The sequence below is a fragment of the Panicum hallii genome, chromosome 5, assembly GCF_002211085.1.
Source record: "Panicum hallii strain FIL2 chromosome 5, PHallii_v3.1, whole genome shotgun sequence".
NCBI lineage: Eukaryota > Viridiplantae > Streptophyta > Magnoliopsida > Poales > Poaceae > Panicum > Panicum hallii.
The window spans coordinates 2,425,399-2,486,346 of NC_038046.1; the positions used below are offsets into that span (position 1 = coordinate 2,425,399).

Consider the following 60,948-nt stretch of genomic DNA (forward strand, 5'->3'; position numbering starts at 1 on the left):
ACCTTAAATATAATTAAGCTATGTAGCCCTCAGAGAAAGAGCAGCCTAGATATAATAGGACAATTAACTAGTGATAGTCGTCTTTGGCACGAGGGCCGGCCGTATACTAATCTCTGTTCTTTTTGTTAAGTTTCTTGATTAAGACCTAGGCCTATGCTTCGTGCACACCAATCAACTCGCGCCTGTGGCATGCAGCTGCACTTGATTGCTTGGGGCAGCGTTGATCACCATAATCAATTGCGTAATTGAATTGTTCGGTAACCTAGCTAAGCGAAGTGGCTTTTCAAGGCCACCCATTTGAGTACGTATCTATCTGGCCACTAATAAATTACAACACCATCTAAAGTTGCGCATAGGTTATTCCAGTTTCGTTCTTCTTCATCGGTGACTAAGTGTGTGTGTGTGTGTGTGTACTTTTCTAGTGAACTTTATAGTTACTTCGTCTGTCCCTAGTACAACAGGTGTATGTTTCACTGAAAATTGGGAAGTAGCTAGGTCGTTTTTATACCATGCTGCAGAGACAAGCAAATGAATTTGCAGCTGCATCCGTACTTGTTTGCCAACTTTTGTTGGTGTATTTATTCATGCAGGCATGTTGTAGCTAGAACCAGCCACCTTGTACTGTCGTACATGCATGTTAGTGTGCCGGCCGGTTAATTATATTTGTTGGTCGCTTACCTGTGTCTGTGTATGTGGTCCATTTGCTGGCTGCTGCTACTTGCCGATGAGTATTTGATTTCCTTTTTCTACGGTTATTATGTGGTCCGCACACGCGCACGACCTCGTACCTATACTAACATACACGCGAGATCAGTGAGCCCGCCCGGCCCCTTTGTCTCGATCGCACGGCTTATCTTGACAAAAAAAAACCTAGATGGTTAAGGGACCATTCACGGTGACACCGGCCTGATGAGGCATCATCTCGCACGCAGGTAGAACTGTATTTATAAAGGTGCACTGGTGTCTTCATGCTGTTAAGTGTTAACTAGATGAGCAGTACAGGTTTGGTCGTTCTTTAGATAGCCGCACAGTACAGGAAGGGCCGTGTTCCTTAATCATTAATGGCAATTTGAATGTTTTTAAGTATATATGTACGTTTCTGTTCTCTCTCGTACAAGTACTAGTACTGTACTAGTGTAAAGTTTAAAAGGTAATAATAGTACGACAGGTTTTCCACCTTAATTATAGGTGTGGTCTAAAATAACCTGACATAAGCTGTGGTCCCGGTCCCACTACTACAGAACTACAGAAACGATTTTTCGTCCTTCTCATTTGTCTCAGTCAGCTAGGAGCCCAGGACTAGTGAAAACTTTAGTTCCGGGTTCAACGGGTAGGGGACGGCTCCAACCGGAACTAAAAGTCATCCTTTAGTCCCGGGTGGTAACACCAATCGGGACAAAAGATGACCCTTTGGTCCCGGTTGGTGGCTCCAATCCGGACTAAAATGATCTTCAGTCCCGGTTGGTGGCTCCACCCGGGACTAAAGGGTCCTTTGCGGGTTACTTTAAAAAGAAAGCATCATATTCAAAGTCACATGCGATGTGTAGGTGGGTGGTAAAGAAGCTGTGCATGAGGTAAAAGGTTTTGAGTTTGAATCCTATGGACCGCATTGAGTTCGAATCATGTGGACCGCAGGGTTGGTTGTGCTTGCGGCAATTAATTTTTTGGACTGGCAGACCTTTTAGATCCGGTTGCTGGACTCGAGACCTTTAGTCCCGATCCGTAGTCTCGATTGAGCAACTGGGACTAAAGAGCTGTAAGAACCGGCACTATTGAGCATTTCTAGTGTTCATGGCAGCTTCTATGAGCTGGGGTGGCCTAGATTATATAAGCTGGGGTGTTTTTTTTTGAAACGAAAGTTGGGGTGTTTATTTGTGGACCACATGAGCTCATATAAGCTAGATTATAAAGTTAAAATAAGTTATATAAGCCGAGGGGGTAAACAAATAGGCCCTTAGTTTTCTCTCACTTTGATATATTTATGTTTTTTTATGTTTGGTTTACTGTGTGACCCTACTGCTCTTCGGAAAGATTACTAAGCGCTCCAACCTTTTACTTTGCTGCGATTTAGCTTGCTTGTAGCTGGTTTCTGTCGAAAATAAAGTATTGTAAGGAAAACATGGTTAATTACACTCATACCAGACAATTAAAAGTCTTAATCCTTAGTTATGTTAGGAGTTTCTATTTTCCTTTTAAAAAAAATGTAATATAGCAACATGCAAGCCCATGCAGATCCACAGGTTAATAGATTAGTGCAAAATAATCATCATGTTGTTGCAAAATCGTTCAGAAAGAAGCAGCATATACACTACATGTTAGAATCTTCCAGTCTCTTGTACTGTGGATTGATTTAACAATAGCAAATAAAAATTAAATAAGAGAATAGCATGAGAACGCGGAGACACTAATAATGGGCAAAAACGAGGAATCACCTAATGCTAGCATAGAATTTTGCCTGATTCATTTTCTTTGCTTAATACTATTTAGGAAAAGTTGTTTCTTTTTTCTTTTTTAGATGCGCAAGTTAAATAGGTTACTTGTTATACTTTATTGTGTGTAATCTGTGGCTGCCATTATATATGCATATCAGTATGTAGCTGATATATGAAATATGAAGTGGTATGGGCATCCTTTACATCAAAACTAATCCCAATGCAAGTTGGAATAGATATACTGTGATCATCCTATGAACGACATCAGTGCAAACACCGGACAGGCCAGCCCAGATACCAACATGTACAGGCAGCATGGGTGTGTGCGCGCATCCGACCAATCAACACTCGGAACACAGATTTCTCCCGCGGTTTGCTATTTGCATTGATCTGCAGGTGATGAATTAACCTGCTGTTTACCATGCATCGACAGACTCTGAACGATTTTTGCTCCGAAACTCTCGTTCAGAAAAAGGCACGTGTATACGCAGCAAGCTATCTGATATTCTGATCAGCTATCTGATATTCTGATCAAAAGGGCGTCGATATGATGTGCTTGGCGACTAATGCATGGATACAGTATCCTACTGCTTCTTGCTCTCATCGTTCGTTCATTGCTTGGTGATTATTGGTTTGCAGCTGACGCGTTCACAGAACCTTATTACTGTATATGCATGCGTCAGTAGCAGCTACAGCCAACAGTCGCTTACTACAGACGCGGACAGGATGTCACCATTTGTGATCTGTGTGGCGTCTTGCATGCGTCGTCATCTCGTGGGTCTCGAACATCTCGCCATTTCTGTTTGGTCCGGCGCGCGAGATCGAGAACCTGTACATCGTCAATGGTCAGTGCATTCGTCCTACTAGCTAGTGTAGGAGACTTCTAGGAGTACACCAACCTGCACCGTGATCTGGAACCTGAATTCAGCTAGCCGTAGCTACTTACAGTCGTTCTCAAATGAAAAGCTATTACCTGCGCATTCAGGCGGCCATGCATGGACGCATATATATGTCGATCGCCAACTTTTCTAGGCGCGTTATATATGTTGTTTATTATTCATGGATGCAGGCATGTTGTTGTTGAACCACCCGCTGCATGCAGCCGGTTAGCCCTCATTCAGTGTGGTCCGATCCGTTTCTTGCTAGTTGCCGACTGATTTGTTGCTACGGCTGTCACGGGTCCGCACACGCAGGCATGTCTGCAGCTCAGTCCTAGGTTGCTGTACAGGCACTGACCGGCATGCGATTAATGAGAATCGACTCATCAGACAAAAGCAGTGCAGATCAAGCTAAGGGACCATTACCGGTGGCCAGCCGCATACGTCATCGTCTAATATACTACTATACCTCTAGCAAACTTTAGTTAGGAATGTCATGTCATTGCATATGTTGGCCTGAGCATTTTTTTTTATATATAATCTTCTTTGGTTCTGCTTGTGATTCAAGGTTCTGCAAACACAATACATACACTAGCTTAAAATCAGGACCATATTAGAAGCACCACAAACAGACACTAGTGGTTGTAATGAAAAATGCTAGCTTGCCGTTGGCATTGTACCAAGTAAGTTTCAGTTGTTTGGGCACGCTTCTAGGGCGGTTATTAGGATCAGAACAACAAGAACACGAAAAAAGATGGCGTTACCGACGTACACCGAGCAACTAACAGGGCGGATCCGGAGGAACCAACACAGATTTGTCTTAGGTCTGATGAATTGATGTTCCCTACGCGCGTACCGGCGTACGCGTGCCACAGCTCGACGCTGCTGGAAGCAGGGCAGGCGTCGTCGTCGTCGGAACTGCGGAAACCTCCAGCCAAAAATATGCATGTGCGCACGCACACCGCGCTGGTCGATGAGCATCGACCGTACGTGCCTGCATCTGCAATTAGATCTGTATGGGTTGGAGGAAGCGCATCTGACACCAGTTTAGCGAGATCGAGGGCCTGTGGACGGAGATACCATGCCCAACAGGCCGGTCGGTCGGTGCAGTGCAGTGCATTGGTCAAGCATCAACCTGCATGCACTCTTGGAACCTGAACCTGTAGGGATTCTCAATGCAGAGCTATTGCCGACAGGGGCTACCTGCGGCTAGTCAGTCGATCGATTGGACGATCCTTCGTCAATGGTGAAGAGAAGTCATGCATGGAAACGGATAGAAAGCAACAGCCACCCCACGTGTTGCATCTAGCGGCTTTCAGATCCAGAGAGATAGAGACGCGTCAGTTTAATAGCACATCTGCACATGGTCTAATCTTTTAAGCCTCTCATCCGGGTACTGTTGTAGTATTATAAACGTGCACGTACACCCATCCTACACACACGCCCGCCTCACTCACACTTCGCATGTACAAACAAAGCTACAATACACACACGCACACCTCACTCACACTTCGCATGTACAAACAAACCTACAAGTATACACAAACCAGAACCGTAGATATGCAAATTGGTGACCGTGCACCTCCAATCCTCTTTGTTTTAAATATTTATGCTAGTTTTCTAAAATAGAATCTTATTTTGAAAAAGTATATAAATATTTGAACTTTAGTTTAAATATTTATGCTAGTTTTCTAAAATAGAATCTTATTTTGGAAAAGTATATAAATATTTGAATTAGAGAGAATTAGAGATGCATCTAAAAGAAACATGAGTGATCATAGGGATCGAACTCGCGTCTAGCCATTCACACACCAGCGACACGACCGACCGAGCTAGCGATCGTTCTCTGCACATGGTCTAATATAATGGCAATAAGACGATAAAGTAATGACTACACTACAGCGGCCCGTAATTTTATTTCTACCTATGCACCATGTGGAATCATCTTGTACATCTGATTCGGCAGCAGCGGCTCAAGTGAAGTGGAATTTTTATCTCCCATGACAGCACATGCAAACAACTTCAAAACTTTAAAATTTGTAGTTCCTGAATCGGCCATTAAATTTAAATTCTAATTGCACAACTGGATTTATCTCCAAAAGATCTTCAAAATAAGATGTCACTTGCATGTTTTGACAACATTTTTAAAGATATAAAAATAATTGCTTACATAGAATAGAAAAATTCCAATAAAAATGCTCAATTGACTTGCTAAAATTTCCTATCACTGATCACACAATAAACATCCATCAGCCCTAATATAATTGTTTACCATCATTCTCTAGTCACACCTCCAATCTATCTCCTCAATATCAACATCAATATACACTTAACTGGACTCAGCAAGTCAAGCAACATTTTGGAAAGTTATAAGCAACTTTTGAAAAAGTCATAAGCAAATTAGAATACACTAAAACGTATTTTCTCACACGAAAAAAGAGAAAATTCCTTATATGACACCGGAAAAATTACCGGTTCCTTTTTTGCCCTTAAAAAATTTTTATTCCCTATTTAACACCGAGTTCAACTTTGATTCCTTATATGACATCCGAGAACCGTTAAATACCCCGTGAAAAGATGATTTTGCCCTATGGGCCCCACCACCCTTCTCCCTCGTCTCCTCCCCTTCTCCCTCCTCTACTCCACACCGTCGCGCGACAATTTGGTCCCTATCGGCCCCACCACCCTTCTCCCTGATCTCCTCCCCTTCTCCCTCCTCTGTTCCACACCATCGCATGGTTGCCGTGCTCCTGAGGGAGGCCGGGCGCCGTCGAACGCCGTGCCTAACGAAATGTATGTACGAGGTGTATATGATCATACTAGACCATCTGTGATGGTATATATTTTAAGTATGTGATCATATATAGAGTATATGAACATAGTTATTTTTATATACTAGTAGTACTAATGTATAATCATGATATATTTATAAAATAAGGATGTTTTTGAAAAAAAATTTACATATCCCTTTAAAGTATCTTAGAATTAATATATAAACATACTTAAAATGATAAATAAGTATGTGTATATATGCACGGGGTATATTGGTAGTGAGAGTGGGTGAGAGAGAGAGAGAGAGAGAGAGAGAGAGAGAGAATGTGCAATCATGTAGATGTTGGATTGGCTAGCTTACTTACTGCTTAACAACGCATCAAGTGACTTGACCAATACTAGCTGCAACGACGTCAAAGTTGCTTAACCAATAAGATCTGCTAACCTGCAGCTACGCAATTTCGCCTGGTCTCGGGACGCATAAAAAAGTGGCTACCCGGCGGTCGCTGTCGCAAGAAAAGTTCACCACCAATCCACGCACGCGGCAGGGCCGGTCGCGGTCGGCGACGTCGCTGTGAGCCTGCGGACGTGCGCCGATCCGAGCGGCGGGATCCGATGGCGCGCCACCGTGCCTGCCCGCCTCGTTCCTGGGCGTGGTTTGGTTGCTGACTGGCAACTGCACACACACACACACATGCCTTTTCCTTCTTAGACCGGTGGTTGGAGCAGATCAAATCCAGCTTTTTCCTGCGCTGCATTATTCACCCATCTTTTCTCGTCACCCGTCACCGGGCTGCTTAGAATATCCCGACACGGTTCTTGCCGAATCCGGAGCCGATAATCTTCTTTAGGGATCTTAATTCACCCTAGGCGACTACTAGATGCAAACTAGTTCCTGCTGGTCTGAATCGGCTGGGTGGTCTCTGACAGTAAGGCGGCAGCTGAACTGAGTGGTGAGGCAGATTTTGGCGTCATTTTGGACGAATTTCGTTGAGTAAACTGATCCACGGCTAAATGAATTGCATATTTCTTTATGAATTGCAGAGAAGATTAGCTGAATCTTTCAAGCACGCAGTGACGACGCTTGTTGCCGGGCTACGTGCAGGTAAACCACTCAATATGATCCATGGTGTGGCAGCCTGGCAGGACGTCATTGGAAGGTAATGCGATAGCTCATGCTAGCTGGGTCATGATCAGGATTTGGGAAATTCCGCTAGCTCCTAGGCGCTACGGGCTACCGAAAATAGGAAAAACGCGACCCGACCTACTCTCCAACAATCACCCGGGAAGAAAAAAAAAAGAAATTGTCCGGTGTCTGCCTAGCTAGCTATACAGGCCTGGAAAAGGCTCTATAGCAGTAGCAGGTGGTGTTTAAACAGCAGGAAAGCGATGTTCTTCTGACGAACGCAAAATGGGATTTCACGAAAATATTGTCCCGGTTGTTTGGATGTGGGTGGTGACACGAGTGAACAACTTGCTGGCTCCTTCTGCTCCTGGTCTTTTGCAGTGCATAGAAGTTGTAGCTGGGCCTGCGGTTGGAAAAAAATGTAATTTATTATACAGAAAAAAGCCCAATAATAAGCTGAATTGAACGGGCGGGCATGGGCCAGAGCCTGAACGTAACTTTAACTGGGCCTAGACAGTGGAACGAAGAAGGGACTCTGCTTCGGACCCGAAATATGCGGCGAACATTAGGCCCAGAAAGCTAGCAGCATTACCCCCCCCCCCCCCCCAACGTTTTTGGTCACCAAAACCGAGTACGGGCCGGGCCATGAACAAAATTATCGGGGCTTCCGACCGGGGGGTACAAAATCCGGGCCCACGAAGGAAAAAAGCATCGACGCGACACGGAATTCCATGACGCGGTGGCAGAAGATACCTGACACGATGTCCTCCCCTTCCCCTCCAAAGAAAAGATACTCCGGCTGACACGAGCCTGCACGGAATCATCGTGCGCAGGCAGAGATAGAGACTAGAGAGAGGCTGACGCGAAAGCGGCCCAACTTGCTGCGGCGGCTGGCAGGCAGCAGCGCCTGCCCGGCGGCGCCGCGAACTGCGGCCGGAGACGTGCTAGCTTTGCTCCTTTCGGTGGCTGCGCCAAAGACTGCAGTGCAGATCGGATGGCAACCTCACAGGCTCGCTTTCGGGGTTCGCGGCCGCCTCGGGCAACGGAGCGCGTCGACGGGTCATCGGCGCCGCGTAGGGTGGAAGGAACGGAACTAAACCAGCCAAAGCGCCGTCGCCGTCGGCGTGCACGGGCCATGCCCTTCCGAAACCGACGGGTTCGTAAGATACGATGATGCCCGCACAGTCGCGGAATCTCAAGATTGCGTTCTGGTATGGTTGGGAGTCGGGGAGGGGAGAGCCAGCCAGTAGCCACACATCCGAGATCCGACTGGCTTTCCTCCCGTCGGCGACTGTTCACCACTCGAGAGGATCGAGCGTGGTGGATGTGAGCAGGCAGAGGCCCAATGCGTTTTTGTGGTCCGACATGCGCACGCATCGCATATAGTAGCAGCAGCAGCGTACAGCTTTTACAGCCAGCGGTAGTAGCCCTGTTACCTCGTGAAATCACAACACTGCGTGCAGATATGGAGGAAGCAGAGATCCAAGGGCAAAAGGGCGTGTACAGCCGGCACCCGGCACCCGGCAGCAGCAGTTAGTAGTTAGTGGTTACACTGCACGCCACCGGCCATTGCCGGCGAGAGCCGAGCTGAGGTGAGAGAGCTCGCTTGCTGTGGTTGGGCATCCGAGGCAAGCACCTTTCTAAGCCGTCCGCGGTAGCAGAACGCATGATTGGTCGGCGGTTGGTTAACAGGGCTGGGTCGGCGGCCAAGTTGCATGGGCGCCACCATGTGACCCGGCCGGCCGGCCGGCCGCTCCTCCTCCACCATCCTCTCCGCCTTTCCGGTGGCGCAAGCACCGGGCTACAGTCTCCCGAGTCCCGACCTCCCTCCCCGCACTCCACTTGTCTGCTCCGATCGGTCCATGGCGCAACGCTTCTTCCCTGTTGCTTCCCCGCGCCCTTCGGGCAGCGCAACCGCTAGATTCCGCTCGGGCCGAGCGCGCAGCCGCAAGCCCAGCAACTGCAACCACCGGCTGCGCTGCGTGGTCCCGGACATGAGCCCCGGCACGGCGGTGTGCGCGACGCACGTATGATTGGAGCCGGCCGGCGGCGGTGGCCGCGACGCTGACACGGCGGCGACGGGTCAGCAGCGGATTAATTCCGATTTGCAGGGCGCCAGCTAATTAACGGTAACCACCGGGGTTCGGTTACAGGCGCGGCTTGCCTGGCGCGTGTGTGTGCTGGCCACCCAGGAGGGCGCTGCCTGCCTGCGAGGTCGCCCTCGCCTCGCTCTCTAGGCCCGGCGGCGGCCGCTCGCTGTGGCGGACCCGTCACGGCACGAGCTGTGGCTGGCAGCGGTCGTACTGTGTGGTACTCCTAGCACTATTCCGCACCGAACGGCGATAACGACGCAGCCCCGTCGCCATCAGCCGCAGATCAACCCCCTGATAACGAACACACGCTGTGTGAATGCTACGATTTCGTTGGTGTTCGTATGAGCTCGTTTTTACTGATTGCCCCTTTGGCGGGGATTTTTGAGGGCTCCAAAACCAGCTTCTCAAATAGCCTTTCCAAAGCGTATTTTTTACTACAGCTCCAACCTTAAAGCCCCCTGGAATCCCGCTCACCCGAGCGGATTGGTGCGAGGCGGAGCGAGAAACCGTGGCTCATTCCGACTTCCGCGGCTCCTCCATGCCCTTTGCTAGCCCGGCCCTCGGGTGGGCCCGCAACGGCGCGGCCTACGGGGAGGAGGCGGCTGGCTAGCGGCGGACGCAGGGGCGTGGCCTGCGGGTCTGGGGAGGAGGTGGCTGGCGGCCACCGAGGGGAGAAGGGGTCGGGCAGCGTGGATGAGATTTGCAGCCGGCGGCACTGGAGCACGAAGTGCCACAGGTCGGCGGCGCGTGCTAGGGAGCGAGCCCGAGACGGCCAGCAGCATGGAAAGGGGCGGGCGGGGAGGCGCGGTGGAGAGGGACGGCGCGGGGTAGATGTAAGGAGGAGGTGACGGCCAGACGGGAAAGATCCGGGTAACCAAGAAAAAGGAAGGTGAAATAAGGAGAGGAGAAAAAATAGGAAGGATATAGAAAAATGAAAATGAAAAATAAAAAGATAAGAGTATTAGAGATCTTTCATCATTTTTATATACGTTACACAGTTATAAGAAACCTTTTTCTAAATATTTTTTAAAATATTTTTAGCTCCACCGGATAAGCTGGAGCTATTTTTTAAGAGCCACCGCCGTCCCGAACCGGCGACCTGTTCGGAGAAGCCGTGATGTGATTCGGCTCGGCTGGGTTCGCGTGCAGTACGGACATGTGGTGCCTAGCTTAGCGCCCGATGCGAGCAGAACAGTTACTTAACGGCACTGATGTCACTCATACTCGCCCCGACATTTCACCTCACCTTGCTTGCTTTGGAGAGAGAGAGAGAGAGCGCGCGGGGCAAGGAAACGTGGTGTGGTGGGGGGCGGTGGTCCCCAGAAACGGGCGAATAAAGAGCAAGAGGGGCGCGCGTCACCAGACAAAGATTTCAGAGCGCATATGCAATTCTGCGTCTCGCGACAGGCGAGGTGGAAATCGGCAGCTGCCACACCCACACCACCACCCATCGCTCACCTCCCGCGCCACCTCGATGCCATTGATAAATACGCGTCAGGTCGCTGCCCACGCCTCCCTTCCCTTCCCCTCTCTCTCCCCACCTCCCCTGCTGCCTGCTGCCCCTCGCTCGCTCGCTCGCTCGCTCGCTGCTCTGCACCTGCTCACTGTGCGATATGCCCCTGTGAGCCCAGGGCATCCTGCTGAAATCCATTCCCCATTAACGCTTGCAGCTACCGCCGCCACCGCCTCGAGTGGCTCCCAGATCCACGCCGCCGCTTCCACTTGCCGCCCAAGTTAAGCTGCTGTCGGCCTGTGGCGTTGCGCCGTTGTTGCTGAAGCGGCAATGGCGGACGCCGTGGAGGCGCTTCCTCCTCCTCCGGAGACCGGCGTCAGCGGCGGCCCCGAGTCCGGGAGGTCGTCGCCTTCGCCCACCGCGTCGCCGGAGTTCGAGTTCTGGATGGTGGGCAGGAACCCGTCCGCGTTCCCGGCCCCGGCCCTGCTCACCGCCGACGAGCTCTTCTCCGGCGGTGTCGTGCTCCCGCTCCACAACCTCCAGGCGGCTGCCCCCGACGGCGACGGTGCTGCCGCTGAAGAAGGCGGCGACGAGGGCGCCGGGGCCGACGCCAAGGACGCGGACTCCGCCGCGCTCCCGCTGCCAGAAGCGGAAGCCGAAGGCGAGGCCGCCGCGCAGCCGCTCGCGGAGTCCGGCATCGCGCCGACGCCGGACCTCCCCGCGGTCACGTTCAAGTGGAAGGACATCTTCAAGGCGGGCGGCGGCGAGGCCAAGGACCGCAAGAAGGTGGAGCGGCGCGTCAGCAGCGTCAGCGGGAACGCCGAGCTGATCAACATCAACATCTGGCCCTTCTCCAGGAGCCGCTCCGCCGGCCACTCCGCGGGCGGCGCTACAGCAGGCTCCTTGAGCAGGGCCAAGCCAACAAATCCGAATCCCAACGCCAACGCCGGTTCCAGCGCAAGCGCCAACACCAATGCCAGTGCGAATGCCAGCGCCGCGAGCGCGCCGCCGGCCCCGGCGCCAGCCCCGCGCAAGGTGAGCAGCGCCCCGTGCTCCCGCAGCAACTCCCGCGGAGAGTCCTCCGGACCTGCACCGGCCATTCCTTCCGCCACCGCGGTTGCAGCTGCTGCCGCCGCCGCCGCCGCAGCAGCAGCACCGGCACCAGAAGAAGATGCTACGGCCGCCCAGGCGGTGCCTTTGCCCACTCCTACCACTACCAGCAGCAGCGCCTCCTCAACATGGAGGAGGCTGGTGCCCGGGCAGGGCCGTAACAATAATAACAACGCCTCCGGCGGCACCGGCATCCGCGTCGGCCGCCCCAGCCCCGTGTGGCAGCTGCGGCGCAACAAGCTGCAGCAGACCGCCGCCGAGCAGAAGCATGCCAGCGCCAAGAAGAAGGCGACGCCCGCCGCCACCGAAGCAGGCGGCGACGACAAGGCGGCGCCGAGCGTGACCGCGCCAGCAGCCGGGTGCCGGAACAACGCGGGGTGCTCGGAGGGCGCCGCCGAGGAAGGGAACCCGCCGCAGGGGCTCTTCGGGCTCCGCACCTTCTTCTCCAAGAAGGTGTACTGATCCACCGGCAGAGCAGACGACGGCATTGTGCATACAAATTCGAGCTCTAGGCTCGTTCTTCCACATGCTTACCTTACCTCTCTACCCTTTTTCCTTTTTTCCCCTCCGCTCTAATTCAACTAGTAGATTCTTCAGCTCGCTCTCGTTACTGTACTGCAACCTCTGCTAAGCTCTTAGTGCTCACCTCAAGCAGCAAAGCTATGCATCTGGTCGGCCGTCAATCAAGCATCCCCATGAAAAACGGTAACACGCATAATCCGTGCCACTGGTGTGCAAGTGTGTAACAGTGTGAAATGGCGAAACATGGGATGATGGGCCGGTGGCGACTCTGGCCAGTGCCCGGGGACGACGGGACGTGACGAGATGCTAAATGATTTGGGGGCAAAAGGCTGGGAAAAAGCCGGTGGCAGGCCGCCGTTGGGCGTGGCCTCTGCAGCGTTTGTCCCGTCGAGCGAGCGATCGAGCACAGGGGACGGGGGGCGGGATCGGATCGACCGGCCGGGGACGGGACCAATTGGATCGAGCAGCAGCAGCGCATGCGGCCACGCGCTACGCAACAAGCCGCGTCCGCCGATCGCCAGGGCGGGCGACCCCGGCCGCGGCCATCCATTCCCACGGGCCGGTCGGCCGGTAACAACAACCCCACACCCTTGCTCAGGCAGTAATGGCCGCGCAGGTACGCCGGGTTGGAAAGGTACGGTGAAGGAGAGGCAGATGTATCATATGTACCGTGGTTTGGCGTTGAAGGATCGCTGTCTCTTCTTAACTGCGCGGCTAACACAGCGTCTCGTACGGCTCGCATCGAAGTCGATTCAAATTTAAGTTTAAGATTGACTCGAGAGCGACTGAGAGAGTACTAGAGGTTAGCAGCGTGCGCGGCATCTAGGCGAGTGCAGCATCCGAGCCCGGTGGCGAGTGATTAGGCGGCACGGGCCGTCGGATCGGGAGCAAGTGGGCCGGCAGCGGCTGACCCCGGAGCCTGGATGAGGAGTTGATTTATGCACCCTTCGAGGTTGCTCACGACGCGCATTCTGCTTTTTTTTTTCTTGGGACAAAAGGTACAGCCCGGGCCGGAGAGAGGAGGGTGGGAATCAGGAATCAGCAGCTTTGACGTATCATGGGCCTCGAGATTTGGGCGGAGGCGGCAGAGCCGCAGGCAGGCAGAGAGGAGGGAGACGAGAGCAGCTGAGCTGACGGCGATGCCGGTGGATTCGACCGGCGGCGAGCGCCCATCCCGAGCTGGGAGAATGGCCGAGCGGTGGCATCGCAGACGAGGCAATCGATCTTCTTTTGGATTTGGATTGACTGCTGGGCTCCGCCACTGGGCTGGTGGGCTGGTGGCAGGGACGGGCGAATCGGCTCGCCCGGATCCATGGATGGTGCCCTCGGAGCGATTGGACGGACGGACCAAGGGGATGCAGCTGCCGCCGATCCAGTAGAGGTAAACATCATGCGGTCGCAGTACCTGTCCGTCTGTCTGTCCGTCCGTCCGTCACCGTAGGTCTGCCCATGGTTTGAAGTTTGAACCTAGCTAGAATCGAGCACGGTCCCGATGGACGATCTAGGACAAGCTTCTCGGCGGTCGAGATGCTTGTTAAGGCGTGAGCACAACATGGTTCCTTTGTTCCTTGAACAAACCATGCACGCACGGTGGTCCTCATTCACTAACCTGAACCCCGTGGTATAATATACGCTATAGCAGTGATAAGATCCACAGCCTGCGGGTTCGATTTGTCGGTGAGCGTACGCGCAGTACTGCTACCGCATCGATCTTGAGCACATGGACGATGGATCCCTTTCACGGGATGACAGGTGGGCCCCGCGCGCGGCTGCTCCCGGTAACAGTCACTTCCTTTAATTTGCATCTACCACACCACCGTAATAATGCATTGCATGGGTCTCGTCTCTAGCTAGCCGAGTGCCGAGGCAAAGGCGCGGAGCATCTCGCGATGCGACGGCACGAGATCTCCAGCGGCGGCGGCGGCGGTAGCTACGCTATAAATGGAGAGCTCTACTTGAAGCTGTACAATCCAAACGTGGTGCGAGACCAGTGCACTCTCAGAGGCAGGCTTGGTAAGACCCACGATCAGTTGAGACGGATCGCCGGGTCGGTAGGGGCGGTACGAGTGCTGTAGCAGCATGCGCAGCAGACGATCTAACCAGGAAGACGATGTCAACCTGTCCTCGCACAGACGATCCTGCCATTGAAGCCAGCAAGATGCGGCGCGGTGCGTCAAACGAGATGTTACGGCACAGCCACCATCTGCCACGGTGTTCGCCGTACCATACGCCGACGGATGGAATCGGAGACCTCACTCAATTCCTAGCTGCATAAATAGGGAGAGTGCACGCGTGCCTGCCCACCACCGAGCCCGAGCGCCGCCGTGGACGGGATCCCCGGAGGCCAGGACGGAACGGAACGAACCACTCAAGTTTCGGAGTACTGAACTTTTTCCATATCACACTATTTATTCTTATCATTTTATAATTTAGAAGTATTAAATAAAATCTAATTATAAAACTAATAGCTGCACGAATCTAATAAGATATACTAATTCATAATTAGCGGATGATTACTATATCATCACTGTTGCAAATTACAGGTTAACTAGACTCGTTAAATTCATCTCGTGAATTTACATCCATCCGTGCAAAATATTTTGTAAACAGATTTTATTTAATAATTCTAAATAATAAAATTGAGGTTTAAATTTTAGCACTCCGGAACAAATAGGGTGGAAGTCATGTCATGATCGGCACGCTGAGCCCAACGCCACCAGCGTATGGAGGATTTGATGCGTCTCCCACGATGCTCACGGCAGCACGTTGGATCTGCATCTGCGAATGCGATGGTCATGGCATGGGGGCCGCGCGCCGGGGTGACGACTGGCACTGACGACCCTGCGCGCACGTACGTTCCCGGTGCCCGGCCGGCCGCGCGCTCTGCCCTGTCCCAGTCCCAGTCCCAGTCCCTGTCCCACTGCGCGCCCACGCTGGCTGCGCGGCGCGGCGCGGAGTAATGTGCCGGCCGATGCGGGAACAGCTGTCCATCCCGGTCCTGCGGCATGCAAGCTGCAAGGTCTCCGCTCTCCACAGATCCTGAGCGCCTCCCCCCGTGACCGCTCCGTCCTCCCTGCGCCCCCCGACTTGACTCCCCCTCCTCCTCTCTCCAATCGATCTCATCATCTGAGCTCCCTGGATCCCTGATGCGACTGCGAGCTTTGATGGTGACGCGAGCCACTGGAGATCGAGCAGCAGCGCGCGGTGCCGCAGCAGCACGTAGCCGCAGAATCAAATCAAATGTGGTGGCGGCGACACTGACTCATGCTGTGCTGTTTCGTTGATTTCTAGTAGACCTCAATTATTACAGCATGTTCGTTTACAAGACCCATCACATCAAAAAGAATCTTGCTATTTAGAAGTATTAAATAAATTCTATTTATAAAACTTTTTGCACAGATGTGTGCTAATTCGCGAGACAAATTTAATGAGCCTAATTAATCCATAATTTGCCACAGTGATGCTACAGTAATCATCAGCTAATCATGGACTAATATACCTCATTAGATTCGTCTCGCGAATTAGCCCTGGGGTTCTGCAATTAATTTTGTAATTAGAATTTATTTAATATTTTTAAATGATAAGATTCTCTTTGATTTGACACCTCTAAACTTTAGACTCTAAGAAACGAACACACGCTTCGTTTTTTTCTTTAACATCAACCGACGTAAAGGATGATGGACCCAATGGCACAACCACATTGGGCCTCCAAATGCTGCACCGCTTCAACAACGTAAAGAAACGGCCTAGCCCAACAGGCCGAGATCAGGGCCCAAAGGTAATCCGTAAAGAATGGGGCCCATGAAAATCAGCCCACGGAATGTCCCTAGAAACCTTCTCCGCCGTCGGACAAGACGACAGAAACGTTCGAAGTTTCCAACGCCGCGCCGCGGCCTCGCGATTTCCTCCCTTTCCCGGCGCGGCGATGGCTCCTCCGCCTCCCACTCCACTCCAACCAGCCAGCGAATCGCGCCGCCTCGCAAGCCTCGATCTCCCCGCCGATCCCCGGAGACTCCCATGGCGTGCTCGGCAGCGGCGGCGGCGGCGGCGGCGGGGTGGCTGCTGTCGCCGTTTCTCGACAGCCTGAGCGACCGGATCCGCTCCTGCGCCGACGACCTCTTCCGCTACCTACCCTCGGGGTCCGCCTCCGCCGACCTCGAGCGCCTGCAGGACTACATCGTCCGCCTCAGCGCGTTCGCCTCCGCCGTGGAGCGCGCCCGGCGCCGCCCGCCGCACCCCACCCTCCTCGCCTGGCTCAACCGCCTCAAGGACGCCGCGGACGACGCCGACAACATCTTCGACGAGATCCGCTACAGGAGCCTTGCGGATGCCCTCTCCGGACCCGGCCCCGATCTCCGCAGCGTCCTCGACACCCCCGGGTCGGTCTGCGGCCACCTGGTATCAGTATGCTCCGACCACCCCTTCAAACGGTTGCCCTCCGTCCTCGACAAGCTCGCCACCGCCTGCGCGGACTACGCCGGGATCGCCTCCCTCGTCGGGCTCGACAGGGCCGACTCTCCGCAGCGTGGGAACCGGCTCACCAGGAGCTCTAGCTCCATCATGCCGGCTGACGACGCATTCTTTGGCCGCCAACGCGAGCTCAACGTTCTGGTCGAAACGTTAGTTCGTTGCAATGATTCTGCTCAACTCGGGAACCAGAGTGTCCCGGATGTTGGCATTGTTGGAGATGGTGGGATCGGCAAGACAAAACTGGCTCAGATGGCGTTTCATCATCCAATAATTCTGGAGCACTTCGATCTCCGGATGTGGGTGTGTGCCTCGAGTCATGTGGATGATGTGAGTCTTACTAGGGGGATCCTGCAGGTCGCTGCAGATTGGAAGGTGGACTATGATGGGATAGTGAATTTTGACAGGTTGCAAAATTTGCTGGTTTCTGCTGTTGCAGGGAGGAGGTTCTTGCTTGTCCTAGATGATGTTTGGGATGACAAGGAGATGAGCATGTCACAGAACAGGGAGAGGTGGAGGAATCTACTAGCCCCTCTGCAGCATGGGAAGCAAGAGAGCAGGATTGTTGTGACTACACGAATGAAGGTGGTTGCTGACATGCTAGGTGTGAGGATGCCAATGATGTTGGGTGGGTTGGGACCGAAAGAGAATTGGTGTCTGCTCAAGAAGTGTGCACTGGGTAGTGAGGATAGTCCTGAGTACCCGGATTTGCAGGTGATTGGGAGGAAAATAGCGTCAAATCTTAAGGGATCCCCTCTTGCTGCCAGAATTATCGGTGGGATGCTAAGTAATACTCGAAATGAAAGAGAGTGGAACAGTATCTCGGGGACAGATATTCATGGTGACATTGTCTCGACACTTTTATCGAGTTATTATCATCTCCCTCAGCATTTGCAGTATTGCTTTGCGTATTGCAGCATATTTCCAAAGAACTGGAAGTTTGATCACAAGAAATTGGTCAGAATGTGGATAGCACAGGGTTTCCTTCAGACTGAAAGTGGGAGCTTAGAGGATTTAGGCATAAAATATTTCAAACAACTGTTGGCAAGATCATTCTTTCATACTCTTAGGCAGGGAAACAGAATGCACTATGTCATGCATGACCTGATTCATGATTTGGCACAAATGGTTTCCCACTCTGATTGTGCAAGGGTTGAAGGCAACATGTCCAAAAGTATACCGTCAACTGTTAGACACATATCTGTTTCAAGCAGCTTCCTACCACACCTCAAGAAGCAATGTGACTTGAGAAGATTACGGACATTAATTGTATACAAAGATTCGTCGATGACCTCAAGTACTATCCCAGTTGATTTTCTCTCTGAGGTAAAGAATGTACGCACTTTAGATCTCACTGGATGTCTTATATCAGAGCTACCTGAAGCAATTGGCTATCTAATTCATCTGCGCTACATCGCCCTTCCTGGTACTATCAAGGTGCTACCTGAATCTGTGAGCGTATTACTGCATCTCCAGACTCTTGATATTCCAAAGAAGTGTCAACTAGATGGATTTCCTGAGGGTATGCACAGACTGGTCAGCTTGCGGCATCTTGGCGTAGATTTAAAGTACATTTCAATGATAAGAGGTATTGGTAGTCTTGTTAAACTTCAAGGGTCTATCGAGTTCCATGTTAAAACAGAAAGCGGGCATACCTTAGAGGAGTTGAAGGATATGAATGACCTTCATGGTCTACTTCACATCAAGAATCTGGAAAATGTTCGATGCGAAGACGAAGCTTGCAATGCACAACTGTCCAATAAGCAATATCTTAAAATTCTGAAACTTGAATGGACCTCCGCAGGTTCAGCATTTGGTCCCCCCATGGATGCTAAAGTACTAGCATGCTTACGACCTAATAAAAAACTTGAAGAGCTTCATATCAAAAGGTACAAGGGGGAATCATCACCAAGCTGGCTGGAGCTGAAAATTTTGGAGGTGGAAAATCTATCCCAGCTAAAATCCTTGTATCTGACAAACTGCAGAAGGTGGAAGCTACTTCCTCCACTTGGACATCTTCCATCTCTGAAGGTGTTGCACCTTAAGGAGATGTCCTCTGTTACTGAAATTGGAATTGAATTCTATGGTGGTGACACTAAGACATTTCCATCACTGAAGGATCTTGAATTTGATGACATGCAAAACTTAATTAGTTGGACCGGAGGAAATGGCAACTTAAATTTTCCTCGCCTGCGTAAATTGAAGATTTTAAACTGTCCAAAATTGGTCAAAGTGCCCTTGCTTCCTCCTACAACAAAAAGTGTGACAATAGAAGGAATTCAACAGATTTCTAATCTCAAATTGACCCCTTACTGTTCATCTAAATCAGGTAAATTTGTTTTGGAAATTTCTTCTGCAAGCATGTTGGGAGAAGGGTTCTTACACCAGAAACACCTTGAGGCTATTGAGGTTATAAACATTAGAGGTTGTTGGGGTTTGGTGCATGCTGAAGGATTGTGGTTACTACCATCACTAAGAAAACTGCGACTATCCCAGTGCAACATGGATGGTGAACAGCTGAGTCTGTGCTTGGAGCACTTAACTGGTCTCGCCTCATTAGACATAGTTGACTGCCAGAATATCACATCTTTTCTCTTGCCAGAAGGTTCAAGGCATTTTGAAACACTCCGGCATTTGTGCTTTCAGGATTGCCAGATGCTTTCCTCCTTGGCTAACCTGGAAAGCTTTGTTTTCCTAAAAAGTTTGATCATTGAGAGGTGCACAAGAGTTACGACAGAGTCCTTGCCAACTGAGCTCACAGGAATGACATCTCTTAACAAACTGAGCATCTCGCACTGCCCTGGGTTTCAATCACTACCGAAAAACATGCCATTGTCCCTGGAATTTCTTCATTTGATTGGGTGCCATCCATTGTTGACCCATTGGCTTCATGAGAGGAAAGGTCCAGAGTGGGAGAGATTGCCATTATCTCAGATCACAGTATACTAAAGCGATACTGTCTGTTCTTGCGCGGTATGCTCTTACACTATATCGTTGGATTGCCTTTTATTGTCCTAGTGCATGATGATTTTAGTATTATAGTACAACTCTTAACATGAGTTCATCTTATTTTAGCTCAAGGGCATGGTGCGACAGCTGTACAGTAGTTCTAGCCTGGTTTGCTGCATGATTGGAATAATAGGTCAATTAGCTTGTTCAATCGTGTGGCATACTGGCATGGTCCTATTACAATAAAGGCTCCTAACCTTTTTCACCTCAAACCTAATCTTAATGAATGCTGCTTTTATGCTTACCATTTGTTATTGTTTATATTTAATAGGTTTTGAAATTGAGCTTGATTTTTGTAGTCTAATTGTGATTAGAGTCCACTAGATTGAGGGATGGATATTTCTCTTTGAGTATTTCTGGCATCATTTTTTTTTTGAAAGTTAGCAGGAGCACTGCTTGTCATTTAAGAAGGAAGCAAAGAAGTTTTACAGGAGGTTGCGTCATTTTCTTTTCCAAGGAGCGACTAAACCATTCGTATCACTTTTTTAGTAACAATGGACAATAGATAGTACTCCCTTCATTTTTTAGAAGGTTTATATCGTTTTGTTAGGACAATACCTTGACCGATGACTACTCCATTAATATTTCCATTTACGTGAAACAATTTTAATCAAAAGAAAGTATTTTCGAATACCGATCTCATAACATCAATTTTGTGTCACAAATATAGAGTAATTGTCCTAACAAAAGGAAATAAGCCTTGTAAAAAAAGCGTAGGGAGTATATCAGTACATTAGTGCACACTATCAATTCCAGAGAAAAAAACCCATCGTAGAATAGACATCTATTATGCTGTTTGGGGAAGAATATTGCCTCATGAAATGACGTTACTAATGAACTCAATTAACTGCAAGATTCCATTATCTTCTGGGCATTGCCCTCTGGAATACCGCTTAGCTAAATGCTAGGTAGTGCTACGAAGACTGCTCTCCAAGCTTGCCAGTTCCTTAGTGTCCTTGGTATCTGATGTCTGCATTGGTGGCTTGGAGGCCATGGTTCATTATACAAAAGGCAGTTGCTTCTGTAGAAAGACCTCTTGGTTCCATCTTTCATTTCGAAATAGCAATTCCCTGCAGTTCCATGGAAAAATGGTAGCAGAATTTTTGACTCTGGTTGTGAAGTGGCTGCACTGAGGGAGCCATTTAGCATAATTCTTCTCTCCCTTTTTGGTAATGTGACGTCTAGCAATGTTACCACAGTGCTTCAAACCTCAAGTTATGGTTTTATTCCCATCATTAACTAGTATTGTTAAGATCTAGTTTCTGAACCTCGACATTTCTCATAATTGAGCTTCAGTGTACCTCTTTTAGGTAGTTGTCTTGCTGAATGGAAGTAAGATGGTGGGATGGAGATTTGGATTTTGGACATGAAGCTGGTGCTTAAGGTCATGTATACATTTGCAATAGGATTTCAGCAAACATAATTGCAGTGGCTTAAATTCGACATCGGTGACTTCTCTTCAAAGCTTCATAAGGAAACAATCATGAAGATACTTGGTGTTACAATTGCATCCCAGGTTTTAGATCATGGCCAGCTGGCAGTTCCCTGGATATTTTCACCCCCCATTCGCTTCAATGCATCATCCGCCAGCTCTACGAGGATGTGATATCCACTGCACTACTGCAGCATTCAAGTGAGGGAACGAGGGAAACCGAAATATTAAATATCTATGTCTTCATCTGTTCATATGTTACTTCACTTCACTTAAGGTTGATTTGCTTCACCGTTACAGTTAATCCAGAACATGCTGGAGTTTAGGGCTTCAGGCAGCTGAAGTAAATTCTAATTGATGTGTTTGAAGAGTGAGATCATTGTCCTCGAGGGAGATGAGGACTATTTACTGTATATCTTGCCAAATCAACAATGTTATGCACTTTATCCCAGAATAAACCTGAACCCCATGTACGTAAATGTTTAAAATTAAATATTCTCATTTATATGGATCACTGCCACCATCGGAAGGTGTGCAATTCAATCATTAGAGAATGAATACACGAGCTATTAGTTTACATGTAGAATAGAGTATAGGCCAACCCTTAGGTTAGATGAGACACAACTGGCCAAATCATGCTATATGCATATACTGCACGCACAATTCTACTCCTTAAACAATTAAACTCAATGTGTATCCGGAAGATCTGAAATATGGAGATTGAGAAAATGAAAATAGTGTTGCCTGGACTGTAAGGGTTTATTAAGAAGCCTGGAACCTGAAGCCTAGAGCCTCAGATGAGACATACTGAGAGGGCATCAAAACTTGTTAAGGTTAGCATGTGCCAGCTCATGCTTCATGGATCCTCTGCACTCTGCATAGAGGTATTATCACACATAAGCAGTTACATGCATGACACAAGCTGCCAAGTTCAGCTTTGTTAAAAGCACTACATAGGTAGTGGTAGCAAGAGTCTGTCGCTATCTCATTGCTAGAGCATAACACTGCAGTTTGTTACTTTGTTTATTACACAAGAGCTTCATGGGCAACTGAGATTAGAGGGGAAAATTTACATGCAGGAGCCTTTTTTGCCCCCTCCAGTTATGCATCTTGCGTCCTTCTGTAGAAATCACTGCCACTTTGAGTTCTTATTTTTCTATTTTGTGCATTCTTGGCTAAGTACCTTCCTTTTGAGGGCCTCAAAATTTTAGTTACTGTTTGATATTTAGTCCACTGTGATAAAAGTGATATTGTACCAATTTACTACATGATTCTCCAAGCAGTAAACTTTGGCTTTGCTTGTGAACCCCTTGGAGGTAACTTTGGCTTTGCTGTGAACTCCTTGGATGTTGGTTGAGTTTTTGTCTCATTGAATTTTGGCACTATCCTTTTGTTTCCCAGCAACCTGACAGAAACTTCCTCCGTACTCCATCCTTGCAGAATCATTCCTTTTCTCAAGAATCTGCCACTGAGAAAGGCATTGGGGAACACGAACAAGAGATTGCAGACTATTTATGCAGAGGAAGCACGTGAGGAGCTAACTAGTGCAAGGATGTTGCACATTAATCCATCAAAGGAAACAAAGGCCATCTGATCTGATGCATGAGGCAACTGTTTCCCAACCTGCCATGGAGAAGGTGTACCTGGCAGTGGGGAATGACGAGAAGCAGTGCAGGTTTTTCCTGCTATGGGCTAAAGACTTCATCCCACAACAGAAACCATTAGTCGTTCTCCACATCTACAGGCCAGCCACAACGATCCCGCATGGTAAGAACTGCACTGTTTGTTTATTTAATCTAGTTTTCATCAGATTGCACATATATATGACACCTAGCCGTTGATGGCTGGGTCACTTCACTGGAGCCTATCATTTATTTTTACTGGATATGCATTATACCTCTTAAATTCTATAGCCATTTATTTTCAGTGGGACTGGGAGGTCCAATGGTTGCAAGTATGTTAAGAGAAGATCTTGTTCACGAGTATCGGAAAAATGAGAGGAACAAGATTAAGAACTCCTTAAAGAAGTGCTTGCAAAACTGTAAGGTGAACGTTGAATCAGGATATCTTCAATGTTTCCTTTTGTCTTTCGAAAAAAAAAATGTTTCCTTTTTTCTGCAAAAAGTACACTCGTTTCATCTACGTCATTTAGGTCCAAGCAAAGATGCTGATAATTGACAAACATGATGTTGCTCCTGCAATTTTGGAGCTCATCAACAAGCTTAAGATTACCACACTCGTCTTGGGAGCTAAAAACAGGTATGCTCTACTTACTACTACAAGAAACGTCTGCGACTTGCTAGTGAGTAATATGGAACATCAGTACAGTTGTTTGATTCTTTGATTTGTTTTATGTGACCACGCATCCTTGATACAAAAGACATGACTGGAAGAGCAAGACAGCAATCACTTTGGAGAAACAAGCTGATCCTTCATGCAACATTCTGTATCTCCATGAAGGGAGTCTCATTTCAAGCAGGCAAATTTCCTGTTCTTTTATCACATAGCTTCTTTTCAACAACCACTTAGTTCTGACATATGATTAAAGAAATACCCATGTTGACATGTAAAACCTGAAAGCATGACGTGTAGAAATCTCATAAATGAAGTTACACATGCCCACTTATCTTGATGTCTAGATACAAGATCAACTGTGCCTTTCTTTTTTGCCAAGTCAAAATCTTTGGTTATGCTACCCTACAAGCATAAATTTAGTTTTTGGCCAATTGTTTTCTCATAGGGAAATCTTAGTAGCTTTTTTTAGCATCTCTTTGAACCAAAAAATCTTGTTCTTTGCTGTAAAGAACTGTCAATATTTCTCTTACACGGTTGCTATTTAACAGGCATCAGCGTGTTGATGTCTGCACAGCCAGAAAAAATGAGATGTCTTCTTTGGGAGGCTGCCACTTTTCAGGCAGCAGCAACACCACCACCAGTAAATCCTTTTCATTCTTCAACTCTCGTAGCACAGCCAACACCTTTGATGCAGAACAGTTGGATGATCCTTCTCTTGAAATCAATCCTACGCACATATTCAGCGACAACAGGTTCAACGCCATAATTGGTCTCAAGTCAATTGGCACTTTCAAGGAACTAGTTAGCCGGCGAATTTCTGCTGAGAGCTCAAGGGATTTGTACCAGGAATTTCATTCCAAATACTGTGACATCTTGTCAAGGTGTGATTTCGTTGATGGCTTTGACTCTGTTCTTGGTTTAGACTGCCAAAATTTGGGGAAAGCACACTGGAAGTACATGAGGAGCTGGCCTGCAGTGTTGGAGTATATTGTCAGTATTATCAACACATTTCACGTGCAACTCAAGCAGAAGCATCTTTCATGTGATGGATTTATACATGAAGATCTTTTAGAAGCAGCAAGAGAACCTCTGACTCGTCTGTTTACTGTTGCTTCAGCTGTCTGTGCCCATGAGATCAGGAAGTCACCCGAGAAGCTCTTCTGCATATTGAACATGTACACATCACTCGCGGATGCCACCCCCACTCTCAGGAATGTGTTCCATACGGAGTCTATCGGTAGAGATGCTGAGGGCCTTCTTTCTAAACTGAAGGACTCTGCAAGGGAAATAGTTAAAGAGGCTAAAATCTTGATTCAAACTTATAGCTCACAAATAGCAGTGCAGGATGGAGGAGGTATCACATCACTCACTGGGTATCTCATGAGGTATCTCAGATTGCTAGTAAAGCATAGGAGCTCACTTGATACCATTCTAGGACATGGTCACAGTGATGATTTATTGACAGTTGAGGGAGTGAACTCAACATGTTGTTTAGTATTTGGGCTCATTGCTGACTTGGATACAGTGCTTGAGAAACAATCCAAGTTATTGTCTTCTAAAGAACTCCAGTGCTTGTTTTTGATGAACAACACACATTTCATACTACAGGAAATCAAGCAATCAGATGTACGGTTAATTGTAGGATCCAGGTGGATTGGAAAACGCCGGTACTGTATCAAGGAATACATGAAGGATTACATATCTGCAGCATGGGGTCCAGTTACATTGAATTTGTTGGCTACAAAAAGCATATCACCCAGTAAAAGACTTAGGACAAATGTATTAAATTTCCTGTCAGCCGGTCCGACTCCCCTGCAGAATTTTACTTGGTCATTCAACGAAACTTGTAACACTCAGATGTGCTGGAAGGTACCCTGTCCAGTTCTCCGCAAAGAGCTTCGTCTAAAAATTATGGAGTTTGTTACTCCAGTCTACCATGCACACCTGGAAAGTTTGAAACAATCTGGAAGGGGCACTGCTGCAGATTTTAAGCTGGGGTTGAAGAGCAAAATCAACGAATTGTTTGAAGGATGAATATTTCTTTCGGTGCAAAAGGAGAAAACAAATGAAGAAAGCAGTGCAGTAGAGCCTTCAGATGTTGTGTTATTTTTTTGTCCTTGCAATTTTTGTCCCTATGAATGATGAACTTTGTGTACCGGCTTCAGCTTAACTAAAGAATACTTATGTAAATACATACTTCCTTCCCTTCATATACCATTTTAGAATATGTCTGGTCAACTTTCTTACTCTTGACAGGTAATATCTACAAATTATTTAGATCATGTGAAAAACGGACCTACCAGAATTGTTATGGAATACGCCCAATTTATAACGCTCGAGAAGTTTATACCCTGTGTCGGATGTGTAAGGTTCTAGTTTTCAGGCCTTGGTATTTTCAGTTGGGATGTTCTATATGTTAGTATTTTCAGGCATAGAACCGAAGGCAGCAAGCGTGGAGGATAGAGACATGAGAGCTAAAACAACAATAACAATATTTTCCTTCTTCCAGGTACAGAAGGTACAAACTCAAATTTCCATTTGTTAATGTAGTGAGGAGTGTTATCGTGTTATCTTCACATGCGTACCAAGTTTTGTTATTTTTAAACCATATAATGAGCCCAATCTTTGTTGCCTTGTTTGTTTTGTTGGCTCTCCTGGTTGGACATTGGAGTTACCTTCTGTTTCTTACTACCCTGAAAGAGACTTCATCACCAGTCATCGTTGTAGAATCATTCCCTAGTGAACAAGAATGTAACATAGAAAATAGTGAAGTGGAACAAGGAGAAACGGCCGGCCTCTAATATAAACATATCATCAGCAGCTCCTTTAGATGTTGAGAAAACAGAATCTAGTCTGGAGATATGGTAGCGGCTAGGGAGCACAGGACGATGCAGCAGCTGCAGGCAGTTTTAGCACCAGAAGCAAGTGGGGAAGAAGAGAAGGTGCACCTGGTGTTGTCCATGGAGGATGGTCACAAACTGCAACAGGCTTTGCAACTTGTTCCGCCGCAGAGAAAAGTAATCCTTGTCCATATCCACCGGCCGGCAATGATGATCCCGATCCCGACCTGTAAGAAACTCTCCTTGTTGAAACATATAATTGATGCAGCTTTTTTTCTTGGTTCTCTCTGTATGACTAGTAGAGAAGTTACATGGTTATACATTTCCTGTTTTGACATTATCATTTATCATAATTTGTTTCAGTGGGTGGTACGGTGCATGCAAGCATATTGAAAGATAATATTGTCAAGGGTTATAGGGATGAACAGAGGGATCAGGCTCTCCAAGCCTTAGAGGGCTACAGGGAAATCTGTACTAGAGCAGAGGCGAGTGATGAATCAAGAATCATTTTCTCTTAGTGGCATGCTCTGGTGAGCTATAAATTAATGGTGGCATAAATTTCTTCTAGATTCAAGCGGAGACGCTGATGACCGAGAACGACTATGTGTCAGCTGGGCTTCTGGGACTCATTGCGGAACATAAGATCACCACACTGATCATCATTGGTATTGGCAAAAGTTGGTGCGTATTTTACTAGCTGCCGAGGCTTTTCTACTTCCTGTGATGCGTATTTTACTAGCTGCGTATTTAGTGAGGATCTTGCATCTTCTGTCACAGGGTAAATAGGTCGAAGAGAAACTTAGCCGCCGCTTTGCGGAAAGGGGCTGACCCGTCGTGCAACATCTTGTTTATGCATAAAGGCAGGCTCATCTCTGTTAGGTACCGATGGGTGGTAGATTTCAAGTAAATCGTTTCAGTAAGGCCTCAGAATAGCTACACGTTAGTGCAATCAAGGAAATATTTCTCACACAGCGCCTTCTTTTTGTGCAGTCAACAGGATGGCAGTGTCTTTGCTTCTGAGACAAAAGGGACACCTTCTTCCATAAGCAGTCGCCGCCTCTCCCTCTCGTGCAGCAGCAACAGCAGCCCATCTCCTTTCATATGGGATTCGCGTAGCACACCATCTTCTCCCTCCATTTTATGGGATTCCTGGAGCACACCCGATAGTTTGGACCCTTCACAACTGGATGACACCTCTCTTGAGATTGCTGGCTCCATAGTTGGTGATAGCAGGCTCATTGTTATTCTCGGCGAATCAATTGATACTTTCAGGGAACTAACTGGCTACCTGAATTTGGTGAGAGACTCACATGACATGCACCAGGCATTTCAATCCAAATGCACAGAGATAGTGCGTAGGTGCCAGTTTATTGGTGGCATTGATACGGTGCTCGGAGCAGACTCAGAGAGTTGCGGGGAGGACTACTGGAAGACCATCAAGGCCTGGCCTGCAGCATTTGAGCATATTGTCAGCGTTATCAACAAAGTGCTGCAACCCCTTAAGCAGGACAGCTTTAAATACAATGGGCTCACACCCGAGAGGATTTTACTAGTTGCAGAGAAACTTATAGATCGATTTCTCAAAGTTGCGTCAGCTGTTACTGAGGTGAGGAAGTCACCAGAGAAGTTATTCTGCACATTATACATGTGCAGAGCAATTGTTGATTCAACTCCCTCTCTCAAGAAAGTTTTCCCTTCAGATTTTCTCAGTAGAATCGACAGCGTCCACACGGTACTGAATGATTCTGCCAGGGAAATACTTCGAGAGTTTAAAAAGTTGATCCAGAACTACAGCTCACAGAAGGTAGCACAGGACGGAAGCATCTTACTGATAACCGGGTACGTCATGAGATACATCAGAATGCTGATAAATCATGCTGGCTCACTTGATACCATTTTGGACTATGGTCAAAACAGCAACCTGTTTTTCTCAAAGGGGAACAGCGATCAGCTGTTGTTTGAGGGAATAAGCTTGACAGGTCATCTGGTACGTGGGCTTGTTGGTGACCTGAATAAAGTTATTGAACAAAAATCAGGATTATACGCATGTGAAGGAGTCCGGTGTTTGTTCTTGATGAACAATGCCAATTTCATAATCCAGGAGATCGAGCATTCGGATATAAAGCTGATCGTCGGAGCTGAGTGGCTTAAGCAGCGCAGGGATGACTTTGATATGCACATGAGGGATTACATGTCCTCGACATGGGAACAGGTCACATCTTATCTGACGTCTGCGGCAAGCCCCCCTCATAAAAGACTTCGGCCCGGCCTCCTTGGTATCTTCCAGACAAACGCACGCCCTTTGCAGATTTTCGATTCTGCTTTCAAGGAAACCTGCAACTCTCAGATGAACTGGAAGGTGCCGTGTCCAGTTCTTCGGTCCAAGCTCCGTGATAGCATCTCAGAGCATGTTACTCAAGCCTACAAGGCATATTTGGAAACGCCGAAACAGTCTTCGGCGGGCGTTGGTAGGGATTTTAAGAGCAAAGTTAGTGAACTGTTTGAAGGGTGAGCAGGTATCGCGTTCTTGGTTTCAACAAGATCTGAAGATGAAGAATCGAAGCCCTAGTCCTTTCGTCGCTTCGCTACCATTTTTTTCTATGATGATAATTCTGAGTAAAGTGTGCTTCAGACTTCAGTGGTGTAACTGTGTGCGGTCCCCCTTTGCAAGGCTGTAACTGATTGTAGTGGAAGAATGTTCAGAGGATGAACAAAATCCCGACCGTCCTGTGAATAAAAAGCTAAACACTGTGCCACCGTGCAAATTTGCATAGGTGTTCGTCATTTTTTTTAGAAAATACACCTATACTGTCCCTGACTCCCTGTGGATGTCGGGAGTTGGGACACAATCATCAGTTTCCTTAACACGTGCATTGTTATTGTGATCAAGTATTTGCACAGGCCATGTTCCATCCAAATTTGTACTAGGATAGGACAAAGCACCCTCTCCAGCAGGTGTTGAGGTTCCTGTCATACATTTCTGGGAGGAGAAGAAGATTGGTGAATATTCAGCTGCTTGCATGCATAGAGCATGTCGATGCCTCCTTGGGGAGATCCGGGAGTAGCATCCAACGCCCGCCGCCACACCAACCCAAAGGAGCAGCGTGGGATCCTCCTTTATTTCCTGGCTAAGCTCCCTGCCAATGTTGCAAGCAACAAAACCCCAAGGACTTTGCATAGTTTTTGCAGGTAGCTAGCTGATTGTTTCGTTAGCAGACAGCACGGCCTGCATAGGTTAGATCCCAAATGGTCAGGTGGTTTTAACAAAACATGTTTGGCCATGACGTCGCATTGGTCCTTTCCAAATTGCCATTGTCGTCACATGGCTTCCCGTCAAACGACGGAAATGTTAAACCCCAGTGTGCTTCGTAAAGAACTCAGTCAGCCAATCAATTCAAATTCCCGGCATATTACACTGTTCATGTTCTTACAGGCAGTGCAGCATCTTATCATGCAGGTGCAGGGGGGAGAGATTTGTAAAGAAAAAGAAAATACGAAGGCACGACTCTTGATAAAGAGATCTGGACAGAATAAGCCTGAAACTATTACGGACCAGCAAAGTTTGTCCATCAACGTACGGCCCATCACGCGGCCTGCGTACGCAGAGCGGCTTCCGGCCTTCCGCCCATCAATGGTCTTATCCGCTCCTCACTGGCCGCCCGGCGGTCGCTGGACACCGCGATGGCCCATCCAAGAAACTCGTGTGATGGGCTCACACGGAGGCCTCACTTGGCCCATCAATGGACGAATACGGCTCGGCCCATCTGGCACCGTCGTCGTCTTCCCCTGCACAGCTTGCTTTGCAGTTCGCGTGAGCTCGTCGTCGTCTTCCTCCGACAGTCCGACGACTGGAATCTCTGCCCCAAACAAACCTACTGCTCGGGGGTGCTTCCCTTAAGTGAGATTAAATAAATTCTTTGGGGCGCCATTGCCACTTGCTTTCTCTGCTTTTCCATACCCATGTCTGCTCTTCTCGTCTCGCTCACTCCATCGATGGCTTCTCCTGCAGTCCTGCTCCCGCACGGGCTGAACACATCATCTCCATCGTCTATTGCCTCCTCCGCTCCTCAGGACCGCAAATCGTGCAGAGAAAGCACCACAGCGGCGCGAAGTTGTGGTTGTGGTGGCGCTGCTGGCGACCTTTGGGGAAGCCCGTACTGCGTAACGGCCCCTGCCTCCGGTTGCCGCACTCCGGCCTCCGCCACTCCCGCGGGCGCCGACCGACAGCGGCCTCGAGCCGGCGAGCTCACCGCCCCTAACATGCCAGCAACTTTTGCAATTTAGCCCTTCATTTTGATCGCGATTATTAATCGCGATCCGTATATTTTCATAAAACCCTCTTGTTTGGATCGCGATTCCTAATCGCTATCCGAATATTTTCACAAAACCCCTGGTTAATTTCACAAAACCCCCTACTTTGGCAAATCAGTCCCTCATGTGCGCCGCCGCCGCCGGCGACTTGGATTTGCCGGCAAGCCGCGGCCTGTGACGCATGTGGAGCGCGCGTTCACACCTCCCTCTCCTCGTGGCCGTCCTGGTGCTCCTCCTCCCGGCCTCCTTCGTCTTCTCGCCGCTTCTCCACGTGAGATTAGCGTGCATTCACCATCTTCTCTGGCCGCAATCTCGCAACAAAATCATCATCAAATCCGGCTGCTGGTTTGGGGGAGGGCCTCCTTTGAGTGAGATCCAATCCTCGGGCGCCATTTTCTGCTTGCGTTCCCCACCAGAAAAGTTAGGGTTCTTCCCATGCCCGTCTGTACTCTTCTCGCGTCATCACTGGTTGCTCTTGTTCCGATCCCGCCCGCGGCATCACGTGCTCGCCAAAACGGAACCTCGCGGCGGCGTTTCGTCGGTACGCCGGCATTGTTTCTCTTAGGTTATCTGATCTTTCTGTGCTTTTGGTTATGGAACAGAGTGGCCATGGCTTAGGTCTGAGAACTCTCATGGATCACCTCACCTATTGAGCATTTTGTAGATAAACTGGTGCAAAATGGGGAATTATTTGTGTGCCCGGAATTTAGCTTGCTTTTGAGGGTTGAGGCTTTGAATTGCTACCGGGCCAAATGCTAACCTGTGAATGGAGTGTCTTGATTTGATTATGTTCTGGGGCTTTGAACTGTATTTATTAGTACATGCATTCACATTTCTATTTGTCTTTGCACGTTTGATCCATGTGAAAAGTCGGGCATTGGTCTAAGTGAAGTTAAGTTCACAGTGCAGCCTTATGTTGGATACAGTGTTATTAATCAAATATGGGCATTTTAAATATAATCGCATATACTGCAGGAAGGACCGATGCCTGTATGTTTTGCCACTGCTTTCAGTTAAAACAAAACTAGTCATGAATGGGAAGAGTTCCTTTCAAAAATGAATGGGAAGAGTTTTGGCCTGAGTTGTTCCTTGGGTATGGAGGGTGACAGTCTAAATTTGTCGCCGTTTCTGGACAAACTATTCGGAGAGGTCTGTAGTAGGTTTGACACCCCAACCCTAAGGCACATCATTTTTTTTGCATTTTGTTGATGATTTGAGTTGCAGTGGGAGGATCGCAAGGCAAGGGGATTTGCATTGTTTCTCCATGACATCAGCTCCTGTGAGACCAAGGTTTTCATTTCATTTCCATTCTCTCTGATTCACTACCCAAGTTTGTTCTGGTGATTTTATTTTTCTATCCTAATTCTATACAATCATGTGATAGGCGGTACTACCTGGAGAACACAACTTTTGTGGCAATATTAATAGAAGGGCGTGATCAAAAGAAAAACGGCCAACTGAGTTTGGAAGGGACCAAGCCCTCCAGCCATTTGATAGTGGGAAGTTCAGTTTCACAAAAGTTAGGCCCACGAGGCAGTTAAATTTCTTCCGGGAACAATGGCAGTGGCAGCTAACATGATTCGCAAGACCACCATGGAAGCTGAGGAGCTCCAGATGGCGATGACCTTGGGTGAAATCTCCTCTCGTCGCGGCCTCACGGTGGTGCCCGAGCCCAAGTCCGCTCCTCCTTCCCCGTACCCCCAGATAGTTGACGCGCCCTGCAGAACGAGGAGGCGGGGAGCGGGGGCACGACGGGGGACGGCGGCGCCGCTTCCCGGCGGCACGGCTATTCCAATCGTGGGCTGGACCTGGACGGCTTGTGGCGGCCAATTTAATACAGTGGGCCGGCCGGACGGTCGAAAGTCTTGGGCCGACTCGGATCCAATTAATACGCAGGCGATTTACCCAAGTTGTGGCTTCTAAATGTGTTTCTCAAAAGTCAAAACCTAGGAGCAGCGTGGGATCCTCCTTTCCTGGCTACCTGCCAGGTAACAAGCTACTCTACTCCTATGTTGCTCCGGTATGTATACGTCTGCTCGATGGTTCCCAAGCGGTTCCTTGCCGCGGTGCTAGAATCCAAACCGAGGACGTTGCATAGAAGATTAGCAGGTAGCTGACTGTATTTTGTAGCACGTTCTGGGTTACCATGTTGTCGCTACGCACCTTGAAAAAAAAGAGGAAATGTTAAGCCCCCGATGTGCTTCGTAAAGAACTCGGTTAGCCAATTGATTCCAATTAGATACCGGCGTATAGAACAATATGGTCCTACACGCCTAATCCCATCACATTGCAGCATCCCATCATGAGAGAGAGTATACTATAGCTGTATGGATGCAAGCGGGGGCAAGGTGCATGGAGGACATAACGCTAGCAGGAACAGCAACTGCACCACCGGCTGCCCTATCTCTCTCCCCTTTAGAACAACATTAGTGTGTGCGCTCCTTGTTCTATTGGTTCCCTATAGATCACAACCTGGAATGACTAGGCTGCCAGCGCCACCTCCTCATCATGTTGTAACGAACTAATCGTTCCTTATTATCTTAATTTAAAGTCCTACTTTTATCGAAAAAAAGATGTTTAGTTCTATCCTACTTTAGAACAACATTTTGCTGCAGGTGGAGATGTTAAGCATTTGCTTGGTGGAAATGTTACAGCAAAATCAATGGGTTTAAACTTTCCTGGTGGAGTTTATTCGTTTTCACTTTTTTTTTCCATGTAACATTCGAACGTGAACTTGGGTGTGCGTCTGCATAAGTAGTTAACCTTAACGCACTACAGCATACATATCCGGTTGGTGTGAGTGGCAGCGTGTCTGCTCTGCTCCTGGGACAGAATTACACCAAGATTTTGCGCTGTTTTGAATAAAGGCATCACAAAATGTTCTCCATCTTCATGAACAAAATGTAGTATTCTCTGTGCATCGGCTCTGAATGCTTTTGCCAGTCAGTTATCAGTACCAAGCTCATTCCTTTTTTTTTTTTTGAGGCAGTGCCAAGCTCATTCCTTGGAACTTACGACCAGAATATCCAGTGTGCTGTACGGACCATCCCAGAAGAAGCTTTGCCTCTGCCATCCTCTTTCCGTAAGGAATTTGCCCGTCTGTCATCGAGATCAGTGTCGGAGAGCGGTTAAATTCCAAGAGAAGTGGCAGCTACTCCGATAAACAGATCAACCGCGGCTTGCTTGTACTTGGAGGAGGGCATGAACAGAAGGCGCAAGTGGCCATCGTCCAAGATCCAGCATCCCCTCATGCAACCGGCGGCGGCAGATGACAAGATTTACCTGGTGATGGGGGGCAGTGAAATCCATTATTACATCTCTCTCGGGTGGGCTCTGCAGAATGTCCCACTGCACAAGACCGTGGTTCCCGTCTACATCTTCCGGCCGGCCTTCGACATCCCGATGCTCTGGAAGGAATGTCTTCTCTGTGCGCTTGGGTTAGAACCGTAGATACAATCATCAAGCATGCCCTGCCATTTTTCCTTACCCCATACTGGTCTTCTTGATCAAAAGGCTGGCATGTGAGACTTCTTTCACTGTTTCTCTCAGCACGCGTAGTGCAGCCCAGCGACAATTTCCTTATTAATGCATATAGAAGAGGCCGAAGGGAGCATGTTTTGACGTCATCTGAGTTGCATGTGAGGATTTGTGCACGTAAAAAGGTTAATAATTATCACACTAATCCAGATGATTGATGGGACCTTCATGGTGTTTCCTTGGGCAGATATTAACATTCCAGATTTCTTCTAGGTTCGAGCAGAGAAGCTTATAGTTGAGAATGATGATGTTGCAGCTGGGCTTTTGGATCTCATTGTGCAACATCAGGTTACCACGCTCATCTTGAGTTCTATGATAGATAGGTATATGGTCAACTACTCCAATCGAATTGTTCCTGTTCTTGTATGTAGATTTTCCAGTTTCTTGCTTTGGTTACGCTCATCTTGAATTGATACGCATGACGCAGAATATACGGTTCGGAGGGGAAAATACTAGAAAAGTTGGAAAAACAAGCACATCCATCATGCAGCATTTTTTATCTACACAATGGAAATCTCATTTCTACCAGGTAATTAATAACTTTCTCATGATGTATCAATAATACTAGTATTTGATTAAAGTGTTGTATCAAATTAGTTTCCATTTTCCATATGCTGATAACATGTGCAAGGTAGGGTTTTGTGTTGACCCCTTTCAGTACCTCCAATCCAAACAAACTAATTTGCTAGATTCCTGTACCTTGAGCAAACCATGCACCATCTGAGTAGAGTATACTTTCTTCTTGGTTTTATCTAGTAATAACAACAACCGTGACCGTTTTTCTTAATTTGGTTGGGCTAATGCATTTACTACAACTTTCTTAAATGAAAAAAAGATTATTCTAACTAGTAGTTCTTTGACCTTAGTATCTATGTTTGGAGAACTTCAAATGCACCCGAAACAGTTCAAAATGGAATCACAATATCTAAGACACATACTTTCCTGTGCATAAACAGGCAGGAGCATGACAATGTGTATGCGGTTGAAACATATGACTTACCTTCTTTCGGAAGCTCCCAGTGCCTCTCGGGTAGCAGCAACAACACTGTCTCCATTCTTCAGGGAATCATGTAACACAGGCAGCGGATTTGATGTCTCACTGCTAGATAATCTTTCTCTGGAAAACACCACTTCCATATTGCATGACACTAGGTTCAGTGTTGTCTTTGATCACGAGTCGCTCAACACTTTCAAGGGGGAAACAGCTAGCCATCTGAATGTGGTTGGCCAATCACAAGAATTCCACCAGGCATTTCACGCCAAATGTGTCGAGATGGGTATCGAATCAGTTTTCAGATTAGATTGCAAGAATTTTCAAAAGAAGCAATGGATGCCCATCTATAGATGGCATCGTGTGCTGTTGTTTACAATCAGGGTTCTTGAGGCAATACTAACGGAATCCAAGCAGAATCATATTTCAGAGGCAGTCAAGGAACCGATTCGTCTCCTCCTCAATCTTGCCTCCAAAGTTGCTAAGGTGAAGAAATCACCTGAGAAGCTCTTTTGCATATTGAACATGCACGGAGCACTGTTTGACGCCACCCCAATCCTCATAAGAGTGTTTGATGCAGAATTTGTGAAGATAGAGGTCGGGGGAGTGGTTGCAGCATTGAACGAGTCTGCAAGGGGAATGCTTCTTGAACTGAAAATCTTGGTTCAGACTTACAGACCACAGCACGAACTAACGCAAGGCAGCGTTCTAACGATAACTGAATTCCTCGTGAAATACATCAAGTTACTGGTAAATCACACTGGAAACCTCGATCCCATTCTATGCCAAGGCCAAGCTGATGATCTGTTGAACATTGAGGGCGTGAATCTGACAGGTCGTCTAGTATCTGGAATCATCGCCGATCTGGAATCAGTGGTTCAGGAATCTAGCTCATATGTAGCTGAGGGACTGAAGTTTCTATTTCTGGTGAACAACACAGATTTTGTACTGCGACAAGTTGAAGAATCGGATGTGCGCCTGATGGTAGGAGCCCAGTGGATCAAAAAGCGTCACAACAATATCAAACAGTACATGAGGGATTATCTATCCTCGTCGTGGAAACAGGTAGTGCGTCCTCTGGAGACTGCAACTACCAGTTCTCAAAAGAGGCTCAAGAACAGCTTCCTCAAGATCTTCTACCCCACTCCCAGTCCCCTGCGGAGTTTTGAATCGGCTCTCAACAAAGCATGCAAATCCCAGATGCACTGGAAGGTGTGTAGCCCAGTTCGTCGCGTCGAGCTTCGCACAAATGTCATAGAGTATGTTGTCCAAGCATACCAGGCATACCGGGACAGCCTGGAAGAGTCTGTTCGAGGTGATCTTGAGGACTTGGAGCCGAACCTGAAGAGTGACTTGTTTGAAGGTTAAATAATTACTAGTACCTTGGATAAACAAAATGCTGAATGTAAATGCCACTAGTCTGCACTATGGAGGTTCCTTAAGCATTTGCTTGGTGGAATTTCTATGAAGAGACAAACAGAGAATTTTTAAATTGAGATAAACAAAGAATTTTTTAACCCCACGGAGTTCAGTATGCATGCTACTTTCTCCAAAGTTCCTAATGAAGAACTAGGAAGTGAACTAGAGCCTAGAGGCGTCGCCTACAGAATAAGAACAGAAGTCCATACCCATAAATTAGTTTACTGAGGACTAATGCCTCATTTTTTCAAGCATGAAGTATATAGAATAATCTGTACATGGTGTACATTTTGCAACTGGCATGGTACCCATGCCTGAAATGTATATTTCTTGTTTACCATTACCCTCAGGCCTCAGCTGTGGTCTGTGGGGGTGCTGTTTTCGATCTTGCCGGATAATGGTACCAGCAAGCGTATAACAGAAAGTATGTATACACAGTCGATACAGCTCATAAAGTCATGATATTTTGTGCTTTTGAACTCTTGCCATGTTCAGTGTTCACTGGGGAATCAAATTTCCATTGTTTGTGCGACTTCTTTTGCTATCTGCCGTTACATTCATATTTTCTGAATCGATCGATGGAAGCCAACACTGAACTCTTGTAATAAATGAATAGACGCTTTCAGAAGAGCCACTCCAGTGGCAGAGAACTCCACACCCAACATGAAGAAAATGTATAAGAGGATAGGAGACAAGTTTGTCTTGTTCGTTCTTGAAACTTTCATCGGTGAGCATCGAAGCAGTTCGTCATGGCATGGCGTCAAGTGGGCACCCCATCTGCGCCTCGTCGGGAAGCCGCTCACCCTGCGCCAAAGCCAGATTCGGCCGCACACCGCTTGACGACCAACCGGGCGGCGCTGTTCCAATTTCCAACGTTGCCTCACTCATCCACCTCTCCACGATGTCCAGGGCAGCGGCGCTCGTTCCCTAGTGGTTGCAGATTCTGCGCCGATCATCCCCGGTCAGGAAAGGGAATCCTCGGCATCAGCAGACAGGACGCCGCCCGCCGGACATGGATGAGTAGACAGAGAAGCAGATGCAATCAGGCCCTCCGCTTGCACCAACGGCCTCGTATATCCGGCAAAACCAGGTTTCCTGCGGACTGCGGCGGCGGCGGCGACAGCGACGGCAACGGCGGATGGTAAGGCATGGCCATGGCGTCAGACTTGAGACTTGAGAGAGGAAGGTGCAAATCCGATTCCTTGATCGGGGTGTTTCTGCAAATATCCGAAGTAGGGGGTTTTATGACAAACTAATAATAACTATTTACATAGAACCCCCTAATTTGGGGTTTTGTGAAAACTATTTGGATGCATTTCAGGGGCCTTTCTGGAGAATATTGGGATCCGCTGCTCCCCTTCCTGTCGCCGGCGGCCAACCCTGACGTCCACGGCGAGCCCGCCGAGGCTTCCGCTGCCCCTCTATTCCAGAAGGACAACCCATTGAGATCCTTCGCCAGCTCTGGGGGAGGACGGCAGCGACTCCACGCTCGAGGACATCAACGGGAGGCTGCGCTGCAACGACGGACGCCGCCACGCCGCGTCCGGCGCCGGAACCGAGCGTCGAGATGTACGCGTGGCTCCGCTTGGATTGATGCTGCTGTCCTGAACTCCTGATTAAATGGTGAGGACGTGACGAGCTGGCTGCCGAGCGTGACGATGGCGGTGCCGTCGCCCATGACGGTGGGTCAGGGTCCTCCTCCTCCAGGATCCGGTCCAGCTCCGCCGCCACCAGCCGCCGCCTCGCCGAGGTGTTCAGGCACTGGAACGCCAGGCCCACCAGCTCCGTCATGCCCTCCAAAGCGAAGCTCCCTCCCAGCTTCTCCATGTCACGGTGGCTGTGGCGCTACCAGCGTTCCTCGGCAGCGCGCTCCACCGGGGACTTTTGTTAGCCCGTATGGGGAGAGGATCGTAGCGGCAGGATGCGGACAGGACTTTTGTTAGCCCGTATGGGGAGAGCCTTGTGCGCTGATGGGGAACACTGTTGGAACTGATCAAAATGACCGGCGCCCCTCACGCACTCTCTGATGTTTACACAAACGCGAGCAAGGATTTCTTTTGCTAGCTTCTCTCGGTGGATGGAAGATACAAGCTAGAAGAAGAACCCACAGATACACACTCGAGAAGATTTTTCAGCACGGCACACCAGCGCCCAAAGCACATGTATTCTCTTCACCGCTCATCTTCAAAGCTGATTACACAAGGTATAAATAAACACATACACACCAAACTCTCCTATAGCCACTAATCACCTCCTGCATGCAAGGCACATGCATCCCTCTGCATACAGATCACCACCAACTACTGCATTCATAGCTATCTCATTCACTCTTCTCACCAGGACTCGTTCATTTAATGACTTGGTCACAACTCCAAGCTAACGTCCGCCTGCATAGCTTATCAAACCAGCAAACACATGCATCTGCTGATCTCTATCTCTATCTATATAACGAATCCTGGATCAAGCCCAAGCATCTTATTGGGCCACGTCGCATGTTTATTTCCCGCCGTTGGATTTTGATCGAACCATCCAAAAGCGAGCATTGCACCTAGTGTTTCCAGAGCCTTCCCGACCCGCGAGCCGCCTCGCTCGACTGGTTGTTGCTTCCCCGCCTCGTAGTAGCAGCCCCCCCGTCCGTCGTGCGCTCCGAGAGTGAGAGGTGCGCGGCCCGCAGCGAAGCCGGAGGCACACGACCAGGGCACGAGGCACCTGGCGCTCGCTCGGTCCGGAGGCCGAGAGAGCGCGGGCGTGGCCAAAGGAAGGGCGCTTACCCTCCTCGTCGCTGACCTCTGCACCTCCCTTCCCTTGTTGCCTGCGACTGGTATCCGCCTGCCGCCGCTCGCGAAGGAGCAGCAGTGTCCACGCTGGCGCCATTTAAATGCACACATGATGAAACAGGCGAGCAGCGCCAACCCTTCGCAGCTCCCCGCGGGCCCCTGTGCGCTCTCCAGCTCCGCCGAGCGCGCCAGGAAGCGCCCTGGCAGGTGCAACGGCCATTGGGAGATGCCCGATAGCTGCTCGACAAAATGCCTCCAAGGCAAGCTACTCACTGAACCAACGCTGGATCCAGACGTCCTCTGCCTAGGAACAAGGTGGCAACAAAGTCCTCGGCCACGTCTTACTCGCATTCGATGAACAAGGTAGTATGTCATTTGATAAAATTAGCCTTTTGTTGTCTAAGATCTGATATGCTGCGTGCAGGCTGTTCATATGTGCATATGCATGTGTGGGCACGCGTGATGGAGAAGCTGGCTATACAGAGCATGGTGGTTGGGTACAGCGTGAATGCGTGATGCCACCATCAGCGGCCAGACCTCACCAGGAAGCTGTGGCTCATCCTTGCCGTTTGTGCTCGTGGACCTATAGGCGCAACGGCTACTGCAGTCTGTTATTTTGCAAGCTCTTGCCCCCATCAAAGACATCTTGCTTGCACAACTTAGGCAAAGCTGAGAGCCTGAGATATGCTTTACATGTATTTGATGAAATGCACAAGCTTAAACCAGCGTACTCGGAATCATAGATATGGCTGATGAATGCAACATACAAGCTATGGATAATGGTAAGTACAAACAAATTATTACTTGTTTTTCTAGCCCTTCTCCATATGACTGCAACCGTTATAGAAAATCATGCCCAAGACATTTTCTTTAAGCATAATGAGCATAGTTTGGATTCGAATTGTTTTAAGTTGTAGTATCCAAAAGGGAATATATGGTACTGTAATCTTGAACTTCATCTCTGGCCAGTTTATTCAACTAAGCAAAATGGTAAGTACAATTCACTAAGATTTAGTTTAGTTCAAGTATACTGTATTCACCTTGAGCTCTGTAACTTGAGTACTAACCTTTTGTATCACACCTTGTAGGAGAGAAATAATTCTATAAATTCTGCTTTTCAGAAAAAAATATATAATTTGAACTTTCGACTCCTCCTGGTTGGATCTTGCATCAGGGATGGCTTCTTAGACCAAATTTGTGAACAGGGATGGCTCCTTAGACCAAAGTTGTGAAGGCAGCTAAGCCTGTGCTAGAGTTGCATAAACAAGACAAGACAAGAGGATAGTCCACATAAATTGCTGCAGCTGCATTTTAAATGGCATTTGCAGCATCTGTGGTAGGGCATGCTTGTGATGTTCCTTATGACAAGTGCAAAATTTTATATTGAGAGCCCAATCAGGAAGAAAGAATAGTATGTTCAGAGTTATATCTAAAGCTGCATGGAAATTCTTCTCCTGGATCCTTATTTTTTCCATTTTAAAATTCATTCAGGTGTCAGCCAAGTTTGATGATAGCCAAAGTTGGCTGCTACTACGCTGCTATCTGTCTTAAAGTACATATGTCATTTTGGCTTACAGAGCACAAGGTACTCCTACAATTCTAGAATATTATAACAGCATCACTTCACCTTACTACATACTTGTTGAAGTTATTATTACTTATCTTCTAATATGTTTTTGATTTGTAAAAAAAATTGTGCCTTTACTACAAACTCCACTGCATTGTACCCACAGTACTTAATCGAGTAATTTTCTGTTCAAACCAGTAACGTCTTTTTCCTACAGCATCTCTAAATTTTGGTAATTACCAAGATATAGCTGTAAAGTTTGCATAGACATCTCTTCTACCAGAATTGTGATCTTATCTGCTACATAAGTTATATTTATCCCACCTCCATCCTATATTCCTATGTATGAAACAAACACGCTGCAGTGCTATAAATGTGCGCTATTGTAAGGTAACATTGCTGAGCTACAGAATAAAAGATTAAGCACAACAAAATAAGATTCATTCGCTGGCCATGTATGCTGGACTGGCTCGCTCCAAGCAAGGCGCGGCAAGCGCCGCGCCAGTTTTTCTAGTTTGCTTCTAAGCACTCGTCACGAATTGACCAAGCACCTGGCCGCACAAACCTGCACGTACTCACATCATGGCTGACCCTCTCGGCCACGGGCCACTAAGCCATGTGCGATAATGAACACGTACACAACTAGCACAAACCAATACTGGACACGCCTAACTCACACAAATATGCAAAACAACAAGATTAATCGTGACAAGCACAAAAGATGCACCGCTAGATATTGGGGATGCCTCCATGCTCTATGGGGAAGGGGAAGCAGCACACTCTTTGGTCTCTGCAGCTACTGGACCAAGTGCTGCTCTTTGCTGCTCCAAGACAGCTCAGAGCTCTACTCTAGAACTGGATTTCCGGTATGCTACCATAGTGTACCATGGCATGGAGGGTGCAGGGAGACACCGGGATCTGAGTATCTGACGGGACTTTACCTGGAAGCCCAACGTGGATGGGCCTGCCGCTATTAATAAGGCCTTGGGCTTAAATGGGGTGCGGGGCACACGAGCGAAGTGGAGATGGGCTTGGGCTCTTGCTGCCAATCTCACACCGCATTTAAGACATCCAGGAAGAACAGACCACATGGTCACCGACAGCCTTTTCTCCCCCCATGCCATGACTTGATTTTACAGAAAATACTTGCAGACCACATGGGGTAGTTAGTTTATGGAATTTTCTCTCGAAATCCATTTTTTGCACTGTAAACTTAGGCATGCCTCCACTATGAACCCGTGTCCTACTCCATCCCCACCAAGACCAATATGCCACTGCTCCCTGTTCTTTTTGTTTCTAAAAGGTTTGAGTTTCATCATAGCATTGACCTGAAAAGAGTGTCTCCATAAACTAAGAGCCAATTTTTATATTCAGTGGACTTTTTATATTCAGTGGACCTTCAGTTCACAAACTGAAACTAACTGTATTCTAATCCTATACGCCGTGCCAAATATCAAGCAATACAAAAGATATTTTCTCCAACCCTGTGCTGCCTCTCAAGGTTTTAAAACGAAAAGAGCACCTCAATGATTTCTTTCTTAGCACAATTTCCAAACCCACAAGCAAGGCATATATATGCACACAACTGTCCACGACTGGCACACAGACCCCTGCAACTGCAAGCTATACGCCACCGATCGAAGAACAAGAACAAGCGACCTGCATGCACCGCACCACTGCAAAAAGAAAAGGAAGCCTCTTCAGAAAAAAAAAGGACTCTGTTCATCCATCTAATCTAATGTACAGAATCACTTCCAAAAAAAATGTAATGCACAGAAAGATACAGCGACCAAGCTAGCTAGCTCCTCGTTCGCTAATGGCCAGATTAGCGCCAGGCCGATCTTAATTCTACGTGCTTTCCCTTCCCCTCACGCTAACCCATCCGGCAACAGCGTTTGACTCCATCGCTTGCCCTAGCTAATCATGCAGCCCACGCAGGTTTTAATCAGTTCCCCATTATTTTACTCCGACGTGACACCATGGCGGTGCCTGCCGGGAGAGCTCATCGCGGCTGCCGTTGACCAGCGGTAGACTCGCCGGGCACTCAACCGGGCCGGGCTCGTCCGCCCAGCTAAAAATAACCAATAGGGTTGCTGTCAGGGAACTGCAAAGTGCCCAGTGTACAGTCATCATTGTCGGAACGACGTCGTTTCTATCGTCTCTTGTCTTGGACGTATTGCATGCACTGTTAATATCTACTGACCTTTTTATGTAAATGTTTTTTCAGAGAACACAAAGGGAAACCTTCCTGTAAAAGAGTATTTGTTCTTATTGTAGTTGGGTGTCGGGAATTTTCCAGAGATGTGTGTCGAGGGCATGCATCTGTTCTTGATCAGTAGAGAGCATATGTGCCTCGATCAGCACCTCTTTTTTTTTTTTCAAAAGACAATAGATCGATCAGCACCTAATAATCGATCTTCAGGTTGCTATCAGAATTTATACCTCCACTAATTCTAGGGCTGGAAGGAAGAGTAGAAGGGATCAGCTAGCATCCTATTCTGTCTGTAACTTCAAAAAATGGCATGTTCTGGGCAAGGATTTCAACGTGCGCAACCTATATGAGTCGATCTATCACTGATTCATCAATAATAATGCCGATTCAGACTGTAATGACAAGACATTTTGAAAAACAAGATATATGTGTGTGCGGAACCTATATGTTTGCGGTACAGTGGTAGGAATTCCGATGTAAGAAGTAGGTGCTGTGTTAGGTCTGGGGTCTGTACTCTAAGCATGGGTAGCTGCCCTTGTTGTTTTCCATGCTTGTTCAGCATGGAAAGCACATTCGCCGCAAGCAGACAGCTGACACATGGTCCTGATGAACAAACCGGGAGGTTTTAGCGTTTTGTGACCGAACAATGGCTTCTTATATTCATCAATTATGCTACGGTCGACATGGACAGGGTGCTGCCTGGATGCAAGCACCAATTGGGCCGTGTACACTTTACCTGCAGGGTTGCTTTCATGAGAGGACTGGTGATGCTTCTGGTTATGCAGTCAAATTTAACAACTCACCTGATGTCAGGGCTTTGTCAAAAAACAGTCATAGCATTGGCGCAAACGCGCTTGGCTCCTCCCGTTTGTTGCTACCGCACCTGTGATTTGTAAAGCCTTAACCTTTGCAGCATTTTCTGGAACCTAATCCAGTTTCGTACAAAAAGCGTCTAGTCATTTCCGGATTAACAATGCGCTTTTGGCGTCACCGATCCAAATCGAGATTAGTTGACAGATGACAAATTGCTCGAAACTGTAGTAGATCGCTAGGTCCTACTACAGCGGTTGCTGTTCATCAGCGCCTGCTCCCTTGTTGTTTAACTTATCTGGGTTTGTTCGGTGTGTGCTGCCTGCATCTGCATCTGCATGTATCAGGCGTCCATTTGCCTGCTCCATGTCTGTTGACAACTCCAAGTTTAACAGCTCCTGGCGTTTTTAATGCTATCTTTTGAGCGACTCTCGGCTCACATGCTGATGGCTTCCGTTGCGTGGTTCTGAAGAGTGGTTCGACATGACCATGGCAGTGCGTACAAATGTCAGGGAAACAAAGCTGTGAAATCATTCATCTCAGCACTAGTAGTAACTTTCATTGCTTTTCTGAAATTTGGAGCAGTGCTGTGCTGACTGACATGCCGGTATCATGGGATGTTCCTTTCTCTCTCTCTCTTTTTTTCTTTACAGAGAAAAGCCTGCATGCATCTGAAGCATTTGTAATCATAGTTCCCATCTTATTCCTTTCTGTCCAGGAGAATGAAATCATGCACATGGACTGGATTTCTTGGATGTATCATGCATCTCTTTGAAGAGAGAAAAAAAAATCCAACTGGAGAATGCGATTCTACTGGCGCCTTCCTGATGCTACTGGAGAAAGAAAAATGATCCATACGGTTCATATACTGTATGGAAACAGTTTCATAGCTCCTTTTTGTCATCAGCAAAGTCATGCTCTGATCCTGAAGCATCCATTTGCTAGTCAAAAGGTCCTGTCGCTGAAAATCACCAGTGGCTCGTGCTGTCCCTGAGTTTTCCATTGGCTCAATGAGATATCGATCGGGAGCTAGCGTTTCGTTTCCCTCGACAGCTGCGCATTGACCTAACCATGGAGGTAGGTTGCTCATTCGTTTCATCAGACGTCGTCCTGTTCGTGCTAGCCAATAATACTCGTCAGACGACTGATCAGTGCCTCAACAATCTCTGTTGTTCACGAAACAAAGCTTCTTCTTCTTCAGTGCGTGAACAGCGTAAACAAATGGACATCGCTGCTCAGCGCCAGCAGCCCCTGATCGACAAACAATCTTACTCGTCTAATCATGGGAGTCACGATCTTCCTGATGCGTCCGCTGTATTATTTTAGGGGGAGGTGACACCATGGCGGTGGCGGTGCGCCCCCGGCTGGGTGTGCGTGCGTGCGTTCATGGCGTCCTCTCACCGTCAGATACGCATCCATCCACGTCACTGACATGTCGAACACAGTGTCTGTCACTAAGGGTGCATCCAAAGGAATTGGGGGGGAAAGGGGGTTAATTTCTTCCAGGTAGTAGGTGTTGCAGATCAAGTTTGGTCTGGTGTTTTAGCCATTTAATTGCAAGTTTAAGGTTCAGTTTGCTTGTCTTAAGCATGGCCGTCATATTGTTATCACTGAGTAGCCATGACATAAGCCTATAGGACTAGCGATGTAGGCGTACAACCGCATAGCTGTTGGTGTATACGTTGCTGTCAGAATTTACCACTCCAAAGTATACGGAGTAGGTTCAGTTGGATGCTCAGACTGACATCGTCTTCCATTTCTTTGGCCGTTCTGTTAGGATGTGAGAGCCTGATGCTTTGAATCTATCAAATGGTATGCAAGCAAAAACTTATAGTTTCATCGTGTCTCCCTTTAGGGGCCGTTTGGATCCTCTCATTTTAGAAGAATTGAAATCTACTTAATAAACTAGACTATTTAGCTTAGAATTTGACATCCCACCACTTTCCAAAGTTTAGATATAAGTCTATCCTAAATTCATAGAATGGAAGATGGAAATCAATTCAATACACTACTTTCTATTCCGTAACTTAGAGCACCCTCTTTGACTTACTCCTCTATGGCCAACAATAATATACAAATATATTCCGATATAATCATATTAGCTTAATAAATTTATGTTTAAATTATGATTATTAGAATGTAATTCAATTCCAAGGTTCCAAATGGGGTTATAGAATTTGGAGCCATGTTTTTAAGTGAATTGTACTCTAGTTTGGAGATTGCATCCATGGCTTTACATGAGTTGGAACTGAAGCGATCCATTGAACATCCATCTCTGGACCGATCAAGAAGCTGCGGTGTGTGGTGGTGTCAGCACATCGTAAGGATTGGTCAGAAGTCATAACCTTAGCTTCAGGCTGTATATGCTACAAAATTGTAGTGTCTGTAAGCTAGTCCTTATCATGATTGGGTTTGATGCGTATCGAATACCTCGAACAATAGATTAAGAAATAGCAGTTTGTGTTCAACACCTTTTGGGCGTCATTGATCGGGTTTGTACTGGAACGGCAACTTTGTACTATCCTTCATCTGTCAGTTATGATCCTGACAGCAACACCGATGGGCTGTTTTATTTTTCAGTTGCCCAAATCCGCCCTCAACCATTTCTTTTCCGCTGCATATCATTGTCTTCCTCCGGTATTAATTACGACACTTCTTCTCATCTTGACTTGTTCATTTCGCATCGTCCACTCTAAGCAAGTACATGGCCGCCCTTTCGCATCAACGGTGGATCCATTAATTCCTTGCGATTAGTTTTCGTAATCTTTTCTTTCTCACGCAAGAGTTCTCAGGCCCGAGCTTGTTCGTCAGAGCTAGAAACTGAAGAGCCTGCGTTGCTAATGCAGTGGTTAGCACTAACGAATAGTTAATTCATGTCACTGCAGGGAGATAAGCACGGGCGTGGTGGAGCAGATGCACGCATGCATTTCTGTTGGCTTTTCCCGCAGTTTCTGAAGCAGTATTCGATCGAGCATGGGGAATTAGGTCAGCAAAGCAAAAGCACGGAGACTAATTGATAATCTCCTCCTCCTCTTCCTTTAGATTCTCTCTCTTCCTTCAAGAACACTGCGCCTGCTGCATCTGCTATACTATTTCATTTGTATCGACATGTGAGTGAATCAGCATCGAGCTAAAGTGCCAGAGCGATCTGATTAATCTATGCACACTTGCACAGCTGCTACAGCCAACTCATCGTGCAACCACTAAACTACTGCTCAGTCGTCCGATCCGACCCTTGCTGTTGATGCCAGAGCCACACAGATCCTTAAAACTCCAACAAACTACTAGCGTTGAAGATGCCCTTTTGGAACCTTTGATGGCTCTCAAACAGCGATCACAAACCTAGGGCTCTCCATTAACATAGAATCATATAGCTTCCAAGAACTAACACATGTAGCCTTCCTATTGGCTATATATGAAAACCTAAACCGTCGCGTTAAGCTCTTGGTCATAGACATGCTCATGTTATAGCCCAATAATTATACCTCGAAGGTCTCCTTTTCAAGCCATGGACGTCATGTCTCATCAGATGGGATGCGTGCCCTAATCGCTCTTGCCGTGTCAATCCGGCCGCTTATTCAAAGCACAGTGACAGTATGCCGGCGCCTCCCGAGCGCTGGCTGCCATGACCTCTCGCTCTCAGAGGCAATGTAACATGAACCCCACATTCACCACCTTTCCAAGTATCCTTTATTTCTTCTACCCTAGCAGCTGGTCTGGTCTGTTTTCCTCACTGATCTGACGGCGATGATTTAACAAAAAAGACTTGTCTCCTAAGTTTGGGGGGGACTGATATACATACAACTCTTATTGTTGTTTGCATTTGCAGCATGGACCAGTCGTATTGCCACCAGTGATCTAATAAAAACTGCTCATCATCCCTATTAAACACCTCTTTTAGGTAATCTTGGCTGGCTATAATGACCGCCCAAAACCTAATCTAGATCGCAATTAGGTTGGGGTTTGAAGAGTTGGTCATTGCAGATTGTGGTAGGTTGCCCCCATGTAGCATTCTCCTGCTTTTTGTGTGTGGCTGGCCCCCCATGAAAGCATAGGATGCCACGGTTTTCAGGGCTTTTTCGGCAGGACATGAAAGGAACATTCCTGGACATGTCGACCATCTCTGCAAGTTACCTGGAGGATCCGTCATGTTTGTTTCAATTCAGTACCACACTTGATTACTTGCAAATAGCCTAATACAATGATGTGCAACAATTGATTAGTTTCAAACTTTGCAGGAAAAATAAAACAAAATGGGCCCAAGCACGCATGGCAAACCTTATTATATTATGGCCCGGTTCGTTCGTCATCGGTTACCCCTGACGAAACGGCAAAAATTCAGACAAAACTGCCAGCTAGTTGACCTAAGTTAAAAATCTTCAGGAGGTTAATTTGTCTGCTAACTGTCTTTTACAGTGAGTTTTAGCGTTCCAACTGCCAGTTTTTCGGTGAGAGTGACAGATCTAAGAGCGAGAAAAGAAGACAGGAAAAAGGCTGCTTTTCTTGTCAAGCTCCGATTCCATGGAGAAAATGTGCACAGCACTACAGTTGGAACCCTGCATTGACATGGAGAGGGTCGATGTGAATGTACATCGCCTGCACTCTATCTGTGCGACAGTAACACCTTAGGCAACGAAACCCTAAAACCTCCTACGCAACTGTCAACTGTGGCCAAAAGATACTGCTCAGGACTCGGACAGATACATCTCCGCAGCTGCAACTACGAACTGTTCGGGTAAAGAAACGTCTCGGCTTTCTGTCCATCTTTCATTTGCCTGGCACAAGTGCTTCCTGGAGACGGATCGGAAGAGCTAGCAGAAGAAGAATGATCCTGTCCCAGGTCGTAACCCGTCACATCTACTCCAACGATAGTACTGTGGAAGCAAAGTTTACACAGTTCTCTGCTGTTCAGTAGATATATAGATACCATCGGTTAGGTTACTTTCAGATTCTTCTTCAAGTCTGCCAAACTGAACAACCCATATGAAACTCCAACTTGCATTGTGAGTTCATGCCAACTCTTTTGCTCCTAGACAAACAAACACTTAAGTAAATCACGCTTTAAGACCATGTCTAACGCATGCAGGTTCACGCCAACTTGGGAGCTCATGCCAAATCTATCAGTTAATTTACAGTTGAAACCTAGCTCATCATATCAGTTGGCAGTGAAAACCAGGGGACAAGCAGATTTTCAATATAATTCCGATGTCGGCTTCAACCGAGCTCAAGTCACCGCGGAATTCATTTCAAATTGGCCGTAGTGCGAAAACGATTGGAACAGCCAGGACGTTGACATCATCATCGGCAGGCTTTGCAAGCAATAAGCAAAGATCAACGAGTGATGGACTAGGAATTACTGGTCAACCAGAAAGTAATAACCTTGTTTTAAGAAGAGAAAAGAATGTTTTCTTCAAAAAAAAAGAAGAGTAAAAATTAACCGGCCAGTGCTGCATAAACACTAACGGCATGGTAGTTGTTTGGACGGCATTCTTTTTAGGAATGAATTGCAGAGATGATGGCTATGCATGTCACCCTATCTAATCACACATGAACAGTTCTGCTTACTTGCACCCATTATCCTCCAATTGATCTGAATACTTAACGCCCTTGGTTTTGTTGGGACCCGTTAGTTTAAGGCGCCGTGGGCACACCTACTGACAGTGAACTTTCTTCGTTCGGCCCCGGCTAGCTAACCCTCTGGACACCACACATTGCAGCGCGCAAGGTGGCTTAACCGAAGACGGATAACATGTGGGCCGACCAGCGGCGAGTTCATGACGGTGCTCATCCCCAGATTTGTGGCTACGAAATTCGCAACGTCTTCTAATACTCATGCATGCATACATGCTCTTCATTTCTGTCTTATTATATTTATCTTTTCTTTTTGTAAAAACAAAAGGGTACGGTGTACTGTGGATTTTTTTACTTTTGGAGAGAGGAGGTTCGGCAGGAGGAGCAGGAGTACCGAGTTGGTTGCAACCAATCGATCCCAGCCATGCACCGACGCCGCCGCCGCTGCTCGGATCACCTGGCATCATGCTGCGAGCAATTAAATTTGTATCCTTTTAATTTGCCCCCTTTCCTTTGCAAGCAAGGTACCAGTCGATCAAAGCTGTAGGCTTTTGCCGCGAGCAACGCGGGGCTAGCTAGCTCTCTCGACTTTTTCCCCCCCTCTGTACGTGAACAGTACACATACTAAACCATGTGTTTAAAACTCTGCTGCTCCGAGCCCTTTTCCCTTTACGATGACACGATCATGCATGCTCTTTTGAGCGGCCGTGTTTGTGTACATGAATGGATATTATAGTACTGCGTGTTTTTCTTTTGATAAGTTAGTACCGCATGCATGATTGCATGATGATGCTTTCCAGTGCTCTCACGTCGTCGAAACCTAGCTAATAACTAATTGCTCATGTGCTCGATCTAGAAGCAGTGTCGTCGTTCATTGTGCTCTTCTTCTGGTTTGATGTAAGCATGACACAAGAGAAGGCCAAACATTTTCTTCCTATGATGTTCTTTCTTTCTTTTTTTTCTCCGGCGAGCTTTATTCTTGCCGTTGCGATGTATGCACGGCACCGCGCACGATTTGGATGAGCTTTGTGTGAGTGGGGTACAGATCGGACGTGCGCCACTAGGGAGGGAACCCGGTGCAGTAACGAGTGGCTAGTGTTTGGGCTAGGGCGCGAACCGTGCCCATCTATCGTGGACGCTGCAGCAGCAATCTCGCCGGGCGAAGCCGATCGAGGCTGGAACAGCACGAACCCCTTGGCCCTTGCACGTACACCAGGTCACCAGGTCCCGTGATCCCGGGGGTGAGCCCGCGGCCGGGGGCCCCTGCGGATGAGAGACGAGGGGTGGAGATAGGCAGGGCGCGCCGCGCGGGAGTCCCGTGCGCGTACGCGTGCGTGACCAGCAGCAGCGTATGGACGCGCGGGGAGCCCGGCGGATGGGGTTCGAGCCGAGCCAGTGGCGCACGGCGCCTTATCCGCTGGCGCAATCCCGGCGCGGCCTCCGGGTTGGCCGCGGCTCATCGCCACGGCGGCATCCACACCCGCCCGGCCGGGCTCGCTAGCCGGCTAGCCCTCCACGTTCGCCCGCCTGGGCCGCACCTTCTTCTGGCGTCGCCGACTTGCCCGGTCGAGCGGATCGAGATCCTCAGGTGCTAGAGCGGCGCGGCGTTTCCGACCAGTCGCGGCGTCTCGGGGGTTTCGTGTGCCGATGGTGAGACGAAACGGGAACGGAAGAAAAAGAAAAGCGGGCGAAACGCCGGCCTGGAATGAAACCAAAAAATATCGTGGCGCCTTGGCCGTGGTTTGTTTAATTTCTACGGTCCGGTTCGATGTCTCTGATGTGAGCCGGTGGAGAACATTCGTGGCCGGGGACAGCAACGGGTAGTTATGGGTCAAGCTGTGGGTTCTGTCGAGCCAGCGTGACCGAAAGGGCGGAAAAAGAAAGTAGCGGCCACGGTTACATCCTTCGTATTAGTGGCTAATCCTATGTGTTTGGTTTAAGTGGGTTTACTTTACCTATTTAAAAGTTCCTTATATTTTTTCTACCACAAGGACCGATGAACGTACCATGTATTTTCTTCTTCCTCCTCCTGTAAACACTTGTGCGTAGCCATCGATCAAGAGAGTAGACGACGTAGAGTTTCGCCAACATTTTTCACACGGAAATCTTCCCAAGCATTCTCAGTCGTAACCCAAAACCGTCGTACTCTCTCCCCATCTCGTCAGTCTGCCTCCGAAGGAGACCAGCACTCTGCATTGCTAAGCTACAAAGTTTTGAATAGATGCTGACTATGAATTAGACCGACGTCCCCACTCCGTAGATCGGCGAAAGATACTCGCAAGAAGCACCCGGGTCGATACAGACCCTCCTCTAGTCTCGATCGTTTGGATTGGCTGCAGCCCTTGTCCACACGGAGCGCTACCCTCGCCGTCTTCTTGAAAGAATTTGGCGGTTCCCCCTCCCTGCACCATACGGATCGCATGCGGACATGCAGCTCACATTGCCAGCGCATGCAGGCAGCCAGGTGTGCCCGGAAAAGATAATGGAGCGGCCGGAGCCACTCCCCCGCGACTACTCCACCTCCGTGTCACACCCGCCGCTGACCGTGCCCGCTGCGGCTGCGCATGGGAATCAACCCTGCTCTCGTGAAGGCCGTGGCCCATGGCGCCACCCCGCCGCCCCGCGACGATGCTCTCTCCTTGGCCGTAGCGGCGGAGCGGATGGATGGGGGTCGACGAGTGAGCGAGTGAATGCGGGGGACGGGGACGGACGGACATGGCAACGGGTGGGGGGCAATAAAGAAGGCTAGCGGGTCAGGGTCAGAGGGCGGCAGCCACGCCGGGGAGGGACCCGAGGCGCGACACATGGAGCGCACCGCATCAGCATCGCGCCATGCGCCGCCCGCCGCGCCGGTTCCGGTCTGGTCGACCCACCCACCCGAGACCAGACGAGGAGGCCCGACCCAACCCAACCACCCGCGACCCAACCACGCGCCACCGCCGGCCGGCCGGCCGAGCTGAGCTCACTCGCTCAGCCAGGGCAGGGGGCCGGCCGGCCGGCCAGCCGGCCGGGAGCTCCCGCCAACGCCCACCTGCCTCACCGATGCGGAGAAAAGGAGGCTCCCCTTGTCCTGTTCCACGCGCGGCCGCATGTGCCTCCGCGCCGGGCATCGACGACTCGGCAGCGCCCCTCACGTGAGGCGGCTGATAAACTAGCCAGTGCGATTCCCCATCGGGGAAATGTGTGATACAGACACACAGTACTGCCCGATCCGCGGCTTTGCTTCTGCCGGAACGCATGTACACTGCACGATGGCAAGCTCTTTTTTTAAGACAAAAAAGAAATCACAGATGCACGGAGTCATTTGGATACATATCTTATAAAAGAAAAATAAAGAGAGAAAAGAGAGAGGGATAATCACCGAACTCAGGGCCTGTTCGTTTCCCAGCATCTAAACTTTAGACCCATCACATCAAAGAGAATCTTACTATTTAGAAATATTAAATAAAATCTGTTTATAAATTTTTTTTCACAGCTGTGTGCTAATTCGCGAGACAAATTTAATGAGCCTAATTAATCCATAATTTGCCACAGTGATGCTACAGTAATTATTCGCTAATCGTGGACTAATATACCTCATTAGATTCGTCTCGCGAATTAGCACTAGGGTTCTGCAATTAATTTTGTAATTAAACTTTATTTAATACTTCTAAATGACAAGATTCTCTTTGATGTGACCCCTCTAAACTTTAGGTACCCGGAAACGAACACACACTCAGTGGGCAAGCGTTTACTCCACGCAGATTACTCTTCTTCATCTGAAGATAAGCAGGCAGCAGGACAGCACCATTCATCAGCAACTGCTACGAGTGGAACGAGCATACAGTACCGTCAGGGTACTCTGTACTGTACGAGTGCCATTATACCATACTCCCCCCTACTCTGACTGTACTCTACTCCGGACGCCTCAACTCTCAATGAAAATTTAGAAGGAAAAAAAATGCAAAAAGGAGACTGTTACGGCCGTGACGTACAGTGCGTAAAAGCAAACGCCTCCTACTGGAATCATCAGTAAAGAAGAGGAAACTCCCATCGCACCGTCCTTGTTTTCGCAGGCTTTCTTTCAGAAAAGCTGGCTGTAAAAAGGAGGCAGCCAATAGCATTGATGCGTTTCGTTCAAGAGCTGGGCGCGCATCGAGAGAGTTACCATGCGGTCAGCTCAGGCCCGGCCCTGCGAATACTGGCAGGGCACAATTAAAGCGGTAAAAAAAATTGAAGCAACCTCCGAAAGACTCCTCTCCTGACAGCCCGGGCCCACGCCGGCACACGGTACGGCCGAAACGCTCTCCTTCTATATAAAAGCCCATCCGCTTGCTCGCCCTTTTCCGCACAAGCACCGCAACGCCCTCCCCTGACGTCTCGCCCTCGCACCCCCCGGAAGCCGTTTCACCCGCTTCCCCCGCCTGCGCGCGCTCCCCACGTCTCCGGCGGCGGCGACGACGACCCGCGGGGTGGGAGGGAGAGAGAGATGAGGACTAGGAGTGGTTCCCTGTATTCCAACAACGGAGGCGAGGTCTCCGTGGGGCAGAAGAGGAAGAGGACGGCGTCGCCGATGGGGCACTCGGCGGTTGCCGGCGAGTGCGCCGGCGGGGGGCGGAGGAAGAGGCTCGCGGGAGGGCCGGACTACCTGGACGTGCTCCCCGACGACCTCGTCCTCTCTATCCTGTCCAAGCTCGCCGCCTCCGCCTCGGCGCCCTCCGACCTGCTCTCCGTGCACCTCACGTACGTCTCCTTGGCTCCTCCTCCTCGTCACCAATCCGCTCGGAAGCCTCTCGTGTTTCTTCGGATTGCAAGCGCTCCCTCTCCCCTCGTGCGTTCCAGTATTTGAAATGCGCGGGGGAGTGGGGTTGTCTTGCAGTTTACGGAAACATTGAGGCGCGGGGGTCATGGGGATAAAGATGGGAGGCGAAAGGATTGGCCACTGATCTCTCTCGCGTTTTCAGGTGCAAGAGGCTCAACGAGCTCGGCGGGCATGACATGGTGTTCGCCAAGGCCTCGGCGGCGTCGCTGGCCGTGAAGGCGGCGGCGTGGTCCGAGCCCGCGCAGAGATTCCTCAAGCGCTGCGCCGACGCCGGCAACCTCGAGGCCTGCTACATTCTCGGCATGGTACGACATGCTCCACAACCCTAATAAGATGGCTAGTAGCGGAGTCGATCGTGTTGATTCTGCTGCTCAACGGCTCCACTCAAGCACGCGTGATGGGCATGAGAGCTGACGACGAGCGTGCTTGCTTCTGCCTGCAGATTCGATTCTACTGCCTCGGGAGCCGGAGCAGCGGCGCGGCGCTGCTGGCGAGGGCGGCGGTCGGCGGTCACGCCGCGGCGCTCTACTCGCTGGCGGTCATCCAGTTCAACGGCAGCGGCGGCGCCAAGTCGGACCGCGACCTCCGCGCGGGCGCGGCGCTGTGCGCGCGCGCGGCCGCGCTGGGCCACGTCGACGCGCTCCGCGAGCTCGGGCACTGCCTCCAGGATGGCTACGGCGTGCGGCGCGACCCCGCCGAGGGCCGCCGCCTCCTGGTGGCCGCCAACGCCCGCGAGCTCACCCTCGCGCTCGCCGCGGCCGCCGCCTCGCGCCACCCCTTCGCCGCGGCGCTCCCGCTCGGCGCCGCGGCGGCCGCGGGCGCCGGCGGGTGCCCGCTCCTCTCGGACTTCGGGTGGAGCCTCCCCGAGGCGGAGCCCCACGCGGCGAACCAGTTCATGGTCGACTGGTGGGCCTCCCGCGGCGCCCAGGCGGCGGCCGCGAAGAAGCCCGGCACGGGCGGCGACAGCGACGGCGACGGCGCGGAGCTTCGGCTGTGCTCCCACGTCCGGTGCGGTCGGCGCGAGACCCGGCGGCACGAGTTTCGGCGGTGCTCCGTCTGCGGCGCCGCCAACTACTGCTCCCGCGCGTGCCAGGCGCTGGAGTGGAAGCGCGCCCACAAGGCGCAGTGCGTGCCCATGGACCGGTGGCTCCTCGCCGCCGCGAACGCCGGCGAGGCGGCCCCGCAGTGACGACGCCTCCGCGGCGGCGCACCTGCCCCCAACGGCTGACATGACGTAGCAGTACTACTACTAGCCCCCCCCCCCCCCTCCGGAGGCGCACGGCTCCGTCCGCAGCCGTGCGCCCGGTCCACCGTAGACCCGGCGTTGCGAAGGAAGGAAAGGCGCAGCAGATGGAAATGCGCTTCGGCTTTTTTTTTCTTGGTTCTCCTTTTCACCCGTTGAGAATTGAGATGAGATTTCTACTGGCCTGTTTGGGTGTCGCCTTGTCAGCTGTACGTATTCTACTAGGGAAGAGCAGCCGAGGGATACCCGTGCCCGTTCCCTCTACTTTTTGAGCTCTTGTTTTGTCTCGGTTAAGTTACAGCTAGAATTTCAATCCCTTTTTTTTTCTAATCGAGTTTGGGAGTTGAGGTGTTTCCCCTCTGGATTTTGTCGCCTTGTGTCTTGGAGTTTTGGAAGGACGCTGTGGAGGTACGGCCAAGAGGCAGCTCGGCTGCTTCGAGTTTAACCTTAATCTGGGGTGATTAGCAGCGGCCATCGGTTGGGTTGCGTGCCTGTGTCTGCGTGCGTGGTCGCTGCATCTTTTATTTTCGTCTCGGGGCCTGGGAGGTTTGGAGCTTTCTCTCTGGCTGCTCATGTTGTTGGGAGAGGCGAGGCGGCGCCAAGGTGGTGGTGGTGGTGGTAGCCATGTAGGAGTAGAGTACTAGGGGACTGCGGAAAGGGCCGTGAATTTAGTGGTACTGCACTGCTGGTGTTTTTGTACTACCCCCTAGGCTATGGAAAAGACGCGCCACGGTGATGACTGATGAGTGCCTGGCCGCCTGCCTTTACCGCTCCCAATACGCCATACCTGCGGCACGATTTGTAGGAAAGATACGTCCTACTGGCTGTGCTACTCGTCTACTCCTACTCCTACATGTCTACTACTGGTACATGGGATGTGCTAGTGGGCAGTGGCTACATTTTTAATTTGCAAAGGTTTTCCGGTAGTTTACTAGTAGATTTTTAATAATAAAAAACTACTTTATAAAACACCCACGAGCAAATGAAGTCCGAGTTGGGTTGCGCTTGGAAGCACGGAACTCATGCGAAACCTACCGGTGCTGTACTGTATCCAACCATGACCTGCAAAACAGCAGAAGGCGGCTACATTGGCTTCCTGTCCCCACTATCAGTAAACAGTATTTGGTATGGACACCCACTTGCAAACCAACAAAAAAGAAAGGAAAAGAGGGCAGGCAACGACAGGTGCGCTAGTGGTAGCACAAAACTTGGAGGCTCTGAGTTCTACCGCACCACGCAGGCTCTCGCGTGGAGAACGAAAAGAAGAACGCCGGAAAGGCGCGTCCCTGCAGCGGAAGCAAACGCCTCGCCCCGCCCGAAACGCCGCGGCGCCCCCCGCCCTCTCGGCCGGCGGCACGGTGGTCTGGTGATCTGGTCTTCCACCCCGCGACGTGGCACCCTCGCGGCCGTGCCGAGCTGCTCCTTGTACACGCGGGCGAACCCAGCCGCGTCAGGGCAGCACGGGGGCGGACTCGGCACGGCGCAGCCGCAAGGCAACAACGGAGGCGTCACCGGACTGCGAAAGCCGCCGCGGCGCGGCGCGCGGCGCCAATGAGGAGGCGGTGCGGGCGTGCCCGCGCGCGCGCGCTCTCGTCGCGTCGCGGGCTAGAATTTTCTCGCCCGGGCCGGCATGATCTGACGGGATCCAAACCTAGCCGATCCCATCTCGCTAGACCCTTGTCCCGGATGGGATGATGCCAGCGACGGCGGGAGCGTCGCCGCCCCTGTGCCCTGGCCGCCGCCGCCCGGCGCGCACAGTTCGTTCTCTCGGTCACGGGGATCGGATCGCTCCGACGGAGATCTGGCACAGGGTTGTGGACTTCGGCGTGCAAAGGGAGCCCGGGATCGTGCGCGCGAATTGGGATCGGAACATCGGTGGTTGCACGGCGAGAGAGGAATCGAATATCGATCGGGTCGACCCTCTGGTTGTTTTCGTGGGGCCTAGCGCGACAGTTGTGGCATTCTTAGGTGCGGAGAGAGGAAGTGTGTGAATCGTGCTTTCGTGCATGATCTCGGCATGAATTTTACTTCCTCCACTTGACAACCTCCGCATTTTCTTTCCCCAATTCACCGCCTTGGTCCAAAAACAGGTTAAAAAGTTGCTGGAGATTTTTGTTGCATGAAAAATAGCTGCTGTTCGTGCCATTTAACATGGACGCTTACATTTGTGCACGCTTTTAATGATTCATTACCAATGCCCATGCAATTTGCATTCCTTACAAGAAATTTGCGCCCATGCATGGGGAGAAATAAAACAATTTCCCCGCTGGTCAAGCACTCAAGCTAGACGATGGCGATCGCTGATACCTCAGGCGCAGTTGACGCAAGTTTTTTTCTTCTTCTCTTTTTTTAAGTCCATCATGATAGATGCGGCTTCGAGTCATGAGCCCCTCAAGGGACAGACTAAATTAACACCCGATGGCGCCATGATCTTGCTCCGGTGGTCAATGCCTGGCAAGGGACAGCATCTCTCGAGGGGCGTGTGTGCCGGGCGCCATGTAGCTTTGCGGTGATTGACCTTCGCGTTTAATTAACCTTTTGCTCTTTTGTCACATGAACTGCCGCCGGCTCTTCTTGTTTTTTTCTTTCTTTCTTTCCCCCTTGGGTCTTTGGAAGACCCTTGAGCTGTTGACGCACGAGGAATCTTGTATGTAAATGAAGTGTACCGTGTGCGGGAGAGTTGTTGATGCACACGTACCGTGCTTGATGCAACTGCAGCAGGTCCATGTTCATTATGCAAATTCGTCCTCGTCGTTGTATTTTTTTTTGAAAAAAAAGAAGTGTAGTAATATCATTTTCGAAGGTTGTGAGGTGTATTAAATTCCGAGAGTTCCTATTCCTTGTAAGCAATGCAAATGAGATCATGGCCGGCGCATTATTCTTCTTCGTCCCGGCTTCCATCACGCCATGTCAATGGTTTTTCGCAATAGCGGAAGGTCCGGAGCCCTCCATGATGCGCCATATGCAGGGGAGCAGCTTGCGGACAGCGGGCAAATCATTCTGCACAGCACGCTGAGACATTTGACCAAGGGGCTTTCGTGTAGGTAGGGTCGCTGCCACTTGCAAAGTTGGAAACAGATGGTACTGTACTGCCACCAGAACAGGTTTGGGCTTAAACTCAACTGCAAAACTGAAGCAAAATGGCAAAGAAAAAAAATTATATTCGCATAATAGGTCTGCCTGTTCTTTCCCTTTCTCATTTCAAACAGTGAATAAACTACTGCTAATCTGTAGTAGTTTGATCGTCTTGTTGCCATGCAATTTGAAACGTTGACAAAGCCGAAAAGGATGAGGCCAAGAACAAGCAGCTGTACATGCAGGAACGCACAGCACCGGAATAAAGCTGAAAAAGAAGCTATGCACCTTGCGAAAATGCCAGTGCCCACTCGCTCCCCTTTATTTCTTCCTTCTCTTTCTCTCCTTCCCTTTCTCTCTGCTCGATAGGAGATGCCTGCTGGAGCTCCGGCGCGTCCGCAGCATGCAGGTACCATCTGGTTGATCTCTGACTGGTCTGCACCGATCGATCTGCCACGCTGCAGTTGGATCCGGAGGAATCCAATGCGTGCGGTGCGGTGTCGGCAGCTATGCAATACTGGTCGCTCGTCGTAGCAGTAGCAGCAGCAGCAGCAGGAGGAGGATTAGCAGGAGTAGATGAGCCGATGCCATCGCCCGACATGCCACTCGCATCAGTGTGATCCGTGGAGTTCATTTGCTGTGCCTGCTTGTGCTCGGATGGATCCATGGACTGCTGGATCGGCAGGGCTCGCATCTTTTTTTTCTCCTTCGTCGAGTGACAGCGAATGGTGCCAAAGATTCATCAACGAATTGGGATCGGACTCTTGACCTTTTCTTGAGCAATCCGCTGACCCTGTGATTCTGACGGTACACGTATCCGATGAGGTGGTGTTTTTAGCATTACGCCGTAGCAGCTGAGTGGCCCCTAGATTAGTTAGATTCAGAGGACGGCGTAGCAGTGTACACGGCAGAGCGACAGTGAGAGCGATCCGGGAATGAGTTTTCTTTGTCATGGAGCAACCATGAGGGGAGCATTGAATGAAGAAGGCATTGAATAGCGGTCAAAAACACTGCGCCGCGACCCGGTGGCGTGTCCGGCAGCGCCATGATATTTACTGCGATCTCCGTCTCTCTTAGAAAAGCCAGCCGGTTTTCTAGATCTTGCAGATCTAAACCTAGTCACATCAGGCACATTTCTCTCTTGATGCTCGCTCACACGTCAGCCGCATCGTTGGGCGACCCAGGACACTCTCTTGTATCACGCGCGCGGCAAAATCATCACGAAAAACTTCAAAGAAAGCACCATCAGGATGGATGTACGGTAGTGCTAGGGATTCTGCTCCATCTCTGATGGAAATGGCCACCCCGAGAGTCCGTCTCCGATTGGACGGGTGCCCCGGCAAGCGGGGTTAACGAAAAGCACACGAAAACAACACGGTTGCACACGAGTAATGACACGAGAAAGGGCACCATCTAGTCTAGTCCTCGTGCACTTGCCGTAAAAATAAGATTTGCTCGTGCGCTCGGAGGGGACATCAGGGGTTCGCAAGAAAGCAGCAGAGAAGGAAACTGAAAGGGAAGACGTGCAAGCACACATGTGTCTGGCGCTCTCTCTCTCTCTCTCTCTCTCTCTCTCTCTCTCTCCAAGCGAAGCTGCACGAGAGGCGCGAGAGACGCGTTGGTGACTTTGATCATGGCCCGCGCCTGCTTTTTTTCACTGTGAAAACCTGCCTGGCTTTGCCTTTTGGCAAGTGCAATCGCCCTTGGTAATTGCCTTTGCGTCGCGGTCAAGTCGAGTCCTGACTTCCCCAACCCCGGTCAAAAAGAACACGGTAATGATGGATGTTAGGGTCTCCTAGCTAGAGTGGTAGGGTTCCCACGTTCCAAATGGGGCATGCGCTGATGATAGGTTTTTGTTTAGAGATCCGGAAGTGTTAATGTTGTGCACTGGATTCTGCAGTAGGGGCATTGCCTGAGAAAAGGACCACCCTAAGCTAAGATGATACATGACCATGCATCTCCTTGGTACGAGGAATGGATCAAACAAGAATACAAAGATGGTCCTAGTTCTTATCCTCTCATTTCTTTGAAGATTATTTCTGAACATTTATATTTTGTTCTCTTGGTACTAATGTAAAAAAATTAAAAAGGCAGAGATAAAAAAGTGATAAATATAACAAATATAAAAGGCAGGAGAGGTATGTATGGGTAAAGGGACAGATGGTAGTGGGAGCAGTACAAGGAATCCAAGGCCTGTAAAGAGGC

General features: G+C 49.2%; 6 protein-coding genes and 1 long non-coding RNA gene across 7 annotated transcripts; all 7 read left to right on the forward strand.

The window, feature by feature from the left end:
* Positions 1 to 10,658: 10,658 nt before the first annotated feature.
* On the forward strand, positions 10,659 to 12,591 carry LOC112894305 (myristoylated alanine-rich C-kinase substrate-like). Its single transcript, XM_025961967.1, has one exon. It carries the CDS (start codon positions 11,085 to 11,087, stop codon positions 12,324 to 12,326), a length of 1,242 nt encoding a protein of 413 aa, XP_025817752.1. The 5' UTR covers positions 10,659 to 11,084; the 3' UTR covers positions 12,327 to 12,591.
* Positions 12,592 to 16,272: 3,681 nt separating this feature from the next.
* LOC112891750 (putative disease resistance protein RGA3) lies at positions 16,273 to 17,449 on the forward strand. The gene is made up of 2 exons (XM_025958694.1): positions 16,273 to 17,183; positions 17,293 to 17,449. The coding sequence occupies exons 1-2, from the start codon at positions 16,404 to 16,406 to the stop codon at positions 17,314 to 17,316; spliced, it is 804 nt and encodes a 267-aa protein (XP_025814479.1). The 5' UTR covers positions 16,273 to 16,403; the 3' UTR covers positions 17,317 to 17,449.
* A 3,709-nt stretch (positions 17,450 to 21,158) lies between these two features.
* LOC112891749 lies at positions 21,159 to 25,801 on the forward strand. Its single transcript, XM_025958693.1, has 6 exons — positions 21,159 to 21,495; positions 22,735 to 23,061; positions 23,222 to 23,340; positions 23,447 to 23,553; positions 23,675 to 23,773; positions 24,138 to 25,801. Exons 2-6 carry the CDS (start codon positions 22,893 to 22,895, stop codon positions 25,621 to 25,623), a joined length of 1,980 nt encoding a protein of 659 aa, XP_025814478.1. The 5' UTR covers positions 21,159 to 21,495; positions 22,735 to 22,892; the 3' UTR covers positions 25,624 to 25,801.
* Positions 25,802 to 26,477: 676 nt separating this feature from the next.
* LOC112895939 (exocyst complex component EXO70B2-like) lies at positions 26,478 to 28,941 on the forward strand. The gene is made up of 6 exons (XM_025963950.1): positions 26,478 to 26,658; positions 26,793 to 26,914; positions 26,998 to 27,110; positions 27,702 to 28,416; positions 28,531 to 28,641; positions 28,738 to 28,941. Exons 1-6 carry the CDS (start codon positions 26,478 to 26,480, stop codon positions 28,939 to 28,941), a joined length of 1,446 nt encoding a protein of 481 aa, XP_025819735.1.
* Positions 28,942 to 32,297: 3,356 nt separating this feature from the next.
* On the forward strand, positions 32,298 to 36,636 carry LOC112895943 (exocyst complex component EXO70B1-like). The gene is made up of 5 exons (XM_025963954.1): positions 32,298 to 32,447; positions 32,680 to 32,760; positions 34,491 to 34,600; positions 35,234 to 35,347; positions 35,430 to 36,636. The coding sequence occupies exons 1-5, from the start codon at positions 32,298 to 32,300 to the stop codon at positions 36,634 to 36,636; spliced, it is 1,662 nt and encodes a 553-aa protein (XP_025819739.1).
* Positions 36,637 to 39,314: 2,678 nt separating this feature from the next.
* On the forward strand, positions 39,315 to 40,925 carry LOC112895060. The gene is made up of 2 exons (XR_003229133.1): positions 39,315 to 39,779; positions 39,889 to 40,925. It is a non-coding gene; the product is annotated as an uncharacterized LOC112895060 (long non-coding RNA).
* Positions 40,926 to 53,939: 13,014 nt separating this feature from the next.
* On the forward strand, positions 53,940 to 56,119 carry LOC112895617 (F-box protein At1g67340). Its single transcript, XM_025963591.1, has 3 exons — positions 53,940 to 54,346; positions 54,568 to 54,730; positions 54,868 to 56,119. Exons 1-3 carry the CDS (start codon positions 54,093 to 54,095, stop codon positions 55,612 to 55,614), a joined length of 1,164 nt encoding a protein of 387 aa, XP_025819376.1. The 5' UTR covers positions 53,940 to 54,092; the 3' UTR covers positions 55,615 to 56,119.
* The last annotated feature ends 4,829 nt before the right edge of the window (positions 56,120 to 60,948 follow it).

Excerpts from the sequence above, each read along its gene's own strand:
- LOC112894305 (XM_025961967.1), top strand. The coding sequence starts at position 11,085 with ATGGCGGACGCCGTGGAGGCGCTTCCTCCTCCTCCGGAGACCGGCGTC.
- LOC112895617 (XM_025963591.1), top strand. The coding sequence starts at position 54,093 with ATGAGGACTAGGAGTGGTTCCCTGTATTCCAACAACGGAGGCGAGGTC. Across the intron at positions 54,347-54,567 it reads CTGCTCTCCGTGCACCTCAC|GTGCAAGAGGCTCAACGAGC; the intron begins GTACGTCTCCTT and ends TCGCGTTTTCAG. Across the intron at positions 54,731-54,867 it reads CCTGCTACATTCTCGGCATG|ATTCGATTCTACTGCCTCGG; the intron begins GTACGACATGCT and ends TTCTGCCTGCAG.
- LOC112891749 (XM_025958693.1), top strand. The coding sequence starts at position 22,893 with ATGCATGAGGCAACTGTTTCCCAACCTGCCATGGAGAAGGTGTACCTG. Across the intron at positions 23,062-23,221 it reads AGCCACAACGATCCCGCATG|TGGGACTGGGAGGTCCAATG; the intron begins GTAAGAACTGCA and ends ATTTATTTTCAG. Across the intron at positions 23,554-23,674 it reads GTCTTGGGAGCTAAAAACAG|ACATGACTGGAAGAGCAAGA; the intron begins GTATGCTCTACT and ends TTGATACAAAAG.
- LOC112895943 (XM_025963954.1), top strand. The coding sequence starts at position 32,298 with ATGGCAGTGGCAGCTAACATGATTCGCAAGACCACCATGGAAGCTGAG. Across the intron at positions 32,448-32,679 it reads CTTCCCCGTACCCCCAGATA|TCAAAACCTAGGAGCAGCGT; the intron begins GTTGACGCGCCC and ends GTTTCTCAAAAG. Across the intron at positions 34,601-35,233 it reads TTGAGTTCTATGATAGATAG|GCAGGAGCATGACAATGTGT; the intron begins GTATATGGTCAA and ends GTGCATAAACAG.
- LOC112895939 (XM_025963950.1), top strand. The coding sequence starts at position 26,478 with ATGCAGCAGCTGCAGGCAGTTTTAGCACCAGAAGCAAGTGGGGAAGAA. Across the intron at positions 26,659-26,792 it reads GATGATCCCGATCCCGACCT|TGGGTGGTACGGTGCATGCA; the intron begins GTAAGAAACTCT and ends AATTTGTTTCAG. Across the intron at positions 28,417-28,530 it reads TAAGCTTGACAGGTCATCTG|GAGATCGAGCATTCGGATAT; the intron begins GTACGTGGGCTT and ends TTCATAATCCAG.
- LOC112891750 (XM_025958694.1), top strand. The coding sequence starts at position 16,404 with ATGGCGTGCTCGGCAGCGGCGGCGGCGGCGGCGGCGGGGTGGCTGCTG. Across the intron at positions 17,184-17,292 it reads CCTCGAGTCATGTGGATGAT|GGAGGAGGTTCTTGCTTGTC; the intron begins GTGAGTCTTACT and ends CTGCTGTTGCAG.